General features: G+C 40.8%; 3 protein-coding genes and 1 pseudogene across 3 annotated transcripts in view; 2 read left to right on the top strand and 2 right to left on the bottom strand.

The window, feature by feature from the left end:
- Positions 1 to 9,305: 9,305 nt before the first annotated feature.
- Positions 9,306 to 16,468, bottom strand: LRIT2 (leucine rich repeat, Ig-like and transmembrane domains 2). The gene is made up of 3 exons (XM_048858917.2): positions 16,254 to 16,468; positions 15,087 to 15,868; positions 9,306 to 13,170 (listed from the first exon to the last, which is right to left on the bottom strand). The coding sequence occupies exons 1-3, from the start codon at positions 16,361 to 16,363 to the stop codon at positions 12,362 to 12,364; spliced, it is 1,701 nt and encodes a 566-aa protein (XP_048714874.1). The 5' UTR covers positions 16,364 to 16,468; the 3' UTR covers positions 9,306 to 12,361.
- On the top strand, positions 10,015 to 10,328 carry LOC125640419 (histone H4-like; annotated as a pseudogene).
- Positions 16,469 to 30,957: 14,489 nt separating the features above from the next.
- LRIT1 (leucine rich repeat, Ig-like and transmembrane domains 1) lies at positions 30,958 to 47,288 on the bottom strand. The gene is made up of 4 exons (XM_048858726.2): positions 47,049 to 47,288; positions 42,602 to 43,068; positions 36,068 to 36,373; positions 30,958 to 33,384 (listed from the first exon to the last, which is right to left on the bottom strand). Exons 1-4 carry the CDS (start codon positions 47,168 to 47,170, stop codon positions 32,372 to 32,374), a joined length of 1,908 nt encoding a protein of 635 aa, XP_048714683.2. The 5' UTR covers positions 47,171 to 47,288; the 3' UTR covers positions 30,958 to 32,371.
- A 16,211-nt stretch (positions 47,289 to 63,499) lies between these two features.
- Positions 63,500 to 72,089, top strand: part of RGR (retinal G protein coupled receptor) — a 23,342-nt gene continuing 14,752 nt past the window's right edge. The window contains exons 1-3 of the mRNA XM_048858727.2: positions 63,500 to 63,671; positions 68,172 to 68,328; positions 70,782 to 70,903. Coding sequence (XP_048714684.1) covers positions 63,593 to 63,671; positions 68,172 to 68,328; positions 70,782 to 70,903 — 358 coding nt within the window. The 5' untranslated portion in view covers positions 63,500 to 63,592. The remainder of the gene's footprint in view (positions 63,672 to 68,171; positions 68,329 to 70,781; positions 70,904 to 72,089) is intronic.

Here is a 72,089-nt window from a genome sequence, read left to right on the forward strand (position 1 = left end):
ACCCTAGAGTTCAGAGTGGGGGAGGAACCTTGACATGGTGGCACAGTGGTGGGATTAACCTGAAATCATTTGAGATCCAGTTGAGATTTTTTGAACTAGAAATACAGATTTTAAAAAGGAAATTTTTTTTTCTTTGGAAAGAAAGTCCAGAAAGCAGCTTTGAAACTGAAAGCAGCTTGGTTTCTCTCTGCTTTGTGGCCAAGCAGAGACAAAAGGGGATTATCTTGTGAATTGCAGGTTTTTTTGCCTGGAGGCAGGGTACTTAACTCCTGCAGGGAAATTCACAGTCTTCCATCCCAGGGGTTTTTTTTTTTCTTTTCTTCCTATAAGTAAATAGGGGGTGTGTGTTCTACCCATTTGCTTTTTCTTTGGGCTGGGTAAGCAGGTTTCCAAGCAGTTGGAGGTTTTTTGTTTTAATTTGGGCCCAGAGCAGAGACAAGGGAATTGTCTTTTTCTGTAGGCTGACAATCACTATCAGAGAATAGGTATTCTATTGCAGCACAGCAAAATTTTACAGCCAAGTTTTGTTTGTTTATTTCTAAACCTCAGGTGTAAAGTTAGTTAAAAACAGAGAGGTTAGAATGACCAAATCCTCAGCTCAACTACAGCTGGAATTAGCCAAATTTCAGGCTGAGGAAAGACAAAGGGAACATGAAAGACAGATAGAACTCATGCGGCTGGAGAAGGAGGTACAGGAGGCTGCCCACAAGAGGGAAATGGAGGCAAGGAAGCATGTGGAGGAGGAGAAGGAAAAAGAGAGGAAGCATGTGGAGGAGGAGAAGGAAAAAGAGAGGAAGCATGTGGAGGAGGAGAAGGAAAAAGAGAGGAAGCATGTGGAGGAGGTGGAGAGGATAAAGGCCCAGCAGAATATACCAACAAACCCTAGCAATCCTTCTCCAGGTACCACTTCCCATCCCAGAAAGTTCCCCACCTACAAGGCAGGTGATGATACTGAGGCCTTCTTAGAAAACTTTGAAAGGGCCTGCCTTGGGTACAACATCTCTACTGACCAATACATGGTAGAGCTGAGGCCGCAGCTCAGTGGACCCTTAGCTGAGGTGGCAGCTGAAATGCCTAAAGAACACATGAACAAGTATGAACTGTTTAAATCCAAGGCGAGAGTCAGAATGGGGATAACACCCGAGCAGTCTCGTCGGAGGTTCAGAGCCCTAAGGTGGAAACCAGACATGTCATTTACCCGACATGCCTACCACATTGTGAAACATTGGGATGCCTGGATATCAGGAGCAAGTGTTGAATCTCCAGTAAATTTGCCCTTCCTAATGCAAATGGAACAATTCTTAGAGGGTGTTCCTGAGGAAATAGAAAGATACATCCTAGACGGGAAGCCCAAAACTGTAATCGAGGCAGGAGAGATTGGAGCCAGATGGGTGGAGGTGGCAGAGAAGAAGAAAACTGGTCGCAGTTGGAGTGGAGACCAGAAGGGACCACCCCAGACCACACCCTATTACCGGGGGCCGCCCAAAGCCCCACCTACCTCCCAAAGAACCCTCCAGACCCCTTATCGTCCCACCACCCCGTTCTCCAGCAACCCTCCTCGCCCCAGTGACCCGTCAGCTGGACGATGTTTTAAGTGTAACGAGCTGGGGCATGTAAAGGCCAACTGCCCCAAGAACCCCAACAGATTACAGTTCATTGCACCGGAATCACACCAGAGGTCCACAGGCCCAGATACCTCCCAGATACCCTTGGAGCGGAGGGAAACTGTGAGTGTGGGCGGGAAGAAGGTCACCGCGTGGAGGGACACCGGAGCACAAGTGTCAGCTATCCATGCTTCCTTAGTGGACCCCAATTTAATCAACTCAGAGATCCAAGTGACGATTCAACCCTTCAAGTCCAACTCTTTCAATTTGCCTACAGCCAAGTTACCTGTCCAGTACAAGGGCTGGTCAGGAATGTGGACTTTTGCAGTCTATGATGATTATCCCATCCCCATGCTGTTGGGGGAAGACTTGGCCAATCATGTGAAGCAGGCCAAGAGGGTGGGAATGGTCACCCGCAGCCAGGCTAAACAAGCCGTGAGGCCTAGCTCTGTTCCGGAAACTTCTATCAGGACCCAGTCAGAGGTGATGGACCCGGACCCCAGGCCAATGTCTGCAACAGCAGTAGTGGATCCAGTCCCAGAGACCCAGACGGAACCAGTCCTAGAACCGGAACCAGCCGAACAACCAACACCAGACCCCGTGTCAGCACTGAATCCAGTACTTGCAACCTCAACACCAGAGGGCCCCACCGAACCTGAACTGGCAGCAGCCGATAACCCTACACAAGAGGCTCAGCCGGAGCCTGAATCCCAACACAGTGCACCAGCGGAGAGCGGTTCACAGTCAACAGAAACAGCTCCATCCCCTATATCGCTTCCAGAGGGACCAAGCCTAGGTCCACAATCCCATGAGGAACTGATGTCTCCAGCATCAAGGGAACAGTTCCAGACCGAACAGGAAGCAGATGAAAGCCTCCAGAGAGCTTGGACGGCGGCACGGAGCAACCCACCGCCTCTCAGCTCTTCTAATCGATCCAGGTTTGTTGTAGAAAGAGGACTTTTATACAAGGAAACTCTTTCTGGTGGACACCAGGAAGACTGGCATCCTCAGAGACAGTTGGTAGTTCCAACTAAATACCGGGCCAAGCTCTTGAGCTTAGCCCATGATCACCCTAGTGGCCATGCTGGGGTGAACAGGACCAAAGACCGTTTGGGGGGGTCATTCCACTGGGAGGGAATGGGCAAGGATGTTTCTACCTATGTCCAGTCTTGTGAGGTGTGCCAAAGAGTGGGAAAACCCCAAGACCAGGTCAAAGCCCCTCTCCAGCCACTCCCCATCATTGAAGTTCCATTTCAGCGAGTAGCTGTGGATATTCTGGGTCCTTTTCCGAAAAAGACACCCAGAGGAAAGCAGTACATACTGACTTTCATGGATTTTGCCACCCGATGGCCGGAAGCAGTAGCTCTGAGCAACACCAGGGCTATAAGTGTGTGCCAGGCACTAGCAGACATTTTTGCCAGGGTAGGTTGGCCCTCCGACATCCTCACAGATGCAGGGACTAATTTCCTGGCAGGAACTATGAAAAACCTTTGGGAAGCTCATGGGGTAAATCACTTGGTTGCCACTCCTTACCATCATCAAACAAATGGCATGGTGGAGAAGTTTAATGGAACTTTGGGGGCCATGATACGTAAATTCGTAAATGAGCACTCCAATGATTGGGACCTAGTGTTGCAGCAGTTGCTCTTTGCCTACAGAGCTGTACCACATCCCAGTTTAGGGTTTTCCCCATTTGAACTTGTATATGGCCGTGAGGTTAAGGGGCCATTGCAGTTGGTGAAGCAGCAATGGGAGGGATTTACACCTTCTCCAGGAACTAACATTCTGGACTTTGTAACCAACCTACAAAACACCCTCCAAACCTCTTTAGCCCTTGCTAGAGAAAACTTACAGGATGCTCAAAAAGAGCAAAAAGCCTGGTATGATAAACATGCCAGAGAGCGTTCCTTCAAAGTAGGAGACCAGGTCATGGTCTTAAGGGCGCTCCAGGCCCATAAAATAGAAGCATCGTGGGAAGGGCCATTCACGGTCCAGGAGCGCCTGGGAGCTGTTAATTATCTCCTAGCATTCCCCACCTCCAACCGAAAGCCTAAGGTGTACCATATTAATTCTCTAAAGCCCTTTTATTCCAGAGAATTAAAGGTTTGTCAGTTTACAGCCCAGGGAGGAGACGACGCTGAGTGGCCTGAAGGTGTCTACTAGGAAGGGAAATGTGCTGGTGGTGTGGAAGAGGTGAACCTCTCCATGACCCTTGGGCGTATGCAGCGACAGCAGATCCAGGAGCTGTGCACTAGCTACGCGCCAACGTTCTCAGCCACCCCAGGACTGACTGAACGGGCATACCACTCCATTGACACAGGTAATGCTCACCCAATTAGGGTCCAACCTTACCGGGTGTCTCCTCAAGCTAAAACTGCTATAGAACGGGAGATCCAGGATATGTTACAGATGGGTGTAATCCGCCCCTCTGAAAGTGCATGGGCATCTCCAGTGGTTCTAGTTCCCAAACCAGATGGGGAAATACGTTTTTGCGTGGACTACCGTAAGCTAAATGCTGTAACTCGCCCAGACAACTATCCCATGCCACGCACAGATGAACTATTAGAGAAACTGGGACGGGTCCAGTTCATCTCTACCTTGGACTTAACCAAGGGGTACTGGCAGGTACCGCTAGACGAATCTGCCAAGGAAAGGTCAGCCTTCATCACACATCTCGGGCTGTATGAATTTAATGTACTCCCTTTCGGGCTGCGAAATGCACCCGCCACTTTCCAAAGACTTGTAGATGGTCTCCTAGCGGGATTAGGAGAATATGCAGTTGCCTACCTTGACGATGTGGCCATATTTTCGGATTCCTGGGCAGACCACCTGGAACATCTACAAAAAGTCCTTGAGCGCATAAGGGAGGCAGGACTAACTGTTAAGGCTAAGAAGTGTCAAATAGGCCTAAACAGAGTGACTTACCTTGGACACCAGGTGGGTCAAGGAACTATCAGCCCCCTACAGGCCAAAGTGGATGCTATCCAAAAGTGGCCTGTCCCAAAGTCAAAGAAACAGGTTCAATCCTTCTTAGGCTTGGCTGGTTATTACAGACGATTTGTACCGCACTACAGCCAAATCGCTGCCCCACTGACAGACCTAACCAAAAAGAAACAGCCAAATGCTGTTCAGTGGACCGGAAAGTGTCAGAAGGCCTTTAACAAGCTTAAAGCGACACTCATGTCTGACCCTGTACTAAGGGCCCCAGACTTTGACAAACCGTTCCTAGTAACCACAGATGCGTCCGAGCGTGGTGTGGGAGCAGTTTTAATGCAGAAAGGACCTGATCAAGAATTCCACCCTGTAGTGTTTCTCAGCAAAAAACTGTCTGAGAGGGAAAGCAACTGGTCAGTCACTGAAAAAGAATGTTACGCCATTGTCTACGCTCTGGAAAAGCTACGCCCATATGTTTGGGGACGGCGTTTCCACCTGCAAACCGACCATGTTGCACTGAAGTGGCTTCACACCGTCAAAGAAACTAACAAAAAACTTCTTCGGTGGAGTTTAGCTCTCCAAGATTTTGATTTCGACATCCAACACATCTCAGGAGCTTCTAACAAAGTGGCTGATGCACTCTCCCGTGAAAGTTTCCCAGAGTCAACTGGTTAAAATCGTCCTTGAGATGTGGAAAATATTGTTAGTCTTTATGTACTTGGTAGTATATTTAGAGATGCATGTGTCTTATTAACTCTGTTTTTCCTAGAGCTCCAGGAAGAAATCCCAGCCAGTGTTTCACCCTAGCTGAGATTTGGGGGGCGTGTCATAAATATAAAGGGAAGGGTAAACCCCTTTGAAATCCCTCCTGGCCAGGGGAAAGCTCCTCTCACCTGTAAAGGGTTAAGAAGCTAAAGGTAACCTCGCTGGCACCTGACCAAAATGACCAATGAGGAGACAAGATACTTTCAAAAGCTGGGAGGAGGGAGACAAACAAAGGGTTTGGGTCTGTCTGTGTGCTGCTCTTGCCAGAGACAGAACAGGAATGGAGTCTTAGAACTTTTAGTAAGTAATCTAGCTAGGTATGTGTTAGATTATGATTTCTTTAAATGGCTGAGAAAAGAATTGTGCTGAATAGAATAACTATTTCTGTCTGTGTATCTTTTTTGTAACTTAAGGTTTTGCCTAGAGGGGTTCTCTATGTTTTTGAATCTAATTACCCTGTAAGATATCTACCATCCTGATTTTACAGGGGGGATTTCTTTATTTCTATTTACTTCTATTTTTTATTAAAAGTCTTCTTGTAAAAACTGAATGCTTTTTCATTGTTCTCAGATCCAAGGGTTTGGGTCTGTGGTCACCTATGCAAATTGGTGAGGCTTTTTATCCAACATTTCCCAGGAAAGGGGGGGTGCAAGTGTTGGGAGGATTGTTCATTGTTCTTAAGATCCAAGGGTCTGGGTCTGTAGTCACCTAGGCAAATTGGTGAGGCTTTTTTACCAAACCTTGTCCAGGAAGTGGGGTGCAAGGTTTTGGGAAGTATTTTGGGGGGAAAGACGCGTCCAAACAGCTCTTCCCCAGTAACCAGTATTAGTTTGGTGGTGGTAGCGGCCATTCCAAGGATAACGGGTGTAATATTTTGTACCTTGGGGAAGTTTTGACCTAAGCTGGTAAAGATAAGCTTAGGAGGTTTTTCATGCAGGTCCCCACATCTGTACCCTAGAGTTCAGAGTGGGGGAGGAACCTTGACAAGAACAAACCGTGGGGTGCCATCCTGACTCTAGGGTAAAAACAATGAGTTTGGGCAACATAAGGAGAAGCATAAAGCCATTTTGTTACCTATTTGCTGAGGAAACCCCTTGTAGGGCGGGAAAATATTCATGAAAACTTGGATCCTGGTTTTGACTGAAAACTCCCTCACAGATTGAATCCTACTTTATAAAATAGAAGAGGTAATCTTTAATAAGAGTAGCCATAGGAGTGCATTTTATGTTTTATTTTCTACATGTAACCAGTTGTGTTTCCACTCATTATTCTTTCACAGCATCTCTTAAGCTTTTTGAATACGCTTAGATTTGTTTTTACCTTAAGTAGATTACAATGCTGTGTTGCCATAAAGTACCTGATCGAGAGTTGTACCAGTCAAACTGTGTGTACACTATTTCTTGGAGGACCCCTTTCATGGTAATTACACTAAGTGTCTGGTTTCAGAGTAACAGCCGTGTTAGTCTGTATTCGCAAAAAGAAAAGGAGTACTTGTGGCATCTTAGAGACTAACCAATTTATTTGAGCATAAGCTTTCGTGAGCTACAGCTCACTTCATCGGATGCATACTGTGGAAACTGCAGAAGACATTATATGCACAGAGACCATGAAACAATACCTCCTCCCACCCCACTCTCCTGCTGGTAATAGCTTATCTAAAGTGATCACTCTCCTTACAATGTGTATGATAATCAAGTTGGGCCATTTCCAGCACAAATCCAGGTTTTCTCCCCCCCCTCCCCCCCCCTTTTTTTTTTTCCCCAAAAAACCACACACACAAACTCACTCTCCTGCTGGTAATAGCTCATCCAAACTGACCACTCTCCTTACAATGTGTATGATAATCAAGGTGGGCCATTTCCAGCATAAATCCAAGTTTAACCAGAACGTCGAGGGGGGGGGTGGGGTTAGGAAAAAACAAGGGGAAATAGGCTACCTTGCATAATGACTTAGCCACTCCCAGTCTCTATTTAAGCCTAAATTAATAGTATCCAATTTGCAAATGAATTCCAATTCAGCAGTTTCTCGCTGGAGTCTGGGTACTACAGAGGGATGTTTCTGAGGCGTTCAGGAAGTGGGGTACGCCAAGTGTTAACCAACAAGGCAAAGTAGGGGCAGAGCAGAGCCCCGATGAGAGCACCTGAGTTTCCAAAGGGCTGGCAGTGTCAGGGAGCTGACAGCCAGTTATTACAAGAAAGGGCTCTTTCCCTGGAGGCAGGGAGAGGGGGTAACATGGTGACTCACATTCCTGGATACCCTGAGAAAGTGTCACAGACTGCTTTTAAAGTGAAAAATTCCCTTTTACAATGTTTACCCTGAGTGCTAAAACCAGCACATGGGGACTTGGGAATGTTGTCTGAATAAGGACCATGCTCCCCTACACAGAAAGGGAGGTGAACATTTTGGTTAGAACCAATAGCCACAGATGTCCATGGGAGCCTTTCCACTGACTTCAATGGGAGGTGGATCAGGCCTTTGTGTCTGACTTAGGTCTGCAGGATTTGAATTTAAGCACCTGCGAGTGAGTTGAGTACCTTAAATTAGAATTGGATACCCTCAGCTAGGCCTCCAAGTGTGAAAGTTAGACCCACGGTTTAATTTCAAGACATAAGAGCTAGATTGTACCTTTTGGCCCAACCCCAAGAGGCACCTTTGTGAGGCACAATTCCCTTCCTGCTGGGAGGTAGTGGTCTACTAGAGTATATACTAGCAGAAATTACAGCAGCTGGCACACTGTGGGCAGAGCCAAGGCACAATGTACAAGTAGCCTATGCAGGAGCATAAGGGGGGTTCTTATTCTTCTGCATAGCAGTGTAGGTCAAGTCACAAGCTAACCCTTATGGAACAGCTCAGCATTAGCTCGTGTGGGATTGTAGCATCAAGCAGAAGAGATTCGGTCATGAGCATAGGTCCAATGTATTGGCCAATGTTTCTTTTGTAAGAGGTTAGCTGGTCTCTGGAGGGAGGATCACTCATTTTGCATTAATTTTAAGTAAATCCCCTATTCAAGATGTATTTTGTTGCATGTGTCAATAAGGGACATTTACAGTCCCAATCATTTTTGAAAAGAACTCCATGTGACAAGATCAGTTTGGTCAGTGCTCTGTGCCTCAGTTTCCCTGCTCCGTCTCCAGGCACTTCAGTGGCCCACTCTTAGATAGGCAGAGTCCAGTGCTGTTTAATGATTTCGCCCTCCAGCCAAATAATGAAGTCCACTCCAGGGGGTAAATGAAAAATCCAACACAACAATCATTCAGCCACCTCAGATTGAGTCTTCAGTTCGAATGCCAGACTCATTGGCCTTCATTCCTCATGTGTTCACACCTCCTCTAATGAAACCCAGGCCTCCCTACTCTAGGCTCCACTCCAAGGACCCCATTACAAGCAGCAAGCCACCTGCTCAGTTCCCTTTGTTTACTTACCTGGAACACTTCCTATATCAACCTGTCTTTGGGCCTTTCCCACAGCCTCTTCCATGGCTCGCTACCTCTTCCCTGGGCCCACTGAAAAGAGCCTACTAGCTCTTTCTGCAACCCATCTGTCTCTACTACAGGAGATCCTTCCTATAGGTCTCCCTGTTACTGTGAATCTCCTATAGGAGCCTTCCTCCCTGCAAATCCCTTCTCCCAAGCTAAGCAGGCTCGCTCTTAAAGGAAACCTCAACATTCACCACCTGAAGAGAGCATAATAAAAACCTGTGTAATGAGCCCCAGACAATCCAGCTTTAAATGGCCAGCCCACCCTATGACACTCCTTCACTCATCATCTGTGCAGTATAGATGTTATAGTTGACAAATGAATGCACTGAATGCGTCCGATGAAGTGAGCTGTAGTTCACGAAAGCTTATGCTCAAATAAATTGGTTAGTCTCTAAGGTGCCACAAGTACTCCTGTTCTTTTTGCAGATACAGACTAACACGGCTACTACTCTGAAAGTTGACAAATAGGATCTTTTGGTGAGATCATGTAATATGACTTTATTTAATCACTGGTCATACAGGTTTCTTTTCAAATATGGCAAGTATAGTAAAAAGACCAAACGTGCACAGGGAAGTAAAATTCACTAATGGGTAAAACTCTGGGTATTCTGAAAATCAATTATTTTATTTTAAAACCATATTTTACAACTAAGAATTATTAGTCAAGCCTACAAAATGACATAAAACAAACTGGAAAGTAAGAGAAGATGAACTAAACAGTTATAATTAAATATTTGTACAATAAACTGTGGAATTAATAAGCACTGGAGAAGAAAATGTAACCCCATATAAAAAAACTTTGGAAAGCATTGTTTACTTCTTGTTACTGAAGTATTACCATAAAACCTAGGAGACGACAGAGTGAATCTCAGCCAAGCTTATTAAGATCCATCTAAAGCACTGTTTTCAGCTCTACTTTGTTTTCTGATGACTTCTGCAGCAATCCATTTGCATGTATACCAGATAGCAACATGCCTTGGCTATCTTTTAAAGCAGGAGGCCAAAAATCAAGTGTCTTCCAACTCCTGAGAAACACAACTGTAACTACACTGTTAGAAGGTGTGTAACTGCTTTTTCACACTGATTTTCCTTACGTTTGAAGGAAAAACTTTAATTTTCAAATTTAAGGATATGCATTACTTGGATTGTAAGCTCTTTGGAGCAGGGGACATCTTTTTGTTCTGTGTTCACACAGCACACAGTGGTGGTGGTGGTGTTAGCTGCTTGTTTGCAGGATGTCTGGTCACGGCAAGGGCGGAAAGGGGTTGGGAAAAGGCAGTGCAAAGAGGCACCGCAAGGTTTTACGAGACAACATCCAGAGCATTACGAAGCCTGCAATCCTCTGCTTGGCTAGCCGCAGCGGGGTGAAGCGCATCTCGGGGCTGATCTATGAAGAGACTCGCGGGGTGCTGAAGGTTTTCCTGGAGAACGTGATCCGCAACACGGTGACTTCACCAAGCAGGCCAAGCGGAAGACAGTGACGGCCATGGATGTGGTATATGCCCTGAAACACCAGGGGCGCACCCTGTACAGCTTCAGAGGCTGAGTCAGCTCTTAACCCAAAACCTAGCACAATGAGGGTCCTGGTGCATGACTGGGAATCTCATCTGCTATCACAATACATATAATACAAATTAATAATTAATAGAAGCATTTCCTTGGGACAGGAGATGTTTTTTTCTTCCTATGTTCTGTGCAAGGCTGATCAGACAGTTGGGCCTCACTGTATGGATAACCATAATTTATAAGTTAAATGATTCTCCCTTTTAAAAACATACTTTGTTTCAAAGAGTCTGTTGGGAATACAGAGCTGCTTCAGTAGGATCAGCCACTGTTCTTCTAGAAGTGCCAAGATCCAGCAAACTCCTGCAGTCTGTGATGTGTGTGACTCCCTTTCTGTAAGTACAGTGAAATAAAAGAGTGTGATGTCATTAATAATTCCCTGCCTGTACAAGTACCATAGATAGCTGCACGGTTTGACTTCTATTTATCCATTCGGAATTAAAGTTGTGAGCTGGATTACACTACCAGACTAGTGTACCCCAGGGGCCTTACTATAAATGAGAAACGGATTCGGTAGCTGAAATATGGTCCACACTGAAGTCAATGAGAATTTTGCCAGGATTTCCCTGTGTGTTTCAAATCTAATTTTTGTGGATGCATGTAGGTTCGCATATGCATACAAAAGGAAAAAACTAAGAAAGGAAAATGGGAGAAACCTTAGCTTTAACAATCTGGACTTTTGAATAACTGTCATGGCTGACAACACAATTATTTGCCTAAATAATGTTGCTGGATTTGATTTAATTTTATCCTTAATAGAGCTGCCAAAAAATTGTCATCAAAACTGGTTTTTTAGTGAAAAAAATGGCTTTTTGAGATAAATGAACGTGTTTGTGGAAAATATAGATTACTTAAGGTTTGGAGTTTTCTTTGGAAAACGAGGGAAAAAAAAGAAATTTCAGGGGTGGGGGGAAGAGGAAGGAAACCTAAAAAAATTCCTACATTAGACAACTGTTATTGTGTTACTTTGTTTCAGATAATCAGGGACTATTCCCCTTTGAGGACTAGCTCCATGTGATGTTTAACATTACAAAGTACAGTTGTTTTTCAATCATCTTTGTGAAAAATAGTTCTTAAATTTCCTTGAAAATGGGAAAAAAGTGTATATTTTCACATGGAGATTACTGAAAAACTGCTAACATTTTCTTTTTCTGTGAACTTACCCCAACAAAAAATAACAAAAACATATCAGTTTGCCCTAAGACCAAAGCCCTGGCAAGTTGCAACCCAAAGAATAATTTCTGAAAAGTTATAAGCAAGTGAAACAGGGTGGTAAGGAAAGTCATCTTCAAAGCTCTCGTGTTCACTGTCCCCAAATGATGCAATATGGATACTCCAAAGAGCACAGGATAAAAGCACGTATTTAACAATGAGAGATTAAAAATAATTCTTTCCCACTTCTGAAACCCCCTTGGTCAATGAAGCTATGCAAGTGAGAGACTGACTTAGACAAAATGGTACCCAATGAGGAAATAAAATTCTATCAGCATTAAGCTGCAGTAAGGGCTGAAGGAGCCATTTTTGGCTCAAATAGTTAATAGGATGGATATATATATATTTCTCTTGTCTTCACTGGAGTCTCGGTAACACAGCCCACTCCTCACTGCCAGATGGTAATATATATATATATTTCATATATGTATATATATGAAAATACTAGAATAAATTTCTCTCAGTAATTTCCCCAAGGGTTGTCCATGTATGAATAATTTGTAAAGATTACAATGCCATGTATCTGTCCTCTATTTAATTGAATTTCCCAGGCAGCTGGAAGTATGTATATTGGCTCCCCTCCCAGCAATGTGTATGCCATGCATTACTCTCCTGCTTACCAATAACCCCGTTTTTCCTTAAAGTTTCAAATGTTTCTAAAAACCCTTCGAAAAACAAGATTGTATGTCTGCATATCACATGCCCAGGGTTTATGTAACACAGATACCTAGGTGTATGTATATTTTTGTTGGTCCTTCTATATTTAACTTGATCTAATCTAATATGGGATTGAATTTTTATCCACTAATAGAGATCAGCGCTATTTCTGTGATTAGATTTGTGTTTGTCGGGTTTCTCCTTGTCCTCCGGAGACCTTGGCTTTCTCTTGTCTTCACTGGAGTCTCGGTAACACAGCCCCTCCTCACTGCCGGTTGGCAAGCTGTCAAAGGTGTTTTCTTTGTTGCCTGCTCTCAGGTTCTTCTGCCCTTTGCGATTCTTGTGGCAGAATCCAGCGCACTTCTCCATGCAGTTAAGCCGGGTCTCCGTAGTGCACGCATACATCCCAGCGGGGACTGCCAGCACCATGGCACACACAATGATGATGATATGGATGAGCTTTTCCCTCTGCTCCAGTTCACTGATGTCACTGCCTGTGACAAACACAATGCATTGGCCCTTTCGGGGTGTCTGGTTCCTTAAAGTGACACACACCTCATACTTGGTAGCTGGGAGCAAGTCGTTGACTGAATATGTATTGGTGCCCGGGCCAATGTAAATCATCTCCTTCTTGGAGTCGTCATACTTCCCAAAGTGGAGGGTGTACCAAGTTTCTCCTGGATTCTCAGTCACTGCATACCACTCCAGCGTAATCCCATACACTGTCTGCTTGGCAATCCTCACATCAACATAGGCATTCTCTTCTGAGACAGAGGAAGAGAAAGACGAGGAAGAAGCTACCATTCTGGGAGCCTGGATTTTCAGGGAGATTATAGTAGAGGTGTTGCCAATGAAGTTGGCAGCCGTGCAGGTGTAATTGCCCTCATCCATAAGGTGAGCTGAAGGAATCACCAGCTCTGATTTCATTGTATCTTCATTGATGTGTGTAGTGGACACTGAGGAGAAAAGGAGAGCAAGAACAGACATGTCAGGTTGTACTACTCACCACCAGCTGTGTTATAGGCACAGTGACTCTAGGAATTCACTTCATCCCTTGACTGAGAGTTACCCTGAGGGAAATAAGGACTTCTTGGTAGATAGGAGTCAGGAAATCATGACTCAAAATCCCCCCAAAAAACTAACCTCAGACACAAAATTTCATGAAAATATTGTGGATGTTTCTTTCCCCTACCCCTTCATTTTCTAACCAGCCTAACTCACTGAATAATGTTCCATCTCATGGGAACAGCATGAGATCACATGACAGATGTGTGCTTTGGGAAGGAGGGGAGAAATAGGTCAGGAACATGGTAACCCACCTGCTTCATGAGAAACGCAGAACTCAGGTGTTATGACTACATTAAATACAGATGAACACCTAGGTCAGCAAAAAGTTACATGAGACCCAAGGTCTGGACATAGTGTATTGCAACCTAGACTGTGCAGGCTTAGATATATACACAGCTGAGATCAACATTAGAGGAAAATGTCATGATATGTTTTCGTTATTTTCAGATTCTTGGTTGAAATCACTGTTTCCCTAGCTCCTTGGAAGGTAGCGCTGGTGTTCAGTATTTTAATCACATTTCTCCCATTGCCTTGTTATTGTTATTGTACATGTTATTGTGGTTGTTATTGTACATTTGTTCATGAATGTGCTGGATTGCTGATGTACACACATACAGATTTTCTAAATACAGGTGAAAATCATTTTAAAAATCGGGGGGGGGGGAAAGCACAAAGATCTCCTATTTTTCTCTCCCAGCAAAAGCCTCCTTATTCTTACATACTCTGCAGTTCAAATAGCTTACATAAGTGATAATAAATCAAAGAGAAAGTGTTTTAATGGACACAGACATGTATTCTGGGCCAAATTCTATCATCCATTATACCAGACAAGGCAAATTTCAGCCTCAAAGGAATTTGTTGAAGAACACTATGAGCAACATAAGGTGGGTTGGAATGGAAACTGAAAAACAATCTTAACAATAGCATTTGCTACTAGTTGAAAATAGTCTGTCTAATCTATTTATTACAGTGGCTATGGATATATGACAAGAGAGAATATATAGAATTGATGTAATATGTGGCTTGTTAAGGGAAAATGACAAATGCTGATAAAACATTAAAATAAAAGCAAATAATATTCTGGGATTCATGACTAAAACTATTTCATTTAAGTGTCAGGAGTTGTGGTGCCACTCAGAATTCTGTGTAGAAAATTGGATGCATTATAGAAAATGATCTTATGAAAACACATAAATTGTACTACTGAAGGCAGTCAGCATGAGATGGAGTTTCTTAAGGATCTAAGCTATGTGGGAGGAAAGAGGAATGGTAATGAATTTTGGATTGTAGTCTTTGGAGAAGAGAGGACCTTATTAAGAGAGACAAAATCTGGAAGGTAATAGAGGAAGCAGACTCTGTGACCTATTGTTTTATGCAAGAACCAGGAGAATATATTTTGGTTTTAGAAAAATGTGTGGGTTTACATTAGCAGTTAGATAACAGAGCTGCTGTATTGTCTGTGTGAAAGGCCATAAGAAACATTAGGAACAGGAAAAGGCCAGTAGGCACCTGCCCTTGGATAATGTATCTTTTTCACAGCCTCTTGTTTTTCACCATACAGAAAAGAGAGAAGCTTGTTGGTGAATGTCTCTGCTTCTCCCTTCCCAAATTGACTCTAAAATCCTACTTGAAATAACTTTGCTGCACTTAGTCTCCATCACTGCTCTGCGCCATTTCTGACCAGAGCCTGCTGTGTTATTTCAAATAATTTTAATGGTTAGGTGATTTATGAATGACTAACTAGTAGGCAAGGAACTGACTCCCACTCCTTACGTTAATAAAAAAAATAGACACCACTGCTTACCAGTAAATGCCCTTAAATGTTTTAGGCCATAGGTCCACCAGACTGCTGGGGAGGGGCTGCCCTGTACCAAGCAGGCCATGGTAACATTCGATCCCACATGTACAGTCAGGTTGGTGTCAACGGATGACGTTAATGGCTTCATGCAACTGTTGAGCTCCACTTCATGAAAGAACTTCCCTGCCCTAAATTTAGGGCTTGAACAAGTTAAATAAGAATTCATCAGAATAACTGGTGGGCTAACTGATTTGATAAACTGGACAAATCCCCTAAGGCGACAGTCACAGATCCATGGGTTATCATGTAAAGCCAGGACAGCATTGGAAATAGCTTCCATCTTCCTCTCAGACTGCTGGGTTTTCTGGTACACAGGCCAATTATAGAAGACATCCCTGGATATGACAGTAAGCTGATTTGAGGATAAGTCTAAGTAGGTCAGATTGGGCAGATACCTGAGTGCATGCTCTGGAAGAACATCCAGTCTATTGTGCTTTAGATCCAATATTTTTAAAGCTGGAGTATCTTGAAATGTTGTCCATGGAACTGAACTTAACTTGTTTCCCTGCAATCTCAGCTCTGTCAGATCCTTCAGGTATTCTAAGCTTTTTAGGTGCATAACTGTGATATTATTAAAATTCAGCCAAAGGTATTCCAAGGCACTGGCATTGGAGAATGACCCACGAGGCAGTTCTGTTAGATGAGAGTTTTCTATTCTAATTTTTCTGATGTCTTGAGGGATGTCTCCAGGTATCTTTCTCAGGGATGTAGACATGCACAGCACACTCCTAGGGAGGAAATCAGTAAAGTTTTAGCTAACACACTGTGCACATGGGTAACAAACTATTCTACCTAATATGTACAATGGCTACTGGAAACAGAATACCCGCATAAGCAATGTATTATTAGATATGGTTAACTTCCCTCTCCCTTCAAAAGAAACATTTAACCCAATAAAAACTATCTTAAAATACATATCCCAGATACCTTATTATTTACCCAAACTAGTAATACCCAAACAATATTAGTGATATCCACAACATATAAATCTATTATTAAGGACCTAATATATCCATCTATTATTGGCTAGTATTCACAAGACTGCCCAAGCCATACCAAGAATTTCCAAAACACTCTTCTGAAGACTATTAATAAGATGCCAACATTTCTTACCTTCCAAAGCTATCACTGGAGCAGGAGCATCCTATAACACAATAAGAAAGAGCTGGGTTTATCCTGTAAAAGGCCAGAAGAAGAAAAATGACACAACAAATGGGGTCCATATTCTTCTTTAAGAAAACACAGAGTCTGTACCAGATATGCCAGCAGCTTCCAAGTACCAAATCCTATTAGCCATAATCTTCCTTGACGCAGGAGTAAGCCCTGCCTGAGACCACACCACAAGGGATACATGTAACATTTTCTGCCTCAAATCTCCAAAATCATCCATGGAACCAAGTGAAAATATTAATATCTCCTGGGTAGTATCTCCACTGGCCAATGAAATAGTGACGTGAGTGCTATTTAAACTGGATGATAATGTTTAGACAAAACATCTTTCTCTGAAATATTCAAAAGTAGCCAAAAATGGAACAGCGTCTGTTTCTCTCCACACAGAAATGTTTAGCTAATTAATTTTAAACTCTCTTAGTTGCTAGAATTATAACAGTGATCATCTGAGTAGAAACTCCACATTGAAGGCCAGATTTTATCCCCTTTACTCAGATTTAGTAGTGAGTAGTTCCAATTAAATGAATGGGATGATTTGCAGAACAAAGTGCTATACCTTACGAGCAAGAAATCTGTCCTTAAATGTAGCAATTCTTACATGAAAACTTGCATATCACACTACTTTTTCCTGAAAGTAATGGGCTGTTATAGACAGAGGTGGCAGACCCATGGGTGGGGTATGGGCTAGTGCCTCCACAATGGTAATATTGTGGGGGTTGATCTATATTCCCACCCCACGTGTTGTTCTTAAGTGAATTGTTTCATAAGCTCAGGCTGGGCAGGGCTCTGCAACTGTGGTGACAGATCTGAGGAATTGTCCCAGATAGCGGTATCATTAGAGGAGGTTTTGGAACAAATTGCTAAATTAAACAGCAATGAGTCACCAGGACCAGATAGTATTCACCCAAGAGTGCTGAAGGAACTCAAATGTGAAACTGCAGAACTACTAACTGTAGTCTGTAACCTATCATTTAAATCAGCTTCTGTACCACATGACTGGAGGATAGCTAATGTGATGCCAATTTTTAAAAAGGGCTCCAGAGGTGATCCCAGCAATTACAGGCCTGTAAGCCTGACTTCAGTACTGGGCAAACTGGTTGAAACTATAATAAAGAGCAATATTGTCAGACACATAGATGAACATAATTTGTTGATGAAGAGTCAACATGGTTTTAGTAAAGGGAAATCATGCCTCACCAATCGACTAGAATTCTTTGAGGGGGTCAACAAGCATGTGGACCAAAGGCAGTGGTGAGCTGGAGCCGGTTCGCATCGGTTCGCTAGAACCGGTTGTTAAATTTAGAAGCCCTTTTAGAACTGGTTGTTCTGCAAGGGACAACCAGTTCTAAAAGGGCTTCTAAATTTAAGTGGCCAAAAGTGGTGCCCTAGGCGCTGACTCCATGGGTGCTCCAGCCCTGGAGCACCCAAGGGGAAAATTTGGTGGGTGCAGAGCACCCACCAGCAGCTCCCCGCCCTACCCCCGGCCCCAGCTCACCTCCGCTCTGCCTCCAACTCCTCCCCTGAATGCGCCGCCCCGCTCTGCTTCTCCGCCCCCACCCCCACCCCAGGCTTCCCATGAATCAGCTGTTCGCATGGGAAGCCGGGGCAGGCTGAGAAGCAGGCCGCAGCTTCCCACTCAGGCCCAGGGAGGCGGAGGTGAGCTGGGGTTGGGGGGGGTGCACGAGGTGGGCCACCCACGCCGCAGCAGGTAACCGGAGGGGGGGGGGCGCACAGGGGGACCGCTCCCCGCCCCAGCTCACCTCCACCACCCTCAGCCTGAGTGGGAAGCCGCCACCTGCTTCTCAGCCCTCCCAGGTTTCCCGCACAAACAGCTGATTCGTGGAGAGCCGGGGGCAGGGGACAGCGAAGCAGAGCGGGGCAGTGCGTTCAGTGGAGGAGGTGGAGCGAGGTGATCTGGGGCCGGGCACGGGGCGGGTAGCTGCTGGTGGGTGCTCTGCACCCACCAAATTTTCCCCGTGGCTGCTCCAGCCCCAAGAGCACCCAGGGAGTCAGCGCCTAAGGCGCCACTTTTGATGTGATCAGTGGGGGAGTGGCCGCTCCCCCTGCTCCCCCCTAGCTATGCTCCCCCGCCCCTAGGAGCCAGAGGGACCTGCCAGATGCTTCCTGGGAGCTGCCCCAGGTAAGCACCTCCAGGACTCCCCACCTTGCCCCCCCCGGCAGGTGCCTCTGGCTCTTAGGGATGGGCACCCACTACAGTTCTGGGGGCAGTCAGGGGACAGGGAGGGGGATGGATGGGGCAGGTGTCCTGGGGGGAGCGTCAAGGAACATGGGGTGGAGGGGTTGGATGGGGCAGGAGTCCCGGGGGGGCAGGGATGGGCAACGACCCCCCTCGTGGGGTGAGGAGGGAACCCGTTGTTCAGATTTTGGCAGCTCATCACTGACCAAGGGGATCCAGTGGACATAGTGTACTTAGATTTTCAGAAAGCCTTTGACAAGGTCCCTCACCAAAGGGTCTTACGAAAGTAAGCTGCCATGGGATAAGAGGGAAGGTGCTTTTATGGATTGGTAACTGGTTAAAAGATAGGAAACAAAGGATAGGTATAACTGGTCAGTTTTCAGAATGGAGAGTGATAACTAGTGGTGTCCCCCAGGGGGGTCTGTTCTGGGACCAGTCCTATTCAACATATTCATAAATGATCTGGAAAAAGGGGTAAACAGTGAAGTAGCAAATTTGCAGATGATATAAAATTACTAAAGATAGTTAAGACTCAGGCAGACTGTGAAGAGCTACAAAAGGATCTCTCAAAACTGGGTGACTGGGTAACAAAATGGCAGATGAAATTTGATGTTGATAAATGCAAAGTAGTGCACACTGGAAAACATAATCCCAACTATATGTATAAAATGATGGGAACTAAATTTGCTGTTACCACTCAGGAAAGAGGCCTTAAAGTCATTGTGCATAGTTTTCTGAAAACATCCGCTCAATGTACAGCAGCAGTCAAAAAAGCGAACAGAATACTGGGAATAATTAAGAAAGGGCTAGATAATAGGACAGAAAATATCATGTTGCCACTATATAAATCCATGGGATGCCCACATCTTGAATACTATGTGCAGATGTGGTCGCCCCATATCAAAAAAGACATACTGGAATTGGAAAAGGTTCAGAAAAGGGCAACAAAAATTATTAGGGGTATGGAACAGCTTCCGTATGAGGAGAAATTAATAAGACTGGGCCATTTTTTAAGCTTGGAAAAGAGACAGCTAAGGGGAGATATGATTGAGGTCTATAAAATCATGACCGGTGTAGAGAACGTAGATAAGGGAGTTGTTTTTTTTTACTACTCATAACACAAGAACTAGGGGTCACCAAATGAAATTAATAGGCAGCAGGTTTAAAACAAATAAAAGGAAGTATTTCTTCACACAATGCACAGTCAACCTGTGGAACTCCTTGCCAGAGCCTTTTGTGAAGGCCAACACCATAACAGGGTTCAAAAAAGAACTAGATAAATTCATGGAGGATAGGTCTATCAATGGGTATTAGCCAGGATGGGCACGAATGGTGTCCCTAGCTCTCCCAGAAGATGGGAATGAGTGACAGGGGATGGCTCTGTCATTTTGATGACTACCTGTTCTGTTCATTCCCTCTGGGGACCTGGCACTGACCACCATCGGAAGACCTTTGGTCTGGCCCAGTAGGGCCATTCTTACGTTCTTAACTGGTAGGGGTGGAGGTGAGAGCAGGGCCACAGGGGCTGAAGCAGCCACCATGGCACTCAGGATCAGGCCAAGAGCAACTACTCTTGTGGAGGAAGTGGGTCTGCCAAGATCCCCACACCCTTCCAACCTGCTCCCTCCCAAGTCTCAGTAGCTCCTCTCACTCCCCATGCAGCGCACCCACTCTGCTCCCCCACCCATTCCTGACACCCCCAATTGTCCCCTACTCCTGCTGGAGAGCACCCACTTCCTAACCCTGACACACCAGCCTCCCCCCTCTGCCCCAGTTTCTCCCCATCCCTCATACAGAACACCCACACTGAATCCCCCGAACCACCTCCCACTCCCCAACTGTCCCTGTTCCCCATGGTTAGTACATTTCAGTTTCACTGTGCACCTTCACCCCTCATTTGTTGTTATAATTGTCAGCCTTCACCTGAAGGTTTTAGAGTGATGAATCCATGTTCTCCTGAGGACATCTAGTGTGCACAGTTCTTATTACAGTTTACAGCAGGCATCATTGTGAGTGGAAAAGAGATTAGCCATGCTACCAATCAGCATGAAGCTGGGTCACAAATTGAGATTAGAGTGAACCTACTTAACCTATAACCTTACAAGACCAGGATAGAAAGGTATGTTTAGTTTTCCACTGGCAGATTAGCTCTATCCATGGCTTCCAGGTATTTTCTGATAGTACAGCAGTCGTCATCACTGTAAACATAGTGTCTGATCCTGCAGCTTTTTAATGTCACAGGGAGTTTGGCATTTAATTTCAGTGGGCGAAGGATCAGATCTATACAATGGATTGTTAGAGCAACCGCATACATTTTTTCACTGGGTGTTACTCATTGATTTATGGAATAAACCTAACATTTGGTGACATTAGGGTTCCTGTCAGGCTATGTCACTAGCTAATCTACAATAAGTATTTAACTTCCATTGCACTGTACACCCAGTTATACCCCATGGTGTGGAAATTTGTAATTTTTCAACTGAAATGATATATTTTTACATATCAATAAGTGATCATTGAAAGGAATTAATGTATGAGAAAGGCACAAACAACAGCTCTAACTCCTCTGTAACAGTCCACATTTTTGGACTGATCCCGCCAATGCTTACTACTGGGTGTAGTGCTAACTCCAAGGAATAGTCCCATTGACCTTGTAAATGCTATGCTCAGTGTTAAGTGTCTGCAGAATTATGCCCGAAAAGAGGCAAAGCCTCTACTCACTCCTACCTGATATTAAGAGAAAGCATGATACATTTATAAATAATGGGTACACTGGTGCCAATCAGATAACTCCAGGGAGTCATAGTGATGTAAAACTTGTGTCCAGGAGGGGCAAAACAAGCCCATTGTTCTCTGGATATATTAATCTAAGCATTAAAACAGTGCTTAGAGAATATTGACAAAAAAATTCAATATGTAAGTACAACTGTAAAACAACTGAGATATTTTATAAAAACAACCAAACAACTAAAGATTAATGGTATCTCAGATCCTGGCACCCTCTCTCATTGGAGTAATGATGGGTCTTTTCATATAAGTAAAATGAGAAGGATTTGGCCCTGTGACATTATCCTTCTTTTAGGAGTAACATGTATGAAAACGAAGGGCGGGGGGAGGGAAATTTTCTGATCAGTAATTTGCGAAGTTAGTCTACCACAGGACTTGACACAGCTTGCTGAGCATACTTGTATAGATATTATGGTGATAGGCACTTTGGAAATCCTACTATACTGAGACTGATTCCAGCATTTAGGAGCTGTGGCAGTCGGGAACATAATTTAAAGGTAGATAAAAAAGGAGTGAGAAATATGAACTCTGAGCCTCAGCAAGTGTAAATCAGTGTCACTCCATTAAGATCACCAGGGCGACACTGATTTACACTGATTTACACCAGTCTACTTTTAAAATCCCTTTTATAAGCCTGGATGTTGCTGCCCCAATGTGTGGCTAGAATTCAAAATAGTCTTCTCTTTGCCCTGCGGACAGCGATTTCAGCCTCAGCCTGTTCCAAAGCCCGGTGAGCTTCATCTCACCAAGAATTTATCATGCTGCAAGAAAATGGAGACTGTCAGTGGTAATTTGAAATTCATGATTCCTTGCAAATATTTCTAGCATCACTTTAAACTAGCTTAAGTCAAGGGTATAAGAAAAGTCTCCTGCTTTTGGTAGCTAAGCAGGGAGTGCTGCAGCGGCAACACATGCAATTCTTGATGGCAAGAAGTGTCCTCTGTGGTTCAGGAATAATCCTTCCATCCTATTAAGAGGCTGCATTGAGGAGCTCTCAAAGGAGCCCAGTACAGACCTCCTGGACTAGCAGAATGCTGGTTTTCAGGGGTATTGGGCTAAAGAAGAGGGAAATGGTGATACCATCGGCGCATCAACTGCTTTACTACAGTTTGTTACTGTAAATATTCTAAGAGCATAATACTATTGTAAAAACATTTGCGAGTAGTGAGAGCATGTTGATAGCATGCATGGAACTGGATTATACACTCCCCCACAGAGCAGGTGAAATTCACATGTTGGCAGATGGTCAGTGCAAGCCCTTTCATACCAATTAACCCCAGGGTGTGGCTAGGCAAAGCAGCTCTGCAGGGACCCTCTCTGCTCCCTGTGCACTAGGAAGAAGGGCTTTGTGCTGGTGTTGAATATGTTGGTGAGAAGGGGGTTGCTGGAACCCCGTTGAAGGAGGGCCCACTGGATCTGCCCTTTTGCTGTGCAACAGCTGAGGTGTCATCTTTCAGATGAGGTTTAACACCAGTGTCCTGGCCATTTGCCATCATTAAAGATCACACGGCATCGAGATAAGGAATGTTAACCCTTATGTCCTGGCTGAATCCCAACCCTGATAATGATATTGTCTACCTAAATTCCCCTACAGATTCAACAGCCTATGGCAAGGGTGGCCAACCTGAGCCTGAGAAGGAGCCAGAATTTACCAATGTACATTGCCAAAGAGCCACAGTAATGCGTCAGCAGCCCCCATCAGCTCCACTCCCCGCTCCCAGCGTCTCCTGATCAGCTGTTTCATGGCATGTAGGAGGCTCTCGGGGATGGAGAGGAGGAGGGGGCCAGAAGGGGTGGAGTGGGGGCAGGGCCTGTGGCAGAGGCAGGGGTGGAGCAGCGAGCACCCCCCAGCACATTGGAAAGTTGGCACCTGTGGCTCCAGTCTCAGAGTTGGTGCCTAGACAAGGAGCCGCATATTAACTTCTGAAGAGCTGCATGTGGTTCTGGAGCCACAGGTTGGCCACCTCTGGCCTATGGTATTCTTCAGGACCTACTATCTTCAGCTATTGTTGTACAGTGTTCTGTGAGTTATGGAGAGCTTCTTAAGACATACTTACATTTAAGTGATCCATATACATCTCTCACTTTCCTCACTGTACCGTGTGAAGCTTAGGACTCAGTTATGGCTCTGAAGAGCCTGAGTCATGCAAGGGAGGAGAGGTGGTACACACTACCCAAGTGGCAGTGCTTGAAAGTAACAAACCATGGCAAGGCATAAGAATATTATATATCTATATTCTCAGGAGAGATGTGGAAAGAAGGCACCGTTTGCAACACCTTCATCAACCCCAACTTCTAGTGGACCGACATGAGGGAAGGGTCATAAATTAGGACTCATTTATTTAATAGCTGTATGTTTGAGATCCATGATAAAAGTGCTAGCAATGTAAGGTGTATAACTATTTATTAACAACTCCATAAACAGCAATCACATTGCTTTTTCTGTACTACTTTTTCTGGTCAGACCACAGACAAATCATAACAGGAGATGCTCAGAAATGTGCAGTTGTTATATTTCAGAATAATGATTGTAACTAGTAAACTATCCCCAGCTTTAGGTTATTTGGCCAAAAGTAAATACATCAATTTAAATAAATACATTAAAAACAAAGAAAGAAAAATGCCATCTCTCTGGTCTCATTTCTTCACCCATTAGTTCTCACGACGCTAAGCCTAATGCACAAACAGACCAGACGATGCCTTTTCAAACTAATGTTCCCAGCTGTTGTAACAAGCATTACAGTAGAGCAGAAACACCTCAGTTGTTAAGGTGGATAGTAGTATGCAGTTTAGCAGACAATTTTTCGAAGTGCTCTAAAATCTACATACTCTTGAGGATAAGTGTTAAACTTAGAAACTTATGCTTAATAAAATATTGTAGCTGAAATGATCTGTCGGCCAGAGATTTAAACCTAAACAAATACTATATCCACATTCTCACTGGTAAATCTTTGTATAGGACTGCTGACAGTTCAATATAGCTGCAGGCAGCCAGCCACACTAGTTAATTCCTGTTGGCATGTACCACTAGTCATCCCCAGGGCAGGACTGAATGAACCAGACAAAGGTCCTGGGCAAAATATAATATAGGATCATGTAATTAAAGGTTGTTTCACAATGCATACAAGGAGTCCAAATTAAGCTTGCATGGCCAACAGTCAGTCTGGATTTTCCTGAGTTGACACTGCTTGATTTTGCAACCCTATAATCCTTTACTTTGTATTTCCTAATTTTTTATGGTTTAATTTATTGAACAGAGCAACCTTAACTAATGTTACATGAAGTTTCTTTTTTGTGAATTATTATTATTCATCAATGTGACATCCTAGCTAACGCCAAAAGTGCAGCATGGGTTGTCTAAAAAAAAAAAAAAAGAAAATATCCAGTTGATACAGGATATTTCCAGAGACTATTTCTGGAAATATTGTAACAAGTGGTCAAAAGAGTCTGCAAATTCCCAAAATAAGCTCCAAGACCACAAAAAGTCCCAACAGAGCTCAAAAGCAGCTCCTTTTAGCAAAAGGAGAGAGGAAAGAGCATAAAACTTCACCATTGTGCCAGTGCCTAATAACATCAGGGCTCACGTCCAACCTGATGATTTGGCTGCAGTGGCAGTAAACAATTCAGTGATAGCTAAATTGGATGTTGACAGAAGATACAACAGGATGCTAACATCAAGAGTAATAACCTAGTGACACTGCTTGACATTTGTTTAAAAGGAACTCACAAAGCCATCCACCAGAACCTGTAAGGCACAGAAAATATAAAGTTTTCCTCAGTGAAGCAACGTTTCAGCTGCCCAGTTCTCTTCATCATCAGTCAAGTTAGCTGGCCTCTGGTGCTGAGTGAACTTGAGTCCGAGAAGTTTGCTCAGTTTAGAGCAATACTATGTCAAGAGGAATTTGGTATCGCACAGGAGTGAATCTCTCTGACATTGCTGCTGGAAATAGTTCTGACACATGAGATCCAAGGCAGTCAGTTGCTGCAATTTTTCCATGCAACGCAAACATATACGACTTTGGGGGAAGATTTTCAAAAGCACTCAGAGTTGAACTAATTTTGCTCCCACTGCAGTCATTTCCAGTGACTTGATCTGGAGCAGATTTAGGCCTACACTGAGCACTTTTGAAAATCCCATCTTTGTTCAACGTCATCAGTACATGTACACACCTGGCACTTGCAGCTCTAACAATCTTTCCAACAAGTCAGACAACACTGCTAATAAGTTCCTTCTTAGATCATCAACACAACCACAGAATCAAAATAGACAGTGAGATGTGACCAGTTGTACTAGTGAAAGAATATTACTAAACAATTCGCAAAATTTGCGTTATCCTCCCTGATTCATTCATAAGGGGATTGGCTTCATTATTCACTTCAAGCACCATAATATGAGGTAAGACTGCCTCTCACATTGAATTAGGGAATATGCAACATGGTTTCCTAGCACTTCACTTTAGGTTAAATTCTGCCCTCTGGTGCACATGTGCATGGTTCCATTTGAATCTGCACAAATATATCCAAGGGAATATCTCTGTGTGTGTGAGGTATCAGAGGGGTAGCCGTGTTAGTCTGGATCTGTAAAAGTGGCAGAGTCCTGTGACACCTTATAGACTAACAGACGTATTGGAGCATAAACTTTTGTTGGTGAATACCCACTTCGTCGGATGCGTGTGTGTGGTCGCTTTGGAGCTAATTTGCAGACTTTTGTGATCATTCTTCTCCATTTTAGGGTAATTTTGAGACACTTTTTGTGCTAATTATAGAGCTTTTTATACTTTATTTTCAGGCACTTTAAACTTTTTTAGAGTACAGCTAAATATTATTTAAATGTTTGAGAGTTTCCAGCCCTTTTTGGACCCGTTCTGACCTTTTGGGGGCACTTTGAAAAATGGTTCTTTTGGAGGAGCTTTTTACCTTTTCATTTCATTTTACCCATTAAACACTTTTTTCAGACCTCTTTGGTGCTGTTTTGACTTTTTAGTGTATTTTTGCAGCATTTAAAAACAAATAATGACTTTTCATATAATAGTTTTTAGTCATTTTGTGACTATTTCAGACCTTTCTTTGCACTCTTCCCTTGAGCTTCTTTTATACTTACATGACACTTTTTTCAGCCATTTAAACACTTAAGAGAAACATTTTTGGATCATTTTTCCAGAGGTTAAAAGACAATTTTAGTTACTTTAAAAAAAGGCTTTTAGATCTTGACTTTTTTAGTACATTTTAGATGCTCTTTTTAAAAAAAAAACAATTTTGCCATTTTTACGGGCATTGTTTTAATCATTTACTTGCACTTTGGAGGATGTTAGAAACATACATTCTAAAAATAGTTGAAGGCATTTTTCATTCTGCAAGGATGCCTTTTGGCTCATTTTTTGAACTACTTTGGAACAACTTTGAAAAAGGCTTTAAAATAGACTTTTCCCCCCTGCCTCTTCTTTCGCATTTTGGGCATATTTCTTGTACTTTATTTTAACCATTTTTTGATACTTTGGGGGCACCTTTTTTGATTATCTTTTACACATTGCAGTCTATTTTGACACTTTTGTGTTTTTTTAAGGCAATTTTTAACACACTTTTTTTAAACACACCATTTTACACTTTTCAACATATTCCAGCTCATTTTTAACCCAATTCCCAAAGTGATCCTAAATATCAAAGAGATAAATTTGTCTAACATATCACCAAAAAGTGTCATAAAACTTTTAAAAAATATCCAATATATGTCAATCACTAGTCCAAAATGTCCACCAAAAGGATGAAAGTTAGAGAAAAAGTGTCAAAGTTTTATAATAGCATCCAACACCTTCTAAAATTGGTCCAAAATGCACCCTAACACTTTACAAAAAGACTCCACGTGCTTTTATAAATTGTCCCAGAAAGCTGCAAAGAGTGTATAAAACTGAATTTTTAAAGGCATAAGTTATCCTAAAAGTGCTAAATGGGCCAGAGAGTATTTTTAAAGGATCCAAAAAGAGTCTGAGAACAGTCCTGGGGGAAAAAAATGCTCAGAAATGTGAGCTGCACAAACTATAGAGTTGATTAAACCAATTCAGAATAGATAGTGCTCCAAAACCGTCAGCCAAGTATTAAAAAAAACTGCTCAAAAATTTTGTCCCAAGTGTTTGAAATCCCTTAAATAACTACGATGTGTTTTAAAAGTCCAAAACTTCCCCAAGAGTGTCAAAATCATCCAAAACATGTTTTAAAAGATCAATATAATTAGTTTGTACATGTCCTCTATATAAAATCTCCAGAAGTTTAAGATGTGGAATCTCAAAGATGGGTTAGATAATCAACATTGAAAGGTTAAGGTTTGACTTTGTAAAAGTTCTCCTCTAAAAGAGGTTACAAAAGAGAAACAAATGCAAGGCAAATGGAATCCAAAGACAAATTTCAAAGCGGATTCAATTCTAGATGGCAGTAATGAAGGCTAGTGGATAAATCAAATTTGCAGGTCTATTGAAAATAGTACTCAAAATAAACAACCAAGGAAGCATGTTAAATGATAATGTGTCCAACTCAGGGGAAGTACCAGAAGATTTCTTTTTATTATTCTTTTTGAAAAACTCACTGAAATGTTGAAGAAACATTCCTCCCAACAAATTTTCAAAAAGGCCCTCCACCTGTCTTTGTGTATTCTCACCTCAAACACACACCCAAGTGTGGTTCAGACCTATGCAGGGGCCTTTTCTACATCATTGTCAGGGCTGGGCGGTGGGCAGCCTGTGTGCACCAACCAGTTACCAAGTTGCAGCCAGGAGACAAGTATTAGGGTGGGGGGTCAATCCAGGTCAGGATACCAGAAAATCAGGGTCAGGCACCAAGTTGCAGATAGCAGGCAAGCAGCAGAGTCGAGGTTGAGCCAGGCCAGGATACCAGAGAGTCAGGGTCAGGCACTACAGACAGCAGGCAAGTAGCAGAGTTGGGGGTGAAACAGGGTCAGAAGCCAGAGTCTGGGGTTCACAGAAGGCAAGGTCAAGAGAGGAAGTAAGCAGACAGTCTGCATCATTGCTCAGACAGCTCCCCACACTGGCTTCCTAGTTTATATACCAGCATGAACCAAACAGTGGGCTGCAGGGGGCCACCACTCGGGCCCTGATGAGTGGTACTTCCTGCAGTGTCTAGCTTCACAGGGTCCTCCAGCAGAAACCCAGCCTGAGCTCCCAATGACAATGCAGAAGCAGCAGTGGCCCAGAACCCGCATGGTCCCTTTCAACTACTCTGTTTTGGGAAATCTCCAACCTGTATATTAACAATGTTGGAGTTGTATTGGCCGTGGCAATAGCCGGAGTGCTGGTGGATGTTCACTTCCATTTTTACTACTATATAATTAAGACCCTATTTGAGCAGGATTCAATGACTCCATGCAAATTCCAATGCCGTGTCTAAAAAACAGTGCTCATCATTGGAGTTGCGGCAATTTCCAAAAAAGGTTAGTGTAAGCACAGCCACAGTGGGCCAAATCCTGCCACTGTTGAAAATACAGAGTAATTACACTGAATTCAATTACTTCAGATTTATATTACTGTAACAGCAAGCAGCATTTACCTTTGCATCATTTGTATGCACTGGCATGAAAATAATTAGGTGCAAAAGTGAATTTACATGCAAAGTTGTACAAAAAGGGTACGTCTACACTAGATCTGGAAGTGTAATTTCCAGCTCGGGGAGATATACCTGTGCCAGCTCTGATCAAATTAGCATGCTAAAAATAGAAGTGACGCCACAACAGTGTAAGTGGTAGCGGGACAAGCTGCTCCCAAGTACATTCCTAGTGCCTCTGATGAGTACATAGTCAAGGCAGCTAGCCTTGCTTGGTCAGAGCTAGTGTAGGTATGTCTCCTTGAGCTGGAATTTATAGCTCCAGCTTGACGTGTAGACATACCTAATTAGGTAATGCATTTGGAATTACCTTTTCTTCATGTAATACAGAGAAATTCACCAAAATAGTTCAACTGCGAGTGAAGCTATTGAGTCTAATGACTCCATAAAAAACCATCACTACTATTTACATTACAATATATTGGAAAGACCTCTTCTTTCATGAATGAGGTACATTTCTTTAACATGTTCTTGTGTCAGCACCACTCCAGTGGAGCAAAGGCACATTTTCTAGCCAAATTAACTTAATTGATCAAGCTCTACTTTGACTGATAATACTTCATAGACAAGTGTCAATTTACTAAACAGGTTTCAGAGGAACAGCCGTGTTAGTCTGTATTCGCAAAAAGGAAAGGAGTACTTGTGGCACCTTAGAGACTAACCAATTTATTTGAGCATGAGCTTTCGTGAGCTACAGCTCACTTCATCGGATGCATACTGTGGAAAGTGTAGAAGTCTTCTGCAGTTTCCACAGTATGCGCTGTAGCTCACGAAAGCTCATGCTCAAATAAATTGGTTAGTCTCTAAGGTGCCACAAGTCCTCCTTTTCTTTTTACTAAACAGGGCACCTTGTCTTTTACAAAGCCCCACATGCAGTATACTAAGAGGGAGTGCTTCAATCATCCTGCTACTTAGAATATAAGCATTTGGAGGGAGGAACAGTCTCTTTGTTCTGTGTTCATACAGTACCTAGCTCATGGGGCTCATCCATGATACAACTAACAAATACTCTGCCTCCTCCCAAGTCCAACCAGCCACTTACATGCTTGACGACTTCTTCCCTCATGGGATGAGTTGTTTAGGATGACTATTGATTGTTCTTGTCTACTTAAAAGTGTAGTTCCACCAATTAACAAGGAGAGGTAACTTAGAATCTCTACAGAACTGAACTTTTGGGAGGGTCTAGGATATTTATTAATAATTTCAGTCCTTGAAATATTATTCTCTTTTACGTGAATTTTCAGCACCTGAGGATTTTAGCTGTGCATCAACTTCCATTACAGTCAAGTTATGTGACTGACACACCAGACACCACTTTGGAAATGTAAGGGATGGATAGTTTTCATCTTGGAAGCACTTGTGTGAATGCCACATACAAAAACATTTTTAGTAAAGGGACCCTAGGAAAAGAATCAAATGGTGATATGATTATTTTTCTTCTTCAGGAAGAAAAACAAATAGCTATTTACATGTTACTTTCATGAAATGTCCTATATATCTAGAACTTAGTATAAAATAGATTTTGTTTAAACACGAAAGAGACAGCTTTTCAAAGGTATTTCGGCACCTAAAAAATGCAGATAGACACTTAGTGGGATTTTCAAAAATACCTAAACATGTTAGGATCCTAATACCCATTGATTTGAAAATCACTCAAAGTGTCTACCAGAATCTTTAGGTGCCTATGAAAATCTGGCACCTAGCTTTTAAATTCAAATTCCACTAGTTCTGTAGCAAATCATTTTGCATAGTGGTCTGACATTTAAACCATGGTATAGACAACATTGGAGTTTTTCTAGTTTATACCACATGAGACAGGCTGAATGAGATATGTCTTTTCTATCTCTTACTTCTATAATTTACTTATATGAGACAAAGATATATTTGTTTTAGAGTAAAAAAAAGTTTAGTGGTTGTATTGATATGACTCGTGAGACAACAGAAACAAAAAAAAACACACAGAAAAAAATGCACTCACTGTTTTAGACATCTATTTATTCAAAAGCAAAGTCTAAAATGTGTTCTATAAAGTTTGAAAAATTCAACACACTCCTGATGAATATTTCTTTCCCCCCCCATCAATCATATATGAAGAATACTTTGGCCCAAATTATATATTCCCAAAAATTAGTGTTTATACTCCCCAGATATTCTATTTCTTCAGTGGTGATATGCAATGTGTGAAGACAGCAAGATCACAATCGTGTAATATAGTAGTCACCTATCACCACCACTAACCTGAGGAAAGCAACTGCTTCTGCTCACTTTAGCTGGATAAGCTAAATCACGTGACACATGATGACGGCAAGCAACTGAGAAAATAAATGCATATCTCTTGCAGTCTAGTCCTGTAACCCATACTCATGTGAGTAGTCCCTTTGATCTACTCAGCTAAGTACATGCTACCCATGTTAGGAACACTTAAAATATTGTGCCCTTGATTCTTAAGGGCCAGACTATCCATTCATTTACCCTATGTCACTATGCTGATTTCAGTGGAGTTACTCCAGACTAAAGTCACTCCAGATTGACACTGATGTAAATGAGAGCAGAATCTGACCCAGTAAAATTAAATTATTTGCCAAATATTGTATTGTAGATAATCTCACTATACAAAAACCCATTTAATGCAAGAATATTTTAGCATCGCCTTTGTGAAACATCTAAAATCACCATTTGAAACCTAGTAAGTACAAACAACAATGTATTAGTCAATCACATACTTCATCAACTATTCTGCCATGCTAAAATACTAATCTGACATTGCAAAATGTTATTGGTAAACATAAAAATCTGTCAGGGATGTGGCATTAAGTATTAAATACCGGGATCACACTTACATAATTTATTCCCTTGATTGCTATTCTTTACTATTTTTCCTCAAATCAATACATTAATGTAATAATAAATTATGATTGTCACATTTTATAGTTAATTGTGTATTTGCATTTCATGATCTATTAAGCATGAAGCTGGGTATTTTCACACAAGCTTTTAATTGTTTGGGGAGCACCAAATGAGTCTATGAATCTTCACAACATTTGTAGTTAAACTTCATTGTTTGTCATTCTAAAGCAATTCAGCATAGTTGATATTAAAATATTTAGTGTACAACAAGCCAGATATGCAAGCAACAATATACAAGAACGTTTTTGACAACATTGCTTAATATTTTCATATTCAGTTAGACAACTTCATTTTGACAAAGGAACAATATCACAGGGGAATTTAGGAACAATCACAGAAATCTTTTGCATCTATCTGATTAGATGCAACTCAGCAAATAAAACTGTGCAAAATGTTCCAAAAGAGTGGAGTATAACCAGTCTTCTCACATTGCTCTCTTGAACATGCTGGGATACATATTGACCTGCAACAGCATGTACTGGTGCCTGATCTACAGGGTAAAGAGTCATATGCATTTGTGTGTGCATGTGGGTCGAACATGCCAACAATTAGCCTAGTAATATCAGCAAAAGTACTCATTGGGTTGCCCTTCTGTCTTTGGTATTGCTTCTGAGTCCTCGCTTGATCGTGCAGACAGCAGCCTGTTAGACTCATCTGGGGTGTCTCTAGTCAAGTATTCTCCTTCCAATCCTTTAGTTTTGGCCCCTGGAGACAGACTTTCAAATGTGACATAGGACTCCTGAACTTCCTTGGGCTTCCGCACTAAGCATTTTTTGCAGCGCCTTTTCAATGCCCCACAGCAGACCACTAGGGTCAGAGGCACAGCAATGACACAGGCCACACTGATCACCACTACATTAATGAGTTTTTGGGTTCCACCGGCACTGGCAACTTCATCTGTGGAAAATATGATGCATTGCTCCTTCCTGGGGATCAGCCCTTTCACACAGACACACACTATGTATTTGGTCTTTGGCATCAGCCCATCAATGGTGATCTTAGTCTTACCTGGCTCCACACTGATTCTGCGCATTTCCCTTTCTCCAAAAATGGCATAAAGGACACTGAATATGGTTGTGTTCTTTGCCTGAGGAGCTTTCCAGGCCAATGAGACACTTTGATCCATGTCTCCTATCACTCTGACAGACCTCACTATACGTTCTGGCTCCTGTTGACCAGTGGGTAGACTTGATAGAAGATTTCTTGGGTTGTTATTCTGCTCCTTAACCATATTCTGTGCCTCATTCTGGAACCCTAGATTCTCTTCTGTGTTAACACGGACTGGTCTGGCACCTAATGTAGGTGAAGTTGAGGTTGTGATAACGTACCTAGCCACCAGCTTATCATTGTAAGCAGCTGCTTCCATCCCGCTCACCTTCCCATTCCATACTCCTTTAGAGTTAGCATTAGAGTCATCAGTGCCTTCAGAATCAGTGATGATGAGGGATATGAAAGCCTCTGTAGCCCCTAGGAAGTTCTTTGCTTTACAAATGTACTCTCCAGAATCCAGAAAAGAGACTACAGGCAAGCCTAGAATAGACCAGCTCATTCCATCACTAGAAATTTCCTGGTGCACTGAAAAAAAACCCAAACATGGATATAATATAAAATATTAAGAAGATGGATTCAGCAAAATTACTATTATACATAGCAGAATGATCATTTTTGTTAACCAAAATATGAAATCAAAATAAACCTAATGAAAGGATATTGGCTGTTAGCTACTGTCAAGATCACTTTAGTTGATCTAGTTCATCCATACACCCTCTTCCAAAAAATATGATGGAATTTTTTCAGGGCAAAGCTAGAATTGGAAAATAAGCTAGGAAAGATTTCCCCATCCTTAAAAAATACCATGTATATAAAACACTGCAAGCATGTTCATGAATGAGAGTGAAGAAAGTTGTGTTTGGAAGAGTCGATATACTTTTTTTACTTATGATTCACATGAAAGAAAATCACTGCTCAAGAGTAGACTGTCTTTCAAGATGAACATATGGTAGTTCCTAGAATGAATAAACAAGAGACAAATGGCTGGGAAATAATATGTTGTTTGCTGTAGAATTAAGATGAGTATACCATGTTACATACTGAGAACCTTACAAAAATCCAATCATGTTAAGATCCAGCCTTTTGGAGAAGGAATCTTGCTAATAAAAATTGAATCAAACCAACCAAACAAAATATTGAAGGCTTTTGCACCTTATGGGTTAAGTATTCATTGAGTGTGGAGGTTCAGCAGAAAACAATTTCCAATCTTCCTGTGACCATACAATACTCTTACAGCTAGAATGAGAGCAGTTTTTCCTTTCATTCTTTCAGAAAAGTTAATATTTCAAGCTGTCATATTATAGTGCTCATGAGGAAATTCCATCATTGAGAGGTACTGTATTTTTTCAGACAACTCTTCACTGAAAGGTGGTAACGCCATGTTTAATGCGGCACAAAATATATCAATCTTGACTGTAGCTAGAGTAAACTTAACATAGGCTTTCTAGAATGCATTCATTATTTTGCAGGAAGGGACTTTTTGTTTGTCTGTTTTTAATGTAGGAGGCATGTTTTCAGCATGATATGAAGGCATTATCATTGGTAGCAGTTGCACCACGTCATGCACAGCAGAGTAATGGCTTCTGAAGATCACAAAAAAGATCTTCTCTTAGAAGTTGTTCTACAGCTGTGGAAAAAAAAAGTATATCCGTTCCCTGTATCTATGGCACTGAAGAATCTCATAACAATTTAAGGACACACAACACAATTCTATTCATTTTGTTTAGATCTTATAAGAAAATTATTTAATAGGCTGTTTAACTTTCTGAACTTGCACCCTTGGGAGAAATCCTGGCTTCCGTGACTTGAATAACAAAACCCCTGTGACTTGAATGAGTCTAGAAATTCACCCTTCATTTCCAGGTTCTGGAAGATCTGTGCCCACCCACATGCCAAGGGAATATTTCTTGTTGTTCTCTTTAGAGATTAACTCTGAATTCAGATGGCATCAGATCCAGCCTTTCTTGTGAAAGGAAAGATCACCATGATGGGGGGCATTTAAAGGGAACAATGACTGTCTTGAAGAATCCCCATTTTAAGGGAGAAAAGCATTCAAAGTAGAGGTGATCTGAATTTTTCCAATGGAATGTTTTTCCATTGGAAAATGCCAGTTCATCAAAAGTGAAATGTTTGCAGAAATAATGTTGATTTCAATGCAACTGTATTTTTAAAAAATGGATGGGGGTGGGGAGAGAAGCATTTTGACCTTTTTGAAACGGAAAAATCAATTTTCCATTTTGAAAGGACTTTTTTCAATATTATATCTTTTTTTTTAATAAAAGTCAAAATCAGAATGAAACATTTCAACCAACTCAAAATAAATTCTGGGGAAGAGGGGTTGTTTTGCAGGAAATATTGAAATGTGATAATTTCTGTCATTTTGAAATGGAAAAAAGTCAAAATTGAAGATTTCTCTGAGAAATGAAAAATTTTGTTCCGACCCAACTCCAATTGAAAGTCATTTTAATTTTGCGGGTGAGACTTAATGAGACACTGTATTACATACTTTACAATCTTGCTTATTGCATATGCTTTCAGTTACCTTTAGGAGTTTAGTGACTTTTTTCCTCTCAGTATTTGTTCCATTATCTTACCAGGGATTTTATTATTCCTCCAGTCTTCCTGTCACCTGTAAATTTGATCTTAGTTGAATTGACATCAAGGAAACATCTGGCAGAGATTTATTAACTGTTTTGATAGCAGTTCAACACTGCAGACATGCAAAAGCACACAATGGAGCCAGGGCAAGCCCACAACTAGTTTTTTAGGAAGACTGTTTAATACGTAATTAAAACTAATTTTAAAGTGTCTCTTATTTCAGCTTCACCATTGTGATGCAAATAGGTGTGCAAACCACCTAAAAGTACTTTGCAGAGAACAGCTTGAGATCCACTATTGCAGTGCATTTGTTGTGCAATAAAGAAAACATAACATGCTTCATATCATAGTTTATTATATAAACATTAATATATTCACACTGAAGTGTGGGTTAGTTGTATGAGTCTTCAGGGGAAAAACATAAATGCTGTAGAGAGTTACAATGTTAACATTCTCCTCTTGCTAGCCTCCTATTTTCTTATTCAGCAGGAGGCATATACAGTAGTTCTATTTACTTGGAAGAGCTGAAGCTGATGTTTGCTCCAGGGTGTGCAGAAAACACAAGCCTATTTTCCAATCACACAGTGTGAAATAAAGAGCCAGAACCCACCTGTGCCATTGAGTTGATTACCATCAGCCCGTCTCCAGCTGAGTTCAGGAATAGGCACCCCAGTAGTACCACACCGCAGTAACACAGTGCTACCCAGTATGGTCTTCACCTTGGCTACAGAAGTATGTACAACAGGGCTTTGACATTTTCTTAGTTCGACTTGACTGAAGACGACTCCAGCAAGACTCCGTGGGGTGAAGCATTTCAGTCTTGGCTCTATAAATGCTATGTTAGGAGACTGGAAGTTTAGGAAATGGACCATTTCATACAGACTGCAGTCACACACCCAAGGATTGTCCTGCAAACCTGTCAAGAGAAATCATGATAGTCAACATTTCCATTGATACTTTTCACTTTATATTCATTAATGGACATGTGGTGACTGGCTTATAGTCTGCTTCCAACTAGGGGCATTTGTGGCCTGGCATACAGAATATAGCCTTGGAGTCCAGAAACCTGGGTCTTAATCCCCATCATATGGCTAGGACCACTCTGAGCCTTACTTACCCCATTGGTAACATGGTGCTAACACAGCTTTATAAACTGTTTTGGCATCGTGGATGAAAAAGTACTATGGCAGTGAAAGTATGATTATCCATGCAATCAAAACAGATTGTTAGGAGGAGAAAACAGCCTTTCCTCAGTTAACATTGGAGTCAGCTTCTATATCTTTGGCTTGAAAAAAATAATTGTCCTGAAAATCACTACATTTATTGTAAAAGCAAAGGAGAGTGTTTGTGTGAAGTTTGAAGAGAATTCATCCTGCTGTTTTTGAGTTGCTCTGTTTTGAAATTTTGACTTTTGTCTAAAGTTTCTTTGTCTCCCTCTAGCTCAAAACTGACTATTTGGGTACCGCACCTTCAAATTTTCCACATAGTTATATTTCTTTGGAAACTTGTACACCAACTATATTTGAAGAAAATATTTGACAAGAAATCAAGCAGTTATTAGAGGTTTTGTTTTAAATGGTTGGGAGAGAGACCTTCCTCATTAATTTCAAATGATGTGAATGAGAAATTTTTGCTGTGGCTTCAGTGGGAGCAGGAGCAAGTACTAGGTAAATGTGTGAGCACTTTCCCATCCACTAGCTGGTTGTAGTGTACAAAGAACATATGGCTCCTTTTAAAATTCAGAGAAACCTTCCTTTAGATCAATTAGTAGAGACCTCTGTTTTTAGAGCTATAGAACAAAAGTACTAGTGCAGGTAATTTGTGGTTTGCTATAGAAAGGTGACAACCATTCAATACTGAATGAAACCAGAGTCCCATTGTATGGCTGATTATAACCCCTTTTATATCTCAAAAAGAAAGAAAGATCTTCATGCTTTCACATTATCAATCTCACAGGCAACTCACACATTTCCTGAAAATTTAAATAACTTTAATTTTACTCCTTTTCCAGTTTCACAAGACATCCAATTTTGATTCATGTCCCTCTGTCTGCCCAAAGAAATCACATTATGCCAAAAACTGTGAAACGTGGGTGGATTTTAACAATATCCCTTCGAAAAAAAATTTAAATATCAAAATCACAATAAAAATAATGCATATCCATGAATCAGTTGTTGTACTGTGATAAATTATGTATTTCTTTACCCTTGAAAAGAGTCATTTGTTTGTTTAAGATGTAGGTAATTTAAGGTCTTGTGTCCTTAACTATTCATTTCTTTGCTTTTAAACACTTGGGCTTGGCAAAGGAAGTGATAGATGTATACATTCTTGTCACTTAAGTACCTTAACTGGTTTTAAAATAAAGTTATTGGGGTTTATTTGCTTTGGAATGAAACTTATTTTATTACTCAAAAAATGATAATGTTAGAAAAATAATGACTTTGAGATATTTAAGGGTTCAATTGAAGAAAGCATCCCTAATTCAGGAGATTAAGTAAGCACATACTTAACCTTAAAATTGATGGGACTTAAACACATGTCTAAAGATAAGGACATGCTGAAGTGCTATCTTGAATTAGAATTGATTGAAGCAGGAGTTTAAATACTTTTGTGAATCAGAGACTAAAGTTGATTACATAAAGTAAAGGCCTAGATCATGCGGTGCAGTGCAGGTGCTACACTGGATTCTGACATAGCCGACCACGGGAGGCTCACCACAGATTAGGCATACCCTCAGGCAGTCTCCTCTCTTCTGCCGGCAACTCAACAAGCTGTCATGGAAGGATGGACATAACGTTCTACTAGCATGCCTTTTGCGTGCAGATGATTCTATACCTGCAGTGGTGCTATGGCCTTGCCTACAGCGACATATTTCATGACATTTCCAAGCATTGCACTGGTGGAAACAGTTTAGGCAGGGCACACGTGTTTTTACCCCAATCTGATCGAACACTACTCAGAGCAGGTCTATCTGACGCAATAATAAACATAGTTTTACCCTGTTTACACTAACACGTCCAGCATTTATACCACATAACCAATGGCACTGCTGGTAGCACATCACCGAGATTCTAATTTAGACACAACATTGCAGAAATACCAAGGCTTCCAGTGAATAAAATATCTGTAAATGCTACAGTTAGTATAAATGCAGTTCAGATCACGAGCAACTGACATCTCACAGAAATATTAAAGGTTTCAGAGTGGTCGCCGTATTAGTCTATATCAGCAAAAACAACGAGGAGTCCTTGTGGCACCTTAGAGACTAACACATTTATTTGGGCATAAGTTTTCGTGGGCTAAAACTCACTTCATCAGATGCATGGAGTGAAAAATACAGTAAACAGTATATATATTAAAGCACATGAAAAGATGGGAGTTGCCTTACCAAGTGGGGGGGTCAGTGCTAACAAGACCAATTCAATTAAGGTGAAAGTAGCCTATTCTCAACAGTTGACAAGAAGGGGTGAATATCAGCGGGAAAATTACTAACGAGCCAATGCAATCAAGGTGGACGTCACCCATTCCCAACAGTTGACAAGAAAGATTAAAAACATTCTGCTGAAGAAGAAATGATGCCTGTCTCATTCCATGCTATCAGTGTTGGGAAGGTATTTTAAAAGGGTTATGCCTTAGTGGTGGGACGTTTTCTACAAATTTTAAACTAAATACATTAAAACTCAGGGAACGGATGATGAATAGGAGCAGGGGTCTATAAAAAAGAGAGTCCATAAACATTGTCACATTTCTAAACAGATTTATACTGGCTGCACCCATACCCCTTGTGTGTTTGCTGTCTGCAAATGTTTTAGAAAGTTAATTTACTATCAAGAATGTTTAGAAACCTAGCAAAAGTAAGACTGCATTACAGAAGTTAACTGGAATATTCACAGAAGTTAACTTAGTTTTCTGATTCTCAGTCACTTCCTGAAATCAAGCTCTTGATGTATGATCATTATATTTGTCCTCACTGGTCACCTTCACTTTTCCCTTCTGGTTAACGTATCCATATCTGAGAGATATACAAATGTGCTATCTACACAACAGTGAATCCAGTTGTTAGATCAGCTCTGCTATTGTTTTTCTGACCAACATGCACACAGATATTTTTCCGTGAGTTGTGCTAACCAAATCATACTGTATGGACCCCATGGGCAGGCTGCAGTATGGTTTTAAATATGGTCATAGCTTGGTTCTTTAAAAGGCTCTTCTCAAGTTCTTGCAGCTCAGCCCTTGGCTATGGACCACAGATGCCTCCTATGTCTGCATGTATTCCTGGGTTCCTATAACATATAAGGAAATTATCTATTTATATACTCAGTAAAAAGGACTAATGAAAAATATGATCTAAAACCCATTGTCAATGTGCACTAAAGGTCGAAAAAAGCAAGCAAAATGCCAGAATGCAAAAGGAATGGGATAAAGATACTATAATGCTACAGAGAAAATAAATGGTAGGCCATCACCCAGAATATTATGTTCAATTTGGCCAGGCCTGTCTGGAAAAAAATATAGTAGAAATATGGGCAACAAAATAATTGGACAAGAAAAAACATCCATATGAAGAGATTAGAGATGGAAATGATTGGGACCCTTGACAGATGTATATAAAATAATGATGGTACAGAGCAGTGGTTTTCAACCTTTTTGGTCCACAACCCGAACAATGGCAAAAGCACAACCCAAACCATGGCATAAGATTTGCCCCACAATCTACCATGCTCCACAATCCTGTGGAATTTAGATCCTGGGTTGATTTTGTGACCATTTTGTGGATTACAGATCATGTGAGAGTGGGGGCAGCTGTTGCTGCTAAAATGAGGGACATCTCACAGAAATATTAAAGGTTTCAGAGTGGTCGCCGTATTAGTCTATATCAGCAAAAACAACGAGGAGTCCTTGTGGCACCTTAGAGACTAACACATTTATTTGGGCATAAGCTTTCGTGAGCTAAAACTCACTTCGTCAGATGCATGGAGTGAAAAATACAGTAAAAAGTATACATATTAAAGCACATGAAAAGACGGGAGGGAAGATTGCTGCTAGAGAGGTTTGGTGGATGAATAGGCTTGGTGCAGTTGGAGTGGGAATGAGGGACTTTTTCATTCTCTCTCTTTCCCCATATGCACAGCACTCATCTCTGAGTATTGGGAAGCACTGTTCCAAGGGGCTGTGAAACTGGCTACACAACCTACAGAGAGACAGTTTCTCCTGCCACAGAGCCAGGCCCAGTGTGGGCTGACAGGCAAAAGGGGCCTGAGCAGCTGTCCTGGGGTTAGATACTATGAAAAAATGTTTGCAGTAAAAGTACAAACAAATTAACTGTGGGAAACACTAATTTAATCTCAAATAACCAATTCTATTGTATTTCTATTTTCCAAACAAAGACATTTGGGCTTTGGTGTAGTTGTCCAGACTTCAACTCTCTCTCTCTCTCACTTAAGCACCACACTACTAATGCCTTCACTATTGCCCGTCTCCTCTGCAGCTTTTTTCGGAAAGTGATCAAGATTCTTAGCTTCACATTTACTGAATCTATGTATCTGTGTGACACGTGAGCCAATGCAGCAATTGATGATCAACCACACTATCACAAACTACTCCTCAACCCCCTACTCAATTTTGATGCCTCATCCAAGCACTTCTTATACAAAAGAACATCACAAAGCTGACAATGAAAGACATGAATATCTAGAAAGCACTAAGCTGTTTCTAAAACTATTTTTATTATAACATCCTAAAACCAAAGGCTTTGAAGAGAACTAAAGGGAATGACTGAATCCTTGCTATTCATAGATTTTTATGCGTTCAGTGAGAAAGCCATGGCCAGGAAGGAAACTTAGCATGCAGCTGTGCATCTCAATCCCTGGACTAAAATCCACGGACTTCACACACTACAATCACCTGTGTATGTGCACAGAGGGTAAATGTGGAGTGTGGTTTAAGAATCAGTGGGTTGGTCTATGAATTATAGTATGGCTCTACCCCATTATCTCCATATACATTTCTGTGTATGGATTTCTTAAGATCCTGGCACACGCAAACTGTACAGATGATTGTGCAAGGCTATCTTATGTTGGCCAAAGTAACAGCACAAAAGTCCTTCCTAATCAAATGCTATAATAATCCATGAAGTGAAATATGAAGTAAAATTTCCACAAAAAGAGATCTATGCAATATATTGTTATAGCCAACATTCCATAACATGAAAGGGACCATGCAATAGCAAACATGTCTTTTGTTTTGTTAAGAATTTATTTAGCACTTTGCAAAATGCACACAGAAGACACCATTTATTTTTACTAGCTAACCAAACATTAACGAAAGATACTAAAAACTGGCCAGACTACAACTTGATTCTTTCTTTTTAAAATGTGTGGGTTTCTTTTAAGTGTGACCTTAGTGTTAGAAAAACAAGCTCCCCATTTATCCACAGAAGAAGATAAGCAGCACTGTAAGCTTCTTCACATTGTGGGGACCACCGCTGGGAATAACTCATGTCCTCCTCAATGAGATTGTCAGCAAGAGTGTGAATTGATGCCAAATATTGTGGTGGTTATGAATGCAATATGGACATAAAGGGTCCCATCCTCAGGAGTAAGCTGAAGTCAGTGTCACTCCATCAGTTTATACTAATTGAGGATATGGTCCATAACCACTTGGAAGACCTAGAGACCACCAATTTAGTTCATGTAGCCTATCAAACAACCAGAAGATGGCAACAACGTTGAGTCACCCTGAGATGGATTTAAATAAATGATCTAGAGATAAAACATTCAGAGCCAAACCCCTGAACTTCTCAGTATGCTCGTTGCAGAACTTCATTCTGGGCTACTGCAACTGAGATGGCTCACCAGACAATCATCTGTAACTTTATTTTCTGATTGAAAGCCACCCATCAAAAAATGTCATTCTAGAATTCATGGCTGTTCAGATAGTGTATGAAGAACTGTAGCTGTCCTTACTTTCAACAGGGAATCTCTTAGCCTGCAGGGGGACTATAGGAGCAACAATATATTTTCATTAAAAATACACTTTCTTGCTAGAGTGAATTAGCAATATTAAGGTACTGCTCTTGTATGTTACATGTTTGAGATTCATCTCAAGTGCATTCTAATTTGCCCTATTTTTTTAACTCTCTTACCTAAGATGATCTTGGAATTGTCATTGGGGAAGTAAGGAACTACCTGGAGGTTAGCCCAGGTTGAAATAACCTCTTGAGGAAGAGTCATCAGTTTATTGCTAGACAGATCCAGGTAGGTGATGTTCTTGATGTAACGAGCAGCTTCTGCTGGTACTGAGGTGAGTTCATTATTGTGTAAATCCAGCAGCCGTAGCTGGGGCATGTCTGCAAGAACTTCCCATGGAAATAAGATTAAGTCATTCCCATCCAGTCTCAATTCCTGTAACCGGCGGAGACCCCTAAAGGTAATCACACTGACACTAGCCAAAGAATTGTAGGGCATCCAGAGGTATTCCAGGTTACGGAGAGAATGGAAAGCTTCTCCTGGTACTCTCCTGATGGCCGTCTTTTCTATTCGAAGTTTAGATGTATCTCCTGGGATGTTCACAGGGGTGAGTGTCATCTCTGGGTCATTGCACAGGACAGTTCTGATTGGAAAAAACAAATATTAAATTACAAATTAAAAAACAAATATAAAAATTAAATTAAATATTTTGAATTTTTTTTACTTTATTCTAATTATTTGTATGTGCTTTTCTCTTTGTCAGTTCCTTTGTTTTCTTAGCAACCATTATACATATATGACTCAGCTATGTAAAAAAAATCAAAGCAATTTAGCTACATAGAATCAAATTCAATCTTTTTGTAAATGAATTCAGTGAGTTGCACCTATTTATATTGGGTATGAATCTGGCTCATGAAGTCTTTCTTCTTTTTATTTTTAATTGACTTTCTGAAAATTGTGACCATAACATTCCTGCACTAGAGAGTATGTCAGTACATGTTAAAACACAGTTCACCAGTTGAGCCATCAGAGATTTGGCGAAAGAGCCAAATATTAAACAAACCTCTCTCAGGTAGGAGTCAGACGTGTTGTGATAACTGATCCTACAAATTTACTCTAATTGTGAGCTCAACTGTGAAAAGTGAATGAAAGTTCATAAGGTGTCACAATTACCTATGACAATCAATGTTGATGGGAAAAGGTGCAAAAAAGAAGCAAAAAGACTGAATTAGTCCAAATAAGAAGGCCTATCGAAATAAATCAAGGATTGTGTTAAGATCATACTTGGTAAACAAGAAACGTACAGAACTGGAAATCAATGAACCAAAATTGGCATGTTGGAAATTAGGCCTAACTGGTTGACAAAATAAAGAGAGGATGGATTATTCCACCCATTGCCTTTTTGGGACCCTTCTAAAAGAGACTTTGAGGCAGAAAAGGGGAAACTTTTTACCACCACCATGGCTGCAATAGAAGGATTGTTGCCATTACACCAGATCTTGATACTCCAGTGGAGACACTTGGGCATCATTGCTGCACCAACAAGGACCCCAACCTGATACATGTGAGATCTTGCTCTGTTTCCTGCTCCCTCATGTGCTCCTTTCTGTCCCTCACCCATCTTCCTCCTGTCCTCTCTCTCTCAGCTTTTCACCTGACTCTGAAATCAACTGTACTGCACAGCACCAGTCCAGCAAGATGAGATGGTCTATCCAGCTCTGCTCAGCCTGAGAAGGACCAGTGAAGGAGGAGGTCCTGACCAGACCAACCAGATGACGTTCCTGACAGAGGAAGTGAGCCAGGATCCATAGCAATAGCTGTCATGGTTAATCTGTCTGACCAAAGCATCCGTCTGTGACTGACCAGTTGCCCTGTGTCCTGAGAATATCAACAAAAACCGTATTTCCCTCATCTTTACTATCCTATCTCTACTCCCCCTTCTGTGTCTGTCTGTTTTGTCTGAAGTAGGAAAGTGATTGTCATTCCCAACTCAGGACTGAGCAACAGAACTATCCCTTTCTTCCCCACCAAAAAGTACTGTTTAACTGAATAAGAGATTTTAACCAATATTCACCGTCTCCAAAAAGGGACTTTGTTACTTTTTGATTAAGCTTGTTTTACATAATCAATTTCAGTTTCAATGTTCTTTACCTTATTTTGAGTCTTGTCCTTTTATATGTTTCAAATCAATAAATGTGTAACCTTTGGTATGAATTTTATAGTGTGTTCTCCACAGTCCTAAGCAGGCTGAGGTCTCTGTTTACCAAACCCCAAAACTTATTTAAAAATGTTCAGTGTTGGATGGTTTCAGAGTCATGGCAACACCTTTGACTCTTTGGGCCCTTTATTCCATCCAACTGAATATAACAGGGGAACACACATTAAACACTATATGGAATCTCCTGTTCATTAAGTGAAGTCAATTAACCCAACAAAACTCTACTTTGAAATTTGAACTACAGTGAAATCTGTTGGACTGTGTAATAGTGGTAGAAGCCACTTCACTTTAAGCATTTGAAAACAGATGAGTCAAAGCACTGGAAATTATTCTGTTGGGGAAAATCCGGCACTGGCTGTAGTGTGAACTAGATGACCTAATTGCTCTTTCCCATCTCTAATTTCTAAAGGCATATCCTAAATCCTTAATCTTTATTTACTTGGGCCTTATACAAGCAAAATTTGACTTTGGCTTTGTAAATGCATGAAATTGTAGATAGCAGTGAGGAAGGGAGAGAGACAGATATTTTAGAAAATACAATACAGAATGCACATCAGTTCGCCTAACGACAAGGGGAAGGGGGGAAAGGCAAATTCTTAACATGAAATAAAGCTTAATTTATAAAAAGTAGCAGAATCAAATAAGCATGTTCCACTTCACATGCTAGAAGAGGTACTATGAGGGAAATGTAATATGATAATCTAAGGACCATCTCCTCATGACTGTGGCTGGTTAATAAATGGAATATTATAAAACCAGATCATTTTTAGCTGAAAGTGATTACTCCTGTACTATAGGGGCAAATAAATAACATAACTAAATTGCTCTTACTAAGTGAGGCTTCCTAGAGTTAAATGTCTTCAAGCTTCTACATAAAATTGTTCATTCATGATAGGTATACAGTATAGTTACTTTCATTTAGTACTTCTACAATGGCATTAAATCTGTGATGGAAGATGCAAACACAACCCCGGGAGGTTGAGGAAAGAAATGCTTCACCTGACTCTCAAGCAACAGGGTGCAGTCAAGACTCAGACCAAAACTGATAGGATCTGGAAGAAGGCTCATCCCACCCTCCTTAACTGAGGGTTGGGGGTTTGGGGAAAAACTAAGAACAAAAAGAAGATAATAAGGAGACAGAAAACTCTTCTCAGTAATGCATTTCTTTTCTGTGCATGGCACAGAAGGTTCAATAATATGAGACCCTATTACAACGTAGCAATGTGCACTTATGCTACTGGTGATATTTCCAGGTGATACTATTGAGCACTAAACTGTTATTCTGTGTGATAAACCCCTTGTACTACTGGGAACTTGGCTGTTTTTTCACTGAATCATAATATAGAAAAATGACAACAATTATTCACCTTAGGAAATGGTAGACACCACACTTTTTAACATAGCTACCACAAAGTACTACAGTATTTCCCAGTCACTGGAAGGTAATTCCACTACGGCCTCTTTGGGATAGCGTTGATTATTTTTGTTGCATTCCTTCTCAGTAACTACAGGTAATTTGTGTTTCCACTGTACTTCTCACATGGAAAGCTACTGGTGCTACTTCTATTGCACCTGAACGGTCTTGAGGAAAGAAGTCCATTTTACAGACATTCAAAATCTAGGTGACAGTTTTTAATTTCTCTTTGTTGAATTCCTCCATTAGAATCCTGTCTAGAAGAAATATGTACTCCAAAGAAAAAGGGATTGCTTTCTCTCCCTCTCTCTCTTTTTATATTGTGAATATATTGTATAAAAGCTTGTCCTATTTCCCATTAAGTCAAATAATTGCTTACTTACTACATTTCAACAAAAAGCATCCTCTACTAATATCTTAATTGTATTTCATTCCAAAAATAAAGAACTGGTCTTTGTTGAGATTTTGTGGAATTGAAATAAACCATTCTCAGATTTTACATTTAATGTATGGAATCTGCCTTTGAGTTTTCTTCTGGTTTGGGGATTGTTTCCTTCTAAAAAAAATCCTCTGATTAAAGGATTCTTAAGTAAATGGAATAGAAGGCAGTACTCCATGCATTTTTGAAAGCACTGTACTAAGCAAGCCTCATTAACTCTTTGAAAGGAGAACAAGGTGGGCTAGAACCTTAAGACATTTTCTGCACATACGAAGTCCAGTATTTTCCATTTTATTCATCTTTCACCATTATACTGATGTTAATTATATTGCTTTTACCCTAGGAGAGAAGATCACCGAATGTTTTTTCTGAAATCAGATTATAGTGTGCTCAGAAGCTAATCCTTCTGCACATAAAGCTGTCGTACAGAATGATTGGGGAAAATAACACACAAAGAAATAACCATGACACAAGCCATGGGGTTTTTTTCCATATATCCTTACAAAGGTGAACACAAAACCTTCCAGATGAAAACAAAGAGAACAAACATACCTTGCTTTTGTTCCTTCATTGACACTATAGAAGGTGCAGCTACATTGGGAAGGGCAAGTGCAGTGAGCTGAAGGCAGTCCTCCAAAAACTAAGCAGCAGACCAAGCCCACAGTGATCCACATTGTTACCTGCACATGAGGACGACTCTCAGATACTAGACAAAGTGAAGGTTTTTCTCTATTGTTTTGTCCAGGGGCTGGTCACATCTTGTTAACTGTCTTTCCATTTCATTCACACAGTGATCTTCCAGCCCTCACTGAATCCATCAGATAAAAAAGGATAGGCAGGGGATTAAGGATGGGGACTTGAGTTATTTTCACGTAGGTGCTTATTGCTTCCGGGAATCACACAGATAAAGCATCTCTTCCCTCAGCGAGCATCATCAATCCTGGATTCCAACAGAAAACCAGGGATTGTTGTGTGGAACAACATAGTCTTTTTGTGATTCTATCAATGACAATATAAATATTACTTTAATAGATGTTGCCAGTAACTCACTTTCCTGTAGTGATTTCTTGGATATTTAAAAAGGGTTCCTAGTACAGCAGGAGTCTGAGCCACTGAGAATATACAAAAATATGGAAAACTATTTTATTGATTTGGCTTTTCTTTTAAGAAAAAGGACCAATGGTTTAATGATTGATTGATTTTTGCCAGTATGACCAATGTTATAAAACTAAGAATGATACAGTAGCTAGAACTTTAATAAAATATTAAATACATACATTTTCCTGGTGTTTGTCTCAGTGCTAACACATTCCTGAAAGACTAACCATTCCAAGACTGCTTACTGTCCTTAAGAGCCTTTGATGAGGGACCATACCAAATGTTTTCTGAAACTCAAAGTATACTGTATCAACTGGGTCACGCTTGCCCATGTTTGTTGACACTCTCAAATAATTCTAATACATCGGTGTGGCATGATTTTCCTTTACAAAAGCCATGTTGACTCTTCCCCAACATGTCATGTTCATTGATGTGCCTGATAACTCTGTTCTTTACTGTAGTTTCAACCAATTTGCCTACTACTGAAGTTAGGCTTACCTGACAAAAGTCAGATGAAAGTCTTCACATCCTGCAATATAAATGTAATAGGGCTGATTCTGAGCTGAATTACACTGGTGTAAATCAGGAATAATTCCAGTAAAATCTTGGCCCCCATGAAGCTAATGGGAGCTTTGCATTGACTTCAGCGGAGCCAGGATTTCACCCAATGGTGTTACTGTTGTGAAAACTGGTGTAAATGAGATTAGGATTCTTTATTTTGAGGCACACTGCTCAGCGTTTCTGGGTTCAGCAAAAAGGCTTCTACTGCTCCTGCAGGACCATTTCTTTTCTTTTTACCGTTAGTCTATTTCCTGTCACTTTCCATCTTCTCTACTGAGGGCTAAGATCAGAAAGAAAAAAAACCCTCAGAAATGAGATTTCCTTTGGTCTTGTTCACTGGCCCTTGGATCAGAAAGCATGGCCATTACAGTTCTTCCTTTCAGTGCTTTCTTAGCGAGGAGTAGCCTTGGCTCTGCCTACTTGCTATCCAGTTGCTCCTGGGGAAAGCATCTGGGCCTAGCCCCTTGTGCTTCCCCCCATTGCCACGAGTGAAACTGAAGTTCCATCCCTTACTCACACTTGCAAGGAAGCAGTGAACCCTTACACCCACTTATGCCTCTGTGTAACCAAGTAAGGGCTAGGCAAATTCTAACTTTAAGTAGATCGTGAATAGTTTTTAAAAAGACATTGACTTGTAGGGTTTCTACCTGATTATGCCATGAAGGAAGGATTTGTCCTGAAGAACTGCTAGGAATGTTTTCCCCCAAAACTCAGATATCTTCCAGATCTTCTTGGGTGTTGAGAGGTTGAGAAAGGTGAGTGCCATTCATTCAGAGGCCCTTGCCTCTACACAGATTCAAGGCTTTCCCTGACCCTCAGATCTGCTCAGCTCCTACAGAAGCGCTGTTTCCCCACAAGCCACTGCCATCAAACCCTCCCATCTGAGGTGGGGAATTATCTAGGTGGTGAGGGAACCCATATAATTTGATGCACATGGGGTCTGCAGAATTTATTCCAGCAACCCATGCAGGGTCTAAGTGGAGGATAATGCTTCAAAGAGGGACCATCCCCTCAGACCCACACTTGCCAACACTCCTCACCTACAACCCTCCCTATTATGGAGAAGTTGCTTTTGTGTCTCCCTTCAGGTATGTAATCAATTCAGCCCTTCATTAATAACTTATGTATTTCTTGCAGGAGAAACTGACACATTACTGAATGTTAATGGATAAATTACAGTAAGAGCAGTGAACATTATTTCTAACAAAGAACCTTTACTAATGCTTTTACTATAGAATATTTTACCATAGAATTCATTTTTAGTTTTTCATCAGAATGAAATATCACTAGCAATTGTATTATACCTGTGGGTAAAGAATCCAGAGAAATGAGAATTCCAAGGTAACGTATATGTGATGTGTGGACTAACTATTAAGTAGGCGTTTTACAGTGCCATGAGATTTTGTACGAGTTTGTCTCACTACTAAGTGACTAAGATCACAAGTCTTGCAAAAATCAGTTATTCTGAGGAGTGCTCAAAGGATTATTTTTCCCCATGCTATTTTTATATTTAATGTTTATTGATCTTTGAAAAGAACTTCAAGCAGCCCCTTATTTGTTTCTTAGATATCCATATGTGGGACTGCCATTAAGGGCTGAGCTTCCCAGAAAGCGTGTCTGGTCCAGGTGCTGTGAAGCTTATGTTGTTGTTATGCACAGCCAGTTGGAACCAGACACAGAATAAAGAAAAGCACTTAAGCCCTGTAAGCACAGGGTGATCTCCGAGCAGCAAATGCTACGAGCAGTTTTGCCAGGCCCTGCTGACATCTCAAGCAAAGAAAAATATTTGGCATCAGCCATTTCCCCCAAAATTTCTCCCCTGATAAATAGTGGGAAATGTTCCCTTTTTACATTTTTATTTCATTCTTTTAAGTCTATATACAAGTGAAGGGTTCTTTTTTCCTACAATAACCAATAAGTTTACTCACTCTGTTGATTCGTCAACACGCGTGCTATGATTCCCAGAGCAATAAGTCTACCCAGCTCCTCTTTCACCCCCTGCCTTAAGGCGAGGGGAACTTTCGTAGAGGCATGAATTGTGGGGCAGTTGGGCTCTTTCAGCTCTATTCTGTACTCTGTTGAGAGCTTCCCTATGCCTCAAGGATAGAGAGATTATTTTTTCAGCTACAAATGTACAATCTCTGAATAGAATACAATCCTGGGAGAGATTTGGTGGATGCAGACACACCTACTAGACAACTTGACAAAAGAGCAGTGGAGCAAAGTAGGCATATATTTGTTTCCCCTGTCTGGAAAAAACTATGTACTTGTCCTAAATAATTATAATTACAGCCTCACTAGAAGATACTACAGCTAAACAAGTGATCTACATATCAAATCTATTTTTGCTATACATGGTCTAACACAGTAATGTCAGACAATGGGCCACAGTTTAGTGGGCATGAGTTTAAGCAATTTGTAGTGAAGAATGGGTTAGACATATCACTGCCATCCCTATTATCCCCAATCCAACAGGCTGGTGGAAAATGGTATAAAAAAAAATAAAGCACCTACTGAAAAAGTCTGTGGAGTCAGAATCTGGTTTGTATTTAGCACTGATAAATTATAGAATGGCACCAATGAAGCATGGGTTGTCACCTGCTGACATTTTGTTCAACAGAAAACTGGAAACTAAAACCAAAAATGCCTGCACAAAATGTCTCATGTCAGAATCACTAGGGACTTGCAGCTGAAAAAGAAGATGTAAGTGCCCTACTACACCGACATACACCGAGCATTTACGTAGCATTTATGTTGGTGCAGTTACGGCAAAGCAGTGTGTTACCTGCTTCAGCTTTTGGCCATCTCCAGCATAGCTGTAAAATTGAGAAGAAAGTCAGGCAGCTAGAGTCCCCAGCTCCCAACTCCCGGCCAGGCTGCTGGCTCTCGGCCCCACACTGACCCTCTTCAGTCAGTGGAAGTGCTCCTGGTGAGGATGTGCACCACCGACAGAAGGAGGGTAGTGTGGACATCAGCCACCACAGTAATTATTGTAATGACTGTAAGTCGATCTAACATAGGTCAACTTAGGGCCATAGCATAGACATGCCCTGAGAAGAGTAAGAGACATACCTAAGAGCAGATGTCAGTGCTCCCATCCTTGAGTAACTCTACAACTAGGAGCTTAAAAAATCCCTCTGTATCCAAGTGATACAATTCAGACCTCAGTTAAACTGCAAATAACTTTCAGTGCAACCCAACACAATTTTTTCCATCTCTTCATGTAACACAGATCTGTAGCTCGTTGGCAGTGCAGCCAACAATGCAGTGTAGGAAACACCTAGATCTCAATATTAATCATATTTATCACTTATATAGTGCTTTATCCCATCACACTCAGGGCCAGATTTCCAATTAGACACAGTAGGCCCATGCCTAGGGATGCCAGCATTTTAGGGGCACCTAAAAGTTAAACGTGGGTTAAAAGTTAAAAAGTTAATACATACAGCTCCCCTGCAGGCAGTCAGGCTCCTAGTGCGAGTTGGCAGCTATCCAGCATGTGGGGCTGGAGCAGGGTGAGCAACTGAGTCAGCCTATGTGGGCGTGCTGCTGAAGGTGCTGGGAGCATCACAGCCCCTTCCCAATCTCGGTCACCCCACTGCCTCTGCCCCATGCCAGGGAAGGTGAGGGAGGGACGTGGCCAGCATTTGCATGGGCAGAGCCAGAACGGGGCTGCCATGCTGGGCTGTGGGAGAGATGGAAGACATCAAGGAACCGCTCACCATGGGAAGAGGTACAGTCCCCGCCTTGCGCCTTGCCTGATGCGGGTGGGCTGCACCCCAGCTCAGGCTGGGAGCACCGTGCATGGAGGAGGGACTCGTGCCTTCCCGATGAAGCTGTGTTTTTATTTTTTTTCTTTTCATTTTTTATGGAAAACACAAAGGTCAGCTGTAGGTGGGTGGGGGCAACTGAAGATGCTGTGCCGAGGGGCACGTAATATCACTTAATTTATCATTAATGTTAATTAATTTAATCCCCTCCTCACATGCTACACTTGAACTACTTTTTTTTTTTTTTTTTTGGTATTTAAGCTCAATGTTACATTTTTAGGGAGGATAAAATGGTAACATTTGTACAGCAATACACTCTCTTCCTTTGGGCCTGCTCCTGCTCCAACTGATGTCAATGAGAGCTATGCCATTGACTTCAGTGGAAGCAATAGAGGGCCCTAAGTTACAGGAATAGAGCAGTTGGATACAAATTAGGAGGAACATTGGAAAAGATACTGGCAGGAGGTATAAAGTTGCATTCAGTAAAGGTATGCAGATTTGTTTTGCATACCCTGAATATAGAAGGATCTCTTGTTCAGATTTTGAGTGTATGTACATTGGGCCAAATTCGGCTTTCAGTTATAACCTCAACAAACTCCTGAGCAACTTCAGTAAAGTCAGAATGTGTAATTTAGAGTAAAATTTTCCTCTCTGTTTTTGTTTCCATAAAGTTTAATCTAATTATTTGTCTTTATAATATCTAATTTTCCTTATAGAATTTCTGAACCCAGGTATGGATGGATATCAATAGACTCCACTCACTTGGAATCAAAAGACAAATTTAGAAGCTAACATGACAGATCAAAAAAATCAAACCTTTTACTACCGAGTTAATTTTCTTTACTAGGACTCTTGGAATAGATTTATTTTTGCTTTCCCCTCTCCCGTACTTGAGAAAGGTAGTTTAATACAAATAAAATAGCATATATTTATAATAAATAAAAGCTGTAAAATGCCTTATCACTATTCTGTCTGAGAGCAGACAACTCAAGCCAGACACTAAAGCAATTTCATTAGGTAAATGAATCTTCAAGAAGCTTCTGGCAAGATACATCTTGTGAAATGGAAAAATCCTCCCCACGATGATGTTGACAGCACATTAATGCATTATGTCACTCTAAATTGGATTTTGCACTTAATGCTGATGAAGAAAGCTCCTCCAAACCTATAGGACTTAAGTAATTAAGTAGACCTCTAGGTGTGTATTGATGAAAAAAAGAAAAGAAACTCTGATGCTTTTTGGCATGAAATATTAAAGCCTATCAGTTATTTTTATTTTTGTTATAGTTAGCAATGAGTAACATAAATCATTACATCATAGGAAACCTAGAGTAAGAGACATATGTAGCTCTTGAGACCATAATTTGACCTATATTCTTTAAAAATCAATAACCAACTCCATAGGGCCAAGCCCTGACCTCTGTGAAAAGTCTACGACAACAGGTTCTACAAAGTAAGGCTCTGTGAGGTCCAGATGGTAACAGACGACTCCCCTCAGGCCTCAAATCACCTGCAGGGCCATTCCTTGGCCTCTACAACAGCCTCAGAACTAAAGTAGTGTCCATAACTACTGCACTCCACTGGGAATGGGGATGGCTTTTAGATCTGCGTATTCATGGATCTACTAGCCCTGCCCCTTCCCCTCCTCTCCCACAGACTTCCCCCATTCCCACAAGCAGTGACAAGAAAACAGCCATTATAGATCACAACTTCATGCAGCTAGAGCAGAATCCCCCTGTGTATCCTCTTTGTGGCATGGATTCCCCCATATACAGAAACATCTGAAGATTTGGATACTTACTGTCCTTTGTAGCCTTTTACAGAATATTAATTCTAGACAGAGTTAGTGTACATGTTGTCCAGTAGATGGGCTGTCTGGAAGTGGTAATATCACTTCTCCCACACCTTAGAAAAGGGCATGAGATCTGTATGACTCCATCTTAGGAGATTTTAGCCATCATGTTACCATTCACTGAGGAAAAAATTGGTGATGATGATGATATATTCTGTGGCATCCCGGTAGTGGAAAAAACACCATGTCTAAGTAACAGGTAGATTTTTGCCTTCAGAGGTTACTTGTCAAATATAATCCCTACATGAGTCTTACTCTGCAAAATTTCATGCATTCCCCATTCATGAGGTCAACAAACCATTCATACATCATATACTCAATCAGTTGTACACACTATATAAACTATTAATTGTATGCAATGGAAATATTAAGTTCAAACTATAGCAGAGGAGAAATATTAGGCACACCCCTCGTTAATTTAAATAACTAATCCACAAGTGTAGAAAATGATAATCAGTTTTCCTTGTGAACAAGCAAAGTCTTTGGACATTTTAACCAGGTACATTAATGATCATGGTCTTACACATACATAGCACTTTTCATCCTGAAGGATCCCAAAGCAAAAGTGAAACTGATACACAAAGTGCACACAAGACTCACTTTCATTCACCAATGAAATGCAGCCACTTGTGGGGTGAATTGCAGCATCTAACAGCAGATGGCAACAGTGCACAGAGGTTTAGGCTAGAAAAATTAGCGTCCTGTACCTTATCAAATTGAATGTACAAAGAAAATGTTGATAGGCAGAATTGAATTACATGTCTCGGAATTCTGCCAGGATGCTGGGGTTCCTGATTACTTTTATTCAGCATATGAAGAGACACCTACATATCTACCTAGGTGTCACTCATAAAGGGTATACTTAGACATGACATAATCCATATGTCCACACTCTGTATATTGCAGCCAACAGTGTTTGAGCCTGGGGATAGGGACAGAGGAGGAAGAAAAAGCATCTAAACTAAATACTGATGACTGGATGCATTCTGTACTTATGACACTTGCATTTGAAAGGTTATATCATTCACCGATAATAGACTAGATACTTCCAGGAGTACATGAAGTCCAGTTAATAACCTGTAACATATTTACTATTTAATATCTATATTGCAATAGTGCCCAGAGGCCCCAACTATGATGAGGGGCCCCTTTGTGTAGGCACTATAGAAAGACAAATCAAGGCACAACCACTGCCCAAAAGAGCATACAATCTAAGAAGACGGTGTCACACAGAGGTTGGGGGAGGGGAAGAGGGCTATGATCAAATCCACTATAATATAAAAATTTGCTCTTTTTTAATTATTATAACTAGAACAAGTGTTAACTATCTCCATTTAGCCTCAACCTAACTATTATTAACTGGCTGATTTCTTATAGCAGTTGCAGCAGAAGTGTGTCTTAAGGAAGGATTTGAGGGAGGAAAGGATAAAAAACTAAAATGGATGAGAATAATTTTGTATTGGAATTTATGGATTTCTAGTTTAAACCTTGCAGTGTATAGAAATAAGGTAGTATCCCTTTAAATAGTTGGCAAGCCTTCAAGTGTACTCACTCTGTTCTGGTTTCAGAGCAGCAGCCGTGTTAGTCTGTATTCGCAAAAAGAAAAGGAGTACTTGTGGCACCTTAGAGACTAACAAATTTATTTGAACATAAGCTTTCGTGAGCTACAGCTCACTTCATTGGATGCCTTTATTTAAGCATAAGCTTTCGTGAGCTACAGCTCAGTTCATCGGATGCCTGTTCTGTTATGTTTTAGAAGCCACCAGAAACAATTTAGAGCAGCAATATATATCTAGCTAGACCTTTCCTGTTTGTGTATAGTTAATAAACAGGATTATTTGGGGCTGTGCCCCTGGGATCTGTCATATTGTTGTTGCATAAAGAACAAAAGGTACAATAATCTAATAATCTATGTATTTGATACACATTTAGGATATATAACCATTTTTATATTTAATTTTCCCCCTAAAAAAAATCCACTCAAGTTTTTACACTTTAAAAAAAATGTTAAAACTAGACCTAGCATCCTAGGCTGCATGGCAGAGAAGGTCATGTGACAATATTGTAGACTTGCAACAGTCTTTTCTGATTTGAACCCTAATAGTATTACTCTAAACTCAGCAGGGTCACCTCATTTTAGGAAACAGTGCTTGTTCTGCATCATCATCTTCATTGTCAGGCACACTGGAAAAATTAAACCCTCTACATGATTTACTTTTCTTCCAAGTGCAGGTGGAACATACTGAGTTCTGTAGAAGAGACCCCTCCTCCACAACCCAGTCTGATAATCATCAGCTTTCATATTCTGACTAACCTCGCTACACTCTTTTCAAGGTTTTATAGGCCATATGCGTGGCCTTGTGGCAGTTTTCATTAACCTCTTGGAAATTACAAGTCAAGTCTTATATATTGGGAAAATTATATATCAGGAAAATTGGAAAAAAGAGAGAGGGTAATAAAAGGTAGGAGGAGAATGAAGAGTGTTTTTTGTCCATGTGGTATTTTTTAAATGTTAGCTTTTCAGTGTAATGCATTCTTCTGTATTTATTACATTCAGTGACACAATCAATGCATATATTAATGACGTGCACAGTATAGGTAATATATTTTCTATGTAAATATATTACTGCAATTGCCCTTGGACTAAATGCCATAGTGTTTGTATATTATTAGCACTCTTGTTTTCAAGTATAATTTCTGCCTTTCTGGAAGGTTATTGCAATTTTGAGAGATGGTTGGGAGTTTTGGGGGGTTACACTTTTTCCATTTTGAAGAATTTACTCAAATGGCTCAGGGACAGATTCTGATACCCTGACTTACATTGGGTGGTACCTCACTCTGCGAATAGTCCTACTGAAACCAATGGGACTATTCACACAGTAAGGTACCACTCAGAAAAAAAAAGGCTATCAGATCTGGTTGTAAATGATTTTCCTACTGACCTGCCCCTCATTTGCTTCTTCTCTAGAGTTATATAACTGGCCGATATGCAAGTGTCCTTTCCTCAGAGAAATAAAAGAGATAAAGGCAATAGTGATCTAAGAGAAAGAGAAAAAAGCGGTAAACATTGAGGTGGCAAAATTTGCAGATGATACAAAACTACTCAAGATAGTTATGTCCCAGGCAGACTGCGAAGAGCTACAAAAGGACCTCTCAGAACTGGGTGACTGGGCCACAAAATGGCAGGTGAAATTCAATATTGATAAATGCAAAGTAATGCACACTGGAAGACATAATCCCAACTATACATATAAAATGATGGAGTCTCAATTAGCTATTACCACTCAAGCAAGAGATCTTGGAGTCATTGTGGATAGTTCTCTGAAAACATCCACTCAATGTGCAGCGACAGTCAAAAAAGTAAACAGAATGTTGGGAATCGTTAAGAAAAGGATAGATAATAATACAGAAAATATCATATTGCTTCTGTATAAATCCATGGTACACCCACATCTTGAATACTGTGTGCCGATGTGGTCGCCCCATCTCAAAAAAGTTATAGTGGAATTGGAAAGGGTTCAGAAAATGGCAACAAAAATGATTACAGGTATGGAACAGCTTCCATCTGAGGAGAGATTAATAAGACAGGGACTTTTCAGCTTGGAAAAGAGACAACTAAGGGGGGATGTGTGGAGAGAGTAAATAAGGAGGTGTTATTTACTCCTTCTCATAACACAAGGACCAGGGGTCACCAAATGAAATTAGTAGGCAACAGGTTTAAAACAAACAACAGGAAGTATTTTTTCCACACAGCGCACAGTCAACCTGCAGAAATCCTTGCCAGAGGATGTTGTGAAGGCCAAGACTATAACAGGATTCAAAAAAGAACTAGATAAATCTATGGAGGATAGGTTCATCAATGGCTGTTAGCCAGGATGGGCAGGGATGGTGTCCCTAGCGTCTGTTTGCTAGAAGCTGGGACTGGGCGACAGGGGATAGATCACTTGATGATTACCTGTTCCGTTCATTCCCTCTGGGGCACCTGGCATTGGCCATAGTCGGAAGACAGGATACTGGGCTAGATGGACCTTTGGTCTGACCCAGTAGGGCCATTCTTATGTTCTTATGAAAGCATGTGACAGTTAGAAACTGCACCTCAGTGCTGACTTGCAACATTCCTGCTATTCTAGTCTTATTTTAGGATATGTTATAAAGTTATACTGAGTCACACTCATCACTGGAGTAACTACATTCTCTTCAACAGAATTACACCAGGGATGTATTTGTCCCACCATCTCCTATACATCAGAGAAGAAAGCTGATGTTTAAAACACAATGTTAGGAGTTCATTTTATATAAAGATTCCATCTGGGTGAAATTTACCCGAGGATGAATTTCACAGTCCAGCGAAAGGATCCTTGTTAAGGATCTTAGGTAGGAATTAAATGGTGCAGAGGGCCTTGTGCAGATTCTGTACACTGAAGTGAATTTCTTCCTTTATGAATATATGAAATTAAGAATTTTTAACAGTATATTGTGGAAAGTTAGTAGAGCATAATGTTTCCCTTTTTGTCTTCTTTCTGATTTTGAGTCAGTTCTTCCCTCAGTGCCTGCATTTAACTTCTCCACCTTTAACTCTAGGGATTTCTACATTCTCATTGCATAAATGCATCCATTAGGGATTAAAAAGAGATATTTATGTTTGCTTTTATCTCTTATATAATATGTTTTGAGGCTTACCCCATTTAGTCAGAGGAATATAAATGAAGAGAACATTTTGATTCTTTGGCATTCTATTTTGCTCCAATTTGGCAAATTACCTTTAATTTCTTAATTTCTTAGCCTGTAAGCAGTACACAGTCTTTGAAGAAATGCTATATGTTCGTTTTGTTATGCAATGTCTTCAGGTGAGCTGTAGAAAACAGCTGTCTCTGCCTTAATCTCTCTAAGACAGTCTTGGGGCAGAGTTGCTCCCTGGGAACTGGTCATTGGTGTTGTGACTCAAATTCCTGAAAAGGGGGCTTGCTTGTGTGCTGTTTGTGACCACCTCTGTCCAAGGACTGATCTAGGGTGTAAAGAATATAAGAATATACCCAGACTCCACATTACTGATTTCTTCTCCAATTGGAAGCTGTGCTGAGATACCCTGAATTCTACTATTGTTCTGTGCAGAGGGGACATATATTTAATTATTGTATGATACATATATAAATCTGATGCAAGAAAGCTATCATTTATATACATCTAAAATGCATTCATCATATAGAGTTATTTAAACAAAATATACATTTGATAATGATTACATCAGAGTTACTCAGCAATGACTAATAATAGATGTGACTGAACTATTATATCTATGCATTACATAATTAATATTTTTCAGATTATATGGACATACTGTTCACATCCCTTATGGAAATACCCTATGGCTCTATAGGAACCACTCAAAAACCTATCAAGTGCAACACAGAATTATATCCCTTCTAAATTCCATAGCCAGTTTCTTCATTCTTTCCCAAAGCAGGCTAGTGTATATGGAGTGAACTATCTGCACCATTATGCCCACTCTGTAAACCAATTTAGAGTGTGGGGACAACCTGGATGAGATTGGATTACTGTACATGTCTGGCAACGCTAAGGCATTTCTACTTGCTTGTGCTCCTGATCACAAAGTTATTTTGGCCCAAGTTAATGTGCTAGCTTTCGGGAGGGAGCAGGTGAGTCCCTTTTTGGGGTGCTTTACTGACATCTTGCTTCTGCCTAATCATTTTCCTCTATAACTCTAAATCTGGCCACATCCCTATATTTTCAACCTAATTTTACTGGGCTTGACTTCTGCCCAGTAAAACTAAGCATCTTTTGGCCCCACTGTATCATCCCACTGTTCTAAACTTCCTGCATGTAGATGGGTATCAATCCCTTTTTTTTCTGATTTACCCAGGGCTGGATTAAATCAAACTGGGGCAGTAGGCACACCCCTATATAAGGCTCCTCCATGGCCCTGTTCTGCACTATGGCCATGCCCCCATGTCATGACCTCACACACACACACCTGCACCATGGCCCTACCCCTCCTTGGGGTGCCAGTAGCAGGGACTATCCAGAAAAGGGAGATCCACCACCATTTCTCTTTAAACAGACTGTGCTTCCCCTTCCTGGACCACACTCTCTGTGTTCAGTGCGGGGTGGGGAGGGACCTTCCAACATATCATCAAAGCCATGAGAGGGTGGCTGCAGTGAGGACCTCCTAAAGAGTCCTCTACAAAAGTACTGTTGGTGTTCATGATGGAAACACGGAGCAGTGGGTTTCAGTGTTGACGGATAGAATGTAATGGAGCCTTTCAGACCTCTTGAGAGCTATTACTTCAGGCTGTCTGCAGCTCAAGCAAACATCACTGCATTGCTAATATGCAGATCACAGTGTTACGGTTCTCTTTGTAACCAGATGGACTAGAAACATTATTTTTAATTAAAACTGCTGTTCTGAAGTCAACACATGATTCTAGGAGCTGGGGATGTAGGTACTTGCTTATGCCTTAATCCAGCCCTGAACTTGGTAATGGTTTTCCCTGGCACGGAGTTTTTCCTGATGGCAGGATTTGTCTATTTTTGTCAGGCCTAGGGCCTCTGAAAACAGTGGCCATGCTGCTTGCATTAGTGTAGGGCAAACCTCTAGAAGTTTTAGAGTTCAAATTCAGTGCAGAAAAACATTTTGATCCAAGCTATCCAACATTTTGATCTGAACTATCCAAAACCTTTGATTCTATATAATGGCCTTCCTCACAAGATTTGCAGTACTTCCACTTCTTGTCTCACCTAGAGTTCCAAGAAAAGTCTCTCTCTGGTCATTTCTGCGTGTCTAGTTCCTAAGAGATCTTGGTAATCTATAAATGTATAAAAATTAAAAGAAAAGTCTGAGCATTTCAGAGCTTCAGCATCGATTTCCTTTGAGCTTGGTGCTCAAGGTGGATGCATGTTTCGGTCACATAGCTTCTTATATTACTCACACCACTTTGTCCATTCCGTACGTAAGGTAGCTACACATGGGAGAAGAGAGGTATTAGGAACTGTGAATTCTACTGTTTGTTTCTATAGCATGTGAGTTCATGTGCGTGCAAGCAGATATGTTTTAAGGCTAATGAGGCAACCAGCCAGCTGTACATGGCCTTGGTCCAAAGGCTCCACATCCATAAAAAGGTGGGGAGAGCTAACCTAAGATTTTTGCACCTTTTAATTTCTATGACAGGCTCTGTTAGTCCTTCATACCCCATCCTCTTCATTTTTACTCATGGATGGTCACCATTGCTGTTCTCCCAATTAAGATCCCCCAGGGAGAGTGAGCTCTCCAACTCCACCTTAACAGCAAGACTGTTAACTGTTCTTCCCAACTCCAACTACATTCCAAAGGCTTCAATCACCTCATCTTCTGCTACTAGACCCTGAAATTCTTGTGTTCACTATTATTTCTTTCTCTAAACAAGTCTTGACGGAAGCCGGGGGAGGGGAATTAGATTAGACACACACATTCAGGATCTTGTTATTTTGAGTGGAGTGACTATTAAGAGGTTCCAAACATGTTCCAAGGGTTGACACAGTTAACCTTAATACAGTCTGCACTGCAGTATCATCTTCTATGTCTTTGTTCCCACTGCAGACATCACATGCCTACAGACTGTCTAAAACATTTCCCCAATCACTGTTTGAAACTCAAAACCAACTAAGCTGGTCAAGTTAAATCATATGTCTTCAGACAATGAGCTTCTTGTTTTCTCTCGTAACCGTTGATTAGGAGCATTTCCAATTAGAGCCAAAGCTACAGCTTGTCTGTGTGACCAAACTAACTTCCAGTAGGCTTGCATCCTGAGATGTTCTCTCGTAAAATGTTGCAGTTTGGCATTTAATAAGTGTTTTCAATATAATGAGTCAAAGACAGTTGGCTGAACCTGAATCAGAGGAAAGGGTTAGAAAGGCAGCTAAATAATAAGATATCAATTTAACTAAGGTCTTCCATGAATATAAAAATATATGTCAATCAGCTTTGATTGTTTAGAGAAAAGTCATGACTGTATTTGAGTGTTCTATTATCTTTGCACTGCACCTTTTTCACTGTGTTTGTAGCTATACATATTTTATTAATGTTGATGTGCCAACTTGGCAAACACATTTTGTCCTATGAAGACCACAAGGAAATCTGGCAAAAGGAACATCTCTAATCTGTTTTCTCTATGTTCCTTACAGCAATTTACAGATTGGTAAACTTGTGAAGTATTTTTAAATGATGAATGTTAGAAGATCACTGAGAATTCATGATGCTTAGTTGTGGGATATAATCACATTAAATAAAAGTAAAGCAATTCACCCTTTGTGTCTCTTTGCCTCAGATACCCATCTGTACCATAGGGGTTATAGTACTTCCCTATAACAAGGGGATGTTATAAAGATAAAGACTGTAAGGTGTGAAAATATTATGGTAATGGAGGCTATGTAAATATCTCAGATAGATAGAAGGTCCCTGGCATAGCTGAGTTTACCCAGGGCAGAAGAAAAGGAGAAGAGAAAGAGAGAAATGACATAAGAAAAGGGGGGAATAGAGAAATGCAAAGACATCTAAAGTGATCACCATTTTAAAAAATCAACATTCCTCAACAAGTATCAGTTATTTCTTAGCCTAAATATAAAGTGAAATGACAGTGTCTCATGAAACATGGTAAAATCAGTGACTTTTTAATGGTGACCTCCGTACGTGTTTGTGAAGCATTAAAAATGCCATGAATTAAAGGCAAATATTGGCATGTTAGTGTCTCAGAAATGCTTATTATTTGTGTCACTTGAATAATCAAAGTGGCTGACTGCAATTTGATGGGTTACAACCTTCCAAAGCAATATATTAATCAGCTAACTGAACCACGTAGGAAATAAAAAGGACAAAACTGGCGACACTGGCATAGTCCCTACAATTGCATTTATTGGAATGACTCTGTGGGATAGTTTATTTTTACGGGGGGACTGGGTGGAAGATAATCACTTTACAAATTCCACATACTCCACAAAGCTCAGTTCATCAGACCAAGACTCTACTCTTGCAAACACATACATACATGCATAAAGTTAAACATGTGAGTAGACCCATTAGACCCATTACCACTCATATGTGTAAGTGTTTGCAGGACTGGGTCCCTAGTTAATAAGGATTAATTGCCTTTTTACCATGTGTGTGTCCCCAGTTGGACTGTGCCAGTGAGATACACATCTACGCTGGAAAAAGTATCTTAATTTAGTCCTATAGAATTTAAAAACATGTTATAAGGGGGCAGAGGGTGAGGGAGGATTAGATTCAGAGCCACTGCTGTCAAAAAAATACATACTTCATATTTCTTAATAATACTTGATGGGGAAAACTATACACACCAGAAATTCCCTGTACGCTCTTTTTTCCCTAATTAGACATTCAATAACGGTCCCTTTGTTTTTCAAGTCACTTCCCAATTATATATTACATGTGTTTTTTTCAATCCAGACCCTTTAATTCTTTTTCAGTGTTGCAGAATTAACTGGACAGTGTACTTAATCCTGTCTCTACAAAGACCTTTTTGTAAATGCAATGAATGCTTTCCTTTTGCTATGGTCTGCAATACGATTTGCGGAGGGCAGGGGTGCTTTTATGCACATCATTAATGACATTCTTGTAGGGATTGCAGTGTTGAACTAAAACCCCAAAGCTTTTACATAATAACTTACATGTGTCTGCACGTGAGCTGGCCCTTTAAGAAGGAAGCTGCCTTGGGCTGCTGCAAAAGGGGAATCGGGGAAAAGGCTGAGAAACTGTTAGCTGGTGGGGTACAGAGCCCAAACTAGGTGGCATTATTATTGCAAGTATGGTCACTTCATATCCTTTGCCTGAAGGCTTCACTGAATTCGAGGTGTTTGGCATTGGCACTGCCCTGCTGGTAGAAGGTAAGCTGGGGGGAAAGTTAAAAAATCAGATCTTTTCTCCATTGTTATTCCTGAAAGTCTAGAAAAATGGGGTTTGCAAAATTTGAGCAAAGAGAAGCATTTGCAATACAGCAACATAGACTTCGGGTTGCTGTTGTTTCTATGGCCACATAATCAGTAGTTTTGATAATTAAAATAAGACGATGAGTGGGAGGAGGTTGCTTGCAATGCAGAACTCTTGTTTGTGTAACTACATTATTGAGAGAACCAGTGGTTGTATTTTGCCCTTTTTAGAAAGAAATTGACTGTGGGTGAAGGGGATGCAATTTTTGTTGTTGATTTTTTACGTGTTGTTATATTTTCGTCAGGGAAGGGATGCTGAAGTGATTCAGGATACCAAGCTAATATGTAGCATTCATGTTTTGTTTGATGTGATGGACGTTCTATAATCAGAGAAGTCAAAATTTAGTAATGTAATTTACAATACATTCAGACTGATTTGGTGTAGTTTTAATTAATAGCTTTTTTTGGTAAATCTAGGGAACAGAAATATAGCTGCATGAAACTCAAAAGCTTGAGCACTATAAAGAATTGGGCTCCAGGTAGAACAGACTTAATTAACATAACTTAGCCAAGATGGTCTCTTGGTCCATAGGCTGCTCTTTTGAGAACATATACAGCTTCTTCTGACCACAATTAAATAGATAATTTATATGTATTTTGGGATCTATCAAAGACTATTCGTGTAGCCATCCCCAAATGCTGGCTGCTGGCCCTTATTCAGGGCCAGCTCTAACCCATGCAAAGCATGCAGCTGTGCAGGCTTCTCACTTTTGGGTCCCACTCTCATCCCCCTCCTAGAACCATGCTCTGGGTCTGAGGTCCTGGCAGCATTCAAGGAGACCCACCATAAGTGCCATCAAGAAGGAAAAAGCCTTTGTTCTATAGCTCATCCTCAGGAATATGGGAAAGGAAAAAAACACCCCAGTATTCCAGATGCAATTCTCTGGGCTGACAGGGCCCAGTGCTGGCAAAGAGAGAACAGCAGCACCTGCCAGGCCTATTCTGAAAACAACTTTCCCCAACTACCTGCTAACTGGCCTTCCAGTCTCCTGCACTTCGACATTCTGTTCTCTTTTCCTCTAAATCATCTGCCCACAGCCCATATTTACCCCTCTTAGCTCTAGTCTCTGGCTGTTACTTGCCTAAGCACCATGTCCCTTCATGTGACTTGATTCTTCCTGCTACTTGTAATCTGGTATCGGGGATAGAGTGCAGGTCTTTTTCTTCTTCTTCTGGTCTACAGTAACCTTTGCTTTCTGATCACACTCCAGAGGACAGGACTCTTCGGGCCAGCACTCTCTCAGTCTTTTTGGCTTACAGTCCAGAGACTGGGTCTGAAGTCTGCTTTCAACCAAAAAGTGAAGCAATGTACAAAAATAAGAAATATTTTATGACCTCAAAAATGTTTGGTTCAAGTTCTGGAAAAAGACTTGGGTTGGCTCTTATTTTATCTATGCCTGCTTGTCCGTGTTTATTATATGTATTTTTCTTCAAATCTAGTCTAACACCTTAATTCTCTTCTGGTGGTTGCTAAATTAACCAGTGAGTAGTTTTAACTGTTTAACCACTGGCATCTCAATGAGTGTTCAGGGGCATATGTATTTAACAGATTACCTAAAGTTGGATCTGAACTCTGCAGGTTCAGATCTAGGGTTTCACTTTTGGCCTATATACCATTAAGGTTTTTTATAACAGTCACTTTTATCACGGTAGATGCTGCAAAGGAGTCAGAGCTCTCCATTGCAATGCAAATTCATTTTAGCGATCTTTGTCATATATTTGTGATAAAACACACCTACATAAAGAGAGTATATGTGTATTACTCCATACAATCCACAGAGACAAGCATTTGGTGACTGAAACCCTAATAAAATACGAATTTCATGAAAACAGAACTTCACACATGCTAGGGTTTTAAAAAATTATGACCTAATTTGATTAAATGCATTTGAGTAAACACAACTGAAAAAGGGAGACTGCGGAAAGGGATCTGGGGGTTATAATGGATCACAAGCTAAATACAAATCAACAATGTAACACTTTTGCAAAAAAAAAAAAAAAAGTAAAGATCATTCTGGGATGTATTAGCAGGAGTGTTGTAAGCAAGACACAAGAAGTAATTCTTCCGCTCTACTCTGCGCTGATTAGGCCTCAGCTGAAGTATTGTGTCCAGTTCTGGGCGCCACATTTCAGGAAAGGTGTGGACAAATTGGAGAAAGTCCAGCGAAGAGCAACAAAAATTATTAAAGGTCTAAAAAACATGACCTATGAGGGAAGATTGAAAAAGTGGGTTTTGTTTAGTCTGGAGAAGAGAAGACTGAGAGGCGACATGCTAACAGTTTTCAAGTACATAAAAAATTGTTACAAGGAGGAGGGAGAAAAGTTGTTTTCTTTAACCTCTGAGAATAGGACAAGAAGCAAATGGGCTTAAATTGCAGCAAGGGCGGTTTACTTTGGACATTGGGAAAAACTTCCTGTCAGGGTGATTAAGCACTGAAATAAATTGCCCAGGGAGGTTGTGGAATCTCCATCATTGGATATTTTCAAGAGCAGGTTAGACAAACACCTGCCAGGGATGGTCTAGATAATACTTAGTCCTGCCATGAGTGCAGGGGACTGGACTAGATGACCTCTTGAGGTGCCTTCCAGTCCTATGATTCTATGAAATTGTGACAGCTCAAAACACTGTTTTAGACAGCGTTCTTGGTTGTTTTGCAGGTCACTAAAGTTCACTGGAGTACTACTTTATAGTTATTGTCTTCCTGGAGAAAAAAATGAAATGTGTATAATCAATTATAAAACTAAATAATTTTAAGTAAGAAAGGACAAAGACATTGTTGTAAGTGCAATGAAGGCTTTCCCGTTTTTTTTCCCCCCCTTTGCTGTGGTGTGCCAATTCAGTTAGTAGAAGGGATGGAGAATGTGTCTGTTTTCATTCACATCACTGATTAGACAGGATTGCAGTATTTGAACTGAAAACTCAACACTGTTTATTTTTTAACATAATGTAAGTGTGCACAAGAACTAGCCCTTTAAGAAGAAAGCTGCTTTGGGCTTCTGGTACGGGAATCCATGAAAAAGGCTGACAAGTGTTTGCTAGCAAGACGTAAAGGTTGGGCTAGTTAGTTTTATTATTGCAAATATGGTTACTTCAAACCCTCTCCCCGAAGGCTTCACTGAATTAGAGATGGTTTGTATTGGCACTGCCCTATTGGTGGAAGGTAAGCTGCTGAGGGGAAAACTGAGGGATGCAGGAGAAATCAAATCCTCTCCCCCTGGCTGTTGCTACAGATCAAGTGAAAAAAGAGCATTGCATATATTTCTTTTCTGAAATATTTCTGGTATCTATTTTTGCAAGAGAATATAGATTTCAGGGTTACTGTTAGTAAGTTTATGTCACCATTGATTAGGACAATTAAATTAGGACAAGGATTGCTTAAAATGCAGAACTGTCCAGGCTGTAGAATGGCACGATCAAGACAGTTGGTGCAAGTAAGTTTACTATTTTAAGGAATCAGGTGATAAGGATTTTGAAGTGTTATCTGAGTTAGATTTGGTGGCATCGGCATTTGAAATTTTAATGTGAGTGGTGCCAAGTCAGGGAACAACCCTATCTTTGCTGAAAAAATAAAAGCTAATTTGAGAGGGCAGTAAACTGCAGCCAGCTTGTGATTTTAAACGTTGTGGGGAACTGATTTCAAAGATAACCTGATCAAGAGCTCTGTCTTATTTGTCCAGAAGCTACTCTCTTAGGAAACAGAATAACTTGGTTTTGACATCCACCAGTGATTTTTTTATAATTAGATTATTACTTGCCATAAATAATCCATTGAGGAAGGGCAACAACAAGATTGAGCTGACAATTCAGGCTCTGTCAAGGATAACCTTTGGGAGAAGTCCAATATAGTCAGGCCGACTGAGACACAGTTGAGGAACTTTTGTGTTTAGATACAAGGCGTGTTATAGTTGTTATGGGAGAAAAACTCATGTTAAACATGACCTATTTTTTAGTAAAGACAAGCCCAGAGATGTATGGCAGTCCCTGCAGATAAGCCCAAAGATGTATGTTGAGGGCTGCTCCTCCTAAAACTGTCCTTTTGACCCCTGTTGTTCTAGCTCATGGATCGCTATACGGAACCTGGTAACAAAGTTCTGACTAGAGAGGGAAGAGTGAAATACAGAAATATGTATGAAAATAGTTTGTGCTTCATGTGAGCAATCACACTCGTGACACCATAGTGCAGCCGGAGACATGGCTTCAGTTGCCATTCATGTCTTCTCCCCTTGAAAATCCTTTTGTTGCTTATTTGTGTTGACCACTACGATATTTATGGGTCGCCAGTTGTTTATTGTGTATATGTTTTCATAGCAATTATTTCTGTCTCATTACAGAAAACAGTGGTGTTCATTGTGTTTCCCATTTCAGTTGATTCTAGCCAAAATGATGATGTTTTTCAGCTCTGCTTGGGTTTTGTCTGAATGGCTTGACAATCATTTCTTTTCGCAAAATCAAAGAACTCCGAACTCCCAGTAACTTCCTGGTTCTCAGTCTTGCGTTGGCTGATTGTGGGATCTGCATCAATGCATTCATTGCTGCTTTTTCCAGCTTCCTGAGGTATCTACATCTTACACTTTCTTCTCATTTCATTTTCTTTTTTTTTTTAACTCAAGAGGACTACACTACATCAAAAATAAATAATTCTAAACCTAATAGCTTAATCTAATGAACGCATTTCTACTGCACCATCTAACCATCTTTGTCTAACTTAAAAATTATAAAAATAGATTCAGTACTTAGGCCATGATTCATAAAGTTATTTAGGATCCTAACGCTCACTGAAGTTAGGAGCCTAAGTACCTTTGTGGATCTGGGCCTTAGCGTTTTCACCGTGCAAATTAAAGAGTAGCTCTTAGCACAGCCAGTCAGATCACCGATAACCTAAAGCCAAAGAACTTCACTAAAGACTATACCAGAACAAAATGAATAATTCAACAATTATTTGAATTTTCATTCAAATAAACCTCCAAGTTTGCTCCAAAGTTATCTGTGACCCTGTCTAAGAGGTTTCCCTAAACACTTGCACAAGGGCATTTTTGTTCCGAAAAAAGTTGGTAACAAAATCTGTTTTCATGGAGGTTCAAACCAGTTGTGACCTGTTAAGCCTTCCTCCTTTACATAAGTGTTAGTAATTCAATCAGGAAACAGAATACCATGCAACTATAGGTGATCAAGTACACAGCAAATGAATAGCACAGCAACTAACAGTTCTGTTATAAAAGTAATGGAACTAATGGTTAGACTGTAAGCTCTTTGGGGCTGGGACCATCTTTTTGTTCTGTGATTCTATAGCATCTAGCACAATGGGGTCCTGGTCCATGACTGGAGCTCCCAGGCACTATTGTTATATAAATAATAAATAAGACTCTGAAGGGGTCCACTCACCAGTGGTCAGGCAGGGTACGACAGGTCCTCTTCCCTCCTGGCACCCCTGTTGACAGCCTCTCTGGTCCTGCTGTGATCTGGCCCTTCTGTCACTTGTGTCCGCTGGCCAGGTTACATGTTTCACATCCATCCCTTTCAGGGTATACAATGATCCCAACAACAGGGTAGCCTTCTGGGTTAGATGACTGTCTCTGGGTCTCCACCAGGTTGAGATCTTGGGGTCTTGTCCTTCAGGCCCTTTTCTCCTCTAGACTCCCTGTACCAGGTCCACTTCTGCTTTTGACACCCCTTAGGGGAACCCAGGCACATCCTCCCCACCAAGTTCCAATCCAGGGCCCAGTGTAGACAGCTATGTCCTGCACTACCAATGTGCTATACTGCTGCCTCCCTGGATTACTTCCTACCCATTCCCTCTTTTCCAATGGGTAAAGACATAAAATAAGTGGAAATCAAAGATAGTTTCAGATCTTCTATAAATCTCAAGCCTCTTCCCTTTGCATTTGGCCATGCTACAGTCAGGCATCAAGCCTCAGGGCACAGACGTTCCTGTGGAGCTCCTTCCGAGGAGCTCAGAATGTAGGTCAGCTCATCTCCACAGTCTGCTGCTTTACTGAGCTGGCTTGCTCCCATTTAGAACTGCTTTGCAGGTGTGGTGGGATGAAGCTGCCTGGGCCCAGTGCAGCTGCTTAACCCTTTCCTAACTGGTGCAAGGTTTGCAGCCCCAATATTAAAAATTTTGTGCATTCAATTACTGTCACTTAGATGGCCAGTGAGTGCCTGATTTGCAGGCATAGGCCCACATTTTCCAACTGGGGTACCTAAAGTCAGGTTCTTAAATCCATATTTATGTACCTAAATAGAAGGGGCCTCTTTGCAAAGTTACTGAGCATTTACAGTTCCCATTAATTTAAATGGGACCTGAGTTCTTTAGTATCTCTGAAAGTCAGGCCACTCCTATTTGAATACTTAAACATGGATTTAGAAACATATTTAGTACCACAGTCTCATACTATGGTGTTATGGGTCATATAAGTACACAGAAAGGGACATCACCAGGTGACTTCAACCTCAGTTTTACACCCACAAAAAGGCAGGATTGGTGAAGACTGAGATTAAAATGTAGCCCTAAAAAATCTTTGTGAGGTGGACCATTATGCTTTGTGTACAAATTAGCAAATTGCCATTTAATGGGGCTCTCCTGCATTTCTTTTCACTTCATGACTAAGCTTTAGTAACTGGTTTCCATTTATTTTTGTATGAACTTTACTAAATGGGCTTAAATTAAGATATTGGCAAGTTATCCACACACAGTGCATATATATTTTAAAGTTGTATAATTGAATGCTATGTAGATTGTTTGCTTACAAAGTCAGCATTCCCCAATACACCAACAACAGGTGGTTTCTATTTTCAAAACAGAGACAAAATGTAGTATATCAGCCACAACTGTGCGGTAACTACTGGCAAATATAAACATTTAACGGTGACCACTCCGTAATAGCATTTACACATTTCAAAACAGGAAAACAATTATATATTGTATTTTTTTCTGAATTATTTCAATTAGCAAAGATGTCTTCACCTATTTCTATTACATTTTGAATGGTTTCCTTATTCGTTTGCAGGTACTGGCCCTATGGCTCTGATGGTTGTCAGATTCATGGATTTCAGGGCTTTGTGACAGCCCTGGCAAGCATTAGCTCCTCTGCTGCAGTTGCCTGGGACCGATATCACCATTATTGTACCAGTAAGTCCTACAATTTATCTAGCGCCAGTATTTTGATTTTTCATTTTAAAATAGGACTGGTTAAGCTGCAAAAATCTCTACCTGCCATAGTATGAAAACCATTACAAAAACATAAATATACCCCAATAAATGTTTTAAAGTGTTTAAATATTTAAATGTTTAAAACTCTTTTCAAACATGTCTAAGATGTGGCATAAATAAAACTGTGATGATGGGATCTTGGCCATGCAGGGGACTCCGTGCAACAGATAATAGTAAGTGATTGAATATGGATTTGGAATCATAATTAGTAGCATGATTTGGAGCATAGGTGTATTACATCATCCAGGTCATCTCCAAATACTGATCATAGTGGCATGGTTCCACGTTATTATTTCCCTAAATCATCCAGAAACCCCAAACTGATTAAATTTCATGTGTAAAAAAATATGTACCCTTGCCCCAAACTCAGCAATCTGATCCCCACGGCAGCCCTTCATGCCTGGGTGGTGCCCCATCGATTGCAATTAGGCCCTGCACAAATACAATTGCAGGATTGGGGCCCATATCAAAAATAGGTACAATGTATTACAGGCAGCATATGACACCCATATTCAGATGGCCCAAGCGCTTATGTTCTAAAGAGTTATTTTCTTGCAACTTGCTCAAGTTTCCCCTTTTTTACTGACATGTAATACATTTGTTCTCAATCAGGGAGCAAAGTTTTCCTAAGAGCTTCAACAAAAATTGTTGTATCATTTTCAAGCATTGACAGAGTGGAGGAAATGCTGTTTTTCTGCTAAAAAAAAAAAAAAAGTGCAACTTTTTTTTAATACTAGTTCTAGCACCTCGGTTGGAAATGATGGAAATTTAATATTTGGTGGAGATATCAATGAACCGTCTAAATACTGAGCACAGAAATACCGTTTTCTGGTCCTGTAAAAATTGGTTCTGAATTGTTTAAGATATCGGGATGTGAACTAGCTTTACTTATAAAACTATCTACTAATGTTCTATGGGCACTGTGCTCATGTGCATATGTAAAGTGAGTGGAAATTTCCATTGAATTAGACCATCTCCCAGGATCCCATTACATTTGTGCATGCGTGCACAAGATTTCAGTTTTAATGTGTACAGACTTGTGTAATATGGTCTCAGAGGAGACAGAGCTACCCAGAGGTTGCTATAATATATGCTGGGAACCAAA

The sequence above is a fragment of the Caretta caretta genome, chromosome 7 (genome assembly GCF_965140235.1).
Source record: "Caretta caretta isolate rCarCar2 chromosome 7, rCarCar1.hap1, whole genome shotgun sequence".
In the NCBI taxonomy this organism is placed as follows: Eukaryota; Metazoa; Chordata; order Testudines; family Cheloniidae; genus Caretta; species Caretta caretta.

What these genes read in the sequence shown, in the direction of transcription:
- LRIT2 (XM_048858917.2), bottom strand. Translation starts at nt 16,363, where the DNA reads ATGGACCCCATTTGTTGTGTCATTTTTCTTCTTCTGGCCTTTTACAGG. An exon ending in TCCAGTGATAGCTTTGGAAG is followed by an intron (nt 15,869 to 16,253) that starts GTAAGAAATGTT and finishes TTTCCTCCCTAG; the next exon opens with GAGTGTGCTGTGCATGTCTA. An exon ending in ACATTTAAGGGCATTTACTG is followed by an intron (nt 13,171 to 15,086) that starts GTAAGCAGTGGT and finishes TTTTCTCCTCAG; the next exon opens with TGTCCACTACACACATCAAT.
- LRIT1 (XM_048858726.2), bottom strand. Translation starts at nt 47,170, where the DNA reads ATGTGGATCACTGTGGGCTTGGTCTGCTGCTTAGTTTTTGGAGGACTG. An exon ending in AATGAAGGAACAAAAGCAAG is followed by an intron (nt 43,069 to 47,048) that starts GTATGTTTGTTC and finishes TTTTCCAATCAG; the next exon opens with AACTGTCCTGTGCAATGACC. An exon ending in TAATCAACTCAATGGCACAG is followed by an intron (nt 33,385 to 36,067) that starts GTGGGTTCTGGC and finishes GTTTTTTTTCAG; the next exon opens with TGCACCAGGAAATTTCTAGT.